At 41.9% G+C, this 71,732-nt stretch overlaps 3 protein-coding genes across 4 annotated transcripts; 1 reads left to right on the top strand and 2 right to left on the bottom strand.

Moving 5' to 3' along the window:
- Positions 1–14,115: 14,115 nt before the first annotated feature.
- LOC117049997 (transmembrane protein 68-like) lies at positions 14,116–31,413 on the bottom strand. Of its 2 annotated transcripts, XM_033155238.1 has the most exons (7): positions 31,330–31,413; positions 24,434–24,812; positions 21,887–22,051; positions 18,618–18,811; positions 16,732–16,792; positions 16,030–16,169; positions 14,116–14,397 (listed from the first exon to the last, which is right to left on the bottom strand). In XM_033155238.1, exons 2-7 carry the CDS (start codon positions 24,750–24,752, stop codon positions 14,299–14,301), a joined length of 978 nt encoding a protein of 325 aa, XP_033011129.1. In that variant the 5' UTR covers positions 24,753–24,812; positions 31,330–31,413; the 3' UTR covers positions 14,116–14,298. The 2 variants fall into 2 exon arrangements, with proteins under 2 accessions (XP_033011129.1, XP_033011130.1); XM_033155239.1 differs by lacking the exon at positions 21,887–22,051.
- A 4,249-nt stretch (positions 31,414–35,662) lies between these two features.
- LOC117049996 (transmembrane protein 68-like) lies at positions 35,663–50,025 on the bottom strand. The gene is made up of 7 exons (XM_033155237.1): positions 49,949–50,025; positions 41,829–42,155; positions 40,577–40,741; positions 39,501–39,694; positions 38,820–38,880; positions 37,360–37,499; positions 35,663–36,052 (listed from the first exon to the last, which is right to left on the bottom strand). Coding segments are annotated over exons 1-7 (993 nt in total). The 5' UTR covers positions 49,950–50,025; the 3' UTR covers positions 35,663–35,947.
- A 5,699-nt stretch (positions 50,026–55,724) lies between these two features.
- On the top strand, positions 55,725–66,549 carry LOC117049994 (transmembrane protein 68-like). Its single transcript, XM_033155235.1, has 7 exons — positions 55,725–55,766; positions 61,390–61,492; positions 63,119–63,283; positions 63,673–63,863; positions 64,285–64,345; positions 64,972–65,111; positions 66,135–66,549. The coding sequence occupies exons 1-7, from the start codon at positions 55,725–55,727 to the stop codon at positions 66,237–66,239; spliced, it is 807 nt and encodes a 268-aa protein (XP_033011126.1). The 3' UTR covers positions 66,240–66,549.
- Positions 66,550–71,732: the final 5,183 nt, after the last annotated feature.

The following is a 71,732-nucleotide window of genomic DNA, read 5'->3' as shown; positions in this document are numbered from 1 at the left end:
AGGCAGAGGCAAAAAAAAAACAGGGCTCTGTAATAAGAAATGCAACTTTATCCCGCTGGATGGCGCAACATCAATCCTTAACGACAGCCAGTCACCCATTTTCTAATGTCAATGTTACAAGGAACTCTTTCTCTCTCTGTGCGTGTAAATCCCCGCCCTCCATTTCTATAAGCCAAGGTGCTCTATTTTTAAAATGTGAGCTGCCACACAGGCTACTAGTTTTCCTTGAAACCACATCCTTGGTTACGGAAGCGCTTCCCCATGATCCAAAATAGGCGTTTGTGGAGAATGCACTCGTGCTCAGAACGAAGCACTGCTATTATTTCACATGTTCCAGAGCTAATCTCTAGAAAAGATCAAATTAACTCCTGTGCAGTAAAACATGTTTCATGTCGTGGTGTCTTCTGGATTTTGTTGTTGTTGTGCCTAAGAGCATTATCAGAAATTATTTTCCCCTTACAAATACCCAATAACTCTTTACCATACCAGACACATATGTTGGTTCTCATTTGGTCTCTTTAAAACCAAGACAGAACCACAGTTGACCCATGCCATGTATCTTTACTTGGGCATCCTGTTGTCATCATTGTCGCGGGCCCTTCGCCCTGTACAGCCCACCCCCGGACGTTTTACGGTCTATGAGTGCTGCACCAACGACAAACAGTTCCCAGCTGCAGCCCTTCAGACTACTAGCTGGATCCTGCTTACTTCATTCACCACAGACGAGGATATTGTGAACTAAAAAGATGTTTATTGCGTACAAAGCTTGTGGTTGCTGATAAAATAAAGGTTGTTCAATAAGCTTATAACAGTTGTCCTATACCGGCCTAATACCTCTAAATATAACCGGCCTAATACCTCTAATAGTAAACTAAATATCAATAACAATGCGTTTCACAATCTCTTTATCCTCTCTGCTAACATCCACCTAAGACTCTAAACTCCCAGCTCTATCTCTTGACTCACACTGCTCAACTCCAACTCTAACTCCCCGCACTTAACTCCTCCTGCCCACACTTCAATTCCAACTCTCACTCTAACTCTGACTGTGACTGCCTTACTGCCCACTGGGAGGGGTGTTTTATACCCAGGCTAAGCCCGCCCCTGAGGGTTCTAACTGTCAGAACACTTAACCCCTACCTGGCATGAGGCTAGTTCTCCACATACCTCCCTCCATTTTAGGTTTGTATCAGAGGAGTTACTAGCCAAAGTATCCCTCTGATACAAACAACATTTTAAACATCACTATAGACATTACAAACATTTTATAACTCTTACCTATATTACCTAACTATGGCATAAACAGTTACATCTTCAGTAAAAGTACATATAGTTGTGAACATTATATACAATAGTTCATGCAGCATAAGGTCTTTATTGCAGGAAAAACCGTAACTGTCCTTTAACCTTTGTCTTTGGGTCTTCATTATAAGGCGTCTGCGATGATGTTTAGGATCCTTTCACGCTTCTTATCGTCCTTAACCGTCGCAAGAAGTATCTTTCTCGGGGCACCAGTCTTTTCTCTGCCAAACGTGATGGGATGTAAGCTGTCTTCCCCGGCCAGATGACACCGTCCCATTCCGATCTCTGCACTCGAGGCGTCTGTAACGATTGTGGATCCCAAGCTGGGTAGAGTCCTTGTTTCTCAGGGCCAAAAGCTCTCTTAGTTCAACCTCTCCCTCCTTCAGGATCTCTGTTAAATGTTTAAGCTCGCAGACTTGTACACACATCTCCAGATCATCATAAGCTGCATAAACACTGGTTGTCTGGCTTTTAAATGCACTGGGAACTATTTGCAGAAGTTTGTGGATATCTTCTGTTTTAGTCAGCTTGCTGAAGCTTTCTAGGCAAGCGTGATCTCTTAATGAAAGTAGGCTAACAAGCTCTGATTGCTTATTGCTCATAGCAATCTCCCTTGTTGTCAGTTCATCTTTGGTCTGTAGTGATTTATTAGTTCCCACTTCGAGCAATTTTAAGATTTCTTTTGTATGCCTTTGACGTGGTAGCCCTGTTAATGCTGTGTAACTACATTCATTTTGGACATTTATTTGTGTTGCATGAGCAGCAGGGTACCCATCTTCCCACCACACAATCTCTAGTGTAGGAAACACTTTCACTTTCACAGAAAGTCGATAGGCCCCCATGCCAGCTATAACTTCCAGTACGTCTTTCTTTCTATCTTTCCAACTGATGAATGGTTTATCGTAACTATGACTAGTTGTTCTAACTGATCTCACAGATAGGTCACTGGTCATATTGCAGGTAGACACTCCTTTACCAATATCACAGGCTTTTTTAACAACGTGACTACTGTAGTCTAGATTGGGTTCATGGTTTAGTGACTGGGTTGGGTTTATCATATTCTTATGCATGACCCGCCTCCCTTCACCATGCTGAATTATATCGTTTATATCATTCATTTTTGAAATGATCTTACAAGGACCTTCCCATGTCAGTTGTAACTGGTCACTGTTTACTGGTCTGATTACTAAAATATCTTGTCCTGGCTCAAAAGATCTCTCATGGGCTTTTGTTTTATCTTGCCCATGTCCTTGTAATTGGCAAGTATGGCACGTTCGACAAAATAACTTTATTTGCTTGCCCATCCCAGGCCAAAAGAAATTTTGGGACACCCTTTGTTTGGTTCTGGTGATTCCCAAGTGACCTCCAAAGATACTGCCATGTGCAGGTTGTATTATCTTGGTTCTGAATTCAGTAGGTACTATTAGTTGCTTGTGGATTTCATTACCCCCTCTATTAGGCTTTAAAAGAATCTCCCTGTATAGCAACCCATTGTTGACTATAAACCGCTCCGGGCTTTCAGGGGTTAATACTGTATTCACGGCTGTGGCTTGAAAATATTTCTGTAAATCTGTATCTAGTTTCTGCTTGGCTGCAAAACTAGCTGCTTGACTATTTGTAACTGGCATTATACTTGTATCTTGTGTCAGTTCAGCAATTGTATCAGGCCTTTCCTCCTGAGGTAACTGTCGCAGTTTTTGTGCCCTAGTTATTACAAATGCACTCTGTACATGGTCAAGTAGATCCCACCCGATTAACATTGGAGCTGGGATTTCTGGTGAAACTGCTACTTGCCATTTTCCAGACCATTGTTTATATGTCAGATTAACTAATGCGACTGGCAAGATTTCTGGCTGTTTTGATATTCCTTTTAAACTGATTGTTTTGCCTTTAATAAAGTCTTCTGGCTTTAACAAATCAGGATGTACAATACTAATCTGAGACCCTGTGTCTTTTAAACCTTTATATGGTTTACCATTCACCCAAATTTCTTCTCCTGTTTTGTGTAATAGCATGTCATCTTGTTGAATTATATAGCACCTCACAACTTGGGCCACTGGTAACTCATCAGCCTCTGACTGGGCCTCGGTTGCCGTGGCAACCATGTTGGCAGTTGGCTCTGTCTCCACAGTTTGGACACAATATGTCTGCTTCTGAGGGATATTATTTGCACTCTTAGTTCTGATTTCAGTTCTACAGTCCAGTTGTCTATGGCCTTTTTTTCCACATTGCCAACAGATTAATTCAGGCCTTTTACCCTCACTATATTTATTTACTTTTCCCTCAGTCCCCCCCGTTGTCATAGGCGTGTTATGGGGAACATTTGCATTGGCGGGAAAAATTTTCTTGGCAGTTTCTGTGGTAAACTTTGTGGGCTGTTGCATTCTCTTAAACTTATTTGTTTCCCACTGTTTGTCCTTATATTTTGGGGCATCATAAGCGTGTTCTCGGATTTCATTTATTTCATCTGCCAGGTTAGCAGCTTCCAGGATGGTTTTAGGGCGTCTTTCTTTAATTAAATACTTCAAATGACTATTAATCGTGTCATAAAATTGTTCCAATGCGATCACCTCTTTTATTTTCGCCACAGAATCAGCACCCTCCTGTTCTAGCCACTTGTTTAAATAATTTGTAGTTTTAGCTCCTAGTTGAGCAAATGTTTCCTCACGCACCTTTTTTATTGTTCTAAACTTTTGTCTCAGTTGTTCTGCAGTAATTCCGAATCTAACATAAACCAACTGTTTAAATGCTTCAAAATCTTTAGATTGATCAGATGGCATTTGAGAATAAATCTCTGTTAATGTTCCACTAATACGAGCTCTCAGTATTTGCATTTTCTCCTCATCTTTTACTTCAAAATCTTCGCAAGCCCTCTCAAAAGAAATGATAAACGCTTCAGGATCGTCTTTATCTCTGAAGTCAGGGAATCTTTTTAAATCCACCCTGCTAGGATTTTGTGTGGAACTATTGTTGTTGTTCCTATTATCTACAGCTGATAATTCAAGTCTTTTCATTTCTAATAAATATTCTCTTTCCTCCCGTTCTCTTTCTCTCTCAATATTTAAGGTCATTTCTTTCTCTTTTAGTTTCATTTCTTTCTCTTGTAGTTCTCTTGCCTCTCTCTCTCTCTCTCTCTCAATATTTAATTCTCTCTCTTTTGCTTCAGCTTGTAATTTTTTCTCTCTTTCCTCAGCTTGCAATCTCATTTCTAATTCCTTCAGTTTATATTCTTGTTCTAGTTTCCATTTCTCAAATTCCTCTGAGGCTTTAAAACTAGTCCCCTCAGCAGGATTTTTGTTAACTGTTTCAGTACTGGTTTCCTCAATTTGGGAAACCCCATTTTCTTCTTCAGAGCTTTCTACTTGTGAGTCCCTAAGAGCTGTTTTAGTCTTTCTAGGTGGCATTTTCTATTTATTTGGTGGTATTATTTCTGTACTTAACTCAAGGATGTTTCAGTTAAACTATTTCTTCAGGCTTAGTTTCCACAGTTCAGGTCCAAAGTCACGCCTAAAGTTACCTCAGTGCACTTTGTCCAGCGTACTTTTCCGACCTCTCACTATAAACCTTTCTGCCTGAAATAGTTTCAAACGCAAAGTATCTTTGTAACTCTCTCACAATCTCACAGTCTTAGGCGCTATCACACCACACCCTAGGGCCAGGTAATTCCTCTCTGAATTCCCCTTCTCCCTTTCCAGGTGTATGCGATCCCCTTCCTGACTAGATTGTAGAGTCTCACAGAAGTTTGCTTAAATCCTCTTTAAGCCTCACACTTCACACAATGCGTCACCCTTAAATCCTTCGTGTACCTTGGCACTTCTTGCCAACACTTTAGATCTTTGATCTCAATGTGACCACCACTTTATGTCTATCTTTCGATCCCGACGCTGCCACCACTTTAATGTCGCGGGCCCTTCGCCCTGTACAGCCCACCCCCGGACGTTTTACGGTCTATGAGTGCTGCACCAACGACAAACAGTTCCCAGCTGCAGCCCTTCAGACTACTAGCTGGATCCTGCTTACTTCATTCACCACAGACGAGGATATTGTGAACTAAAAAGATGTTTATTGCGTACAAAGCTTGTGGTTGCTGATAAAATAAAGGTTGTTCAATAAGCTTATAACAGTTGTCCTATACCGGCCTAATACCTCTAAATATAACCGGCCTAATACCTCTAATAGTAAACTAAATATCAATAACAATGCGTTTCACAATCTCTTTATCCTCTCTGCTAACATCCACCTAAGACTCTAAACTCCCAGCTCTATCTCTTGACTCACACTGCTCAACTCCAACTCTAACTCCCCGCACTTAACTCCTCCTGCCCACACTTCAATTCCAACTCTCACTCTAACTCTGACTGTGACTGCCTTACTGCCCACTGGGAGGGGTGTTTTATACCCAGGCTAAGCCCGCCCCTGAGGGTTCTAACTGTCAGAACACTTAACCCCTACCTGGCATGAGGCTAGTTCTCCACAATCATGTCTAATAAAAATAATGCATGAGCAAAGACACATGATTACCCTTCTCCACACTGGGTCACATTGATCAGTCAAGAAAGAAGAATGTGCAATGCACAGTTGTTAGTACCCTGTTGTTCATTTTAGACCAGGGATGGGGAACATGAAGGTCTAATTTCATGGAGCTCAAATTCATACAGATTGGAGGATCCCAGTGAAACAGAAAGTGGGCAGGAGGGGGGAACTGGGGGGAGGAAATAGGAACCCCAAACAGGTTAGATCTCTGGAAGAACTATCTGTCCAATCTTGTCCATCCTCTAGCAGCCCACAGAATGTGGGGAGGGTGAGGAATTGAGTGAGGGAACAGGGGTGGCAGAAAGAGAAAATGTAGCTTTGACTACCACTGACTTCAGTCCCACCCATGGATTATCCCAAGGGAATGTGGCCTTTACAAAGAAGCAAAGAGTGATAGTGGTCTTTGTTTCCTATCATGTCTAGTGTGATCTTTATACAGTACCGCAGTTTGTCCCTTGCTCTAATAACACTGTCTTAAAACATGTCTCTGAAAATTTTAAGTTTGCACCTATAGAGAGTCTGCTCAGGAATATATTTTGAGAGATGTGCTGAACCCTGCTCTCAGCTTCGAACAGCAGTCACAGAAGGCATGGAAAACGGGAATGGGGTTGTGCCGAGTGACCTCATCATTGACCTCTACAAGTTCAAGTGAAAGATGTATACAGCTGTATGAATATAATGCCCTGCTCACACCTTCTGTTGAACACACTGAAATTGAGTGGGACCAATCAGTTCAACCCCTCACCCTCTGTTTAATGAATGTGAGAATAGGGTTCCACTCTCTCATACACATGGCTGTTAATGTCCTCCTAGTGATACAGCAATAAAACTGCTAGCACATGTACAAAGTTAACAGGATCTGGTATGCTTTCAAGTTGGATGGGGGACTGAATGTTGAGATTGCTGGCATTGCAGGGGGTTGGACTAGATGACTTTCAGGATACATTTCAACTCTACGATTCTATGATAGACACAGAGAAAACAGAACCTCAGAATTGTAAAGACACTCATGACATATGAGAACCTGTACCTGCCCAAGGTCTCCCAGACCACCATGAGTGTTTCTTACCTCCTGCAGAGTCCTTTCCTCTGAAAGGTTGGGTACTCTTTTCAATACTGTGTTTGATAGGCTTTTTTATAATTCTGTTGCACACAACTCCAATATCTGAGAGGTGTGTGATTCCAGGAGTTCCGGGTGCTTATCCAGGGTATGTGTTTCCTTCAGAATGAGGGACAGTTGAGACTGTGGTGTCTTTATGATATATGATTTATTTACACACACATACATAACCCGAACCTATGATGGAGGGGTTCACAGCATTAACACCCGAAGAGGGTCTTGCTTTTCCTATTCTGTTGGATTCCAACAGGCTCTTTTTATAGCTCTGTCTCCCAACAGCCCAGCCTACAGCCTGCCAGCTTCTAGTGAGAAACAATTGACCCCTGTGTTGCCAACAGTGTCATTATCCGGATCACTGTCCTGTCCTGCACACTACCACCTTGGCACCACTCCACGTGTATCTACGTGCATCTGAAGACTGATTTATCGACAGACGAATATTGTCGTGCTGGCTACTTAAAGACTTACATTACTTTCAGAGAATTTTGTGTTATGTATCATATTTACAAGAGAGTACATTTTGGTCTTGAATTATGTTATGTTCGTTGCATTTAAAGAATGAGTGCATTTACTATTTATTGGTCTGTGTGTTGCCTTTCATTGTTTGCTCAGCTTCTAGTGAGAGCCAGTGTAGTGTAGTGCAGTGTTTTTCAACCTTTTTTGGGCAAAGGCACACTTGTTTCATGAAAAAAATCATGAGCACACCACCATTAGAAAATGTTAAAAAATTTAACTCTGTGCCTATATTGACTATATATAAAGTAATTCTCTTGAATTTTTCAATTTTTCCCACGGCACACCAGGCAACATCTCGCGGCACACTAGTGTGCCGCGGAACAGTGGTTGAAAAACACTGGTGTAGTGGTTAAGAGCAGTAGACTCGTAATCTGGTGAGCCGGGTTCGCGTCTCTGCTCCTCCACATGCAGCTGCTGGGTTACCTTGGGCTAGTCACACTTCTTTGAAGTGTCTCAGCCCCACTCACCTCACAGAGTGTTTGTTGTGGGGGAGGAAGGGAAAGGAGAATGTTAGCCGCTTTGAGACTCCTTCAAGTAGTGATAAAGCGGGATATCAAATCCAAACTCCTCCTCCTCCTCTTTTTCTGCTTCTTCCTTAAAGCTCACATAACTGCTCAACTTTGGCCTTTGTCACCCTCCCATTTGTTTTATGGCACAGAGCCACTTCCTTTGTTACCTTAATGGCCCATACTTAGAAGACCATTACTTCATCAGGAAGCTAGCCAGGCTGTTTCCGGAATTGAATATATGATGATCCCAGGAATTAGAAGGTGGTTCAGACATACAGCCCACCTCCCCAACACATAATATAGTGGCCTCTTTCCTCTTCTGCACCTCTCCTAGCTCACCACTGGAACTGCAAGCCTCAGATCCTTCCCTTCCCTTCAGACCCCTTGCTTCTTTATGATAAATATACTCTCCTTATCTGGTCAGCATTTTAAATGGTCAGCATTTTAAAATAACTTGCCAGTCCCAGACTGAACTGCAGAGTTGGACACAGCTATCAATTGTATTGCATCCTTCTCCAGATTCTACAGTGAAGTTTTGGACCAAAATGAATACATGTATTAAAAAAAAAAACATTGAAAAGCATACAAAAATGGGCATGCATATAAAATGCATACACCAAACATACAAAATCTGAATTGCAGAACTTTTAACTACACTTGACTAATTTCTCCAGTTTTTTGAATTTCCCCTCATTTTCTAATATTCATACTTTCTTCTTTTTGAGCTTCTTTGTACATGACCCAATTATTTTAGCTTGAAAAGAAGCCACCTATTGCATATAAGACTGGCATGAGTTTGGCCAAACTGCATGAGGCAGTGGAGGATAGGGGTGCCTGGCGTGCTCTGGTCTATGGGGTCACGAAGAGTCGGACACGACTGAACAACTGAACAACAAAATTGCATATAAGCCATGTGCACATTATACACTTAACTGTCTAAAATCTAATTGCACAAAACCCAATTACTGTACAATAAATACATACATAATAAACCACTTGGCACATCATTGAAACTCATAATTAAAATTTGTGCAATAAGTAAGTCATGTGAAATTAACTTTTACGTGGCATGCACTTATTATGTAAAATTCAATTACACAAGGCCTATTTTACGGCAAAATCCATTAGTTGCACAACTAATCTATGACTAGACAGGCTTCTACTTATCCAGCCTGGGCTGCCAGCAAATAACGTCCAATTCCTTTGAACAGTGTTGAAAGTAAATGCATCACGATGGTTATCTAGCACATTTCCTCCCATGCAAGGGATGAATGCCAGAGAAACTGCACAGCTGTTTGTAGACCACATTTTTAAGCTGCACAGACTACCGCAGCAGATTGTCTCTGACAGACGAACCCACTTCACTGCCCAGTTCTGGAAGGCATTCAATGCAGTGGTTGGAGATGGAGCTGAGCATCTCTTCTGCCCACCATCCAGCTACAAATGGCAAGGCAGAGGAAACAAAATCCTCACACCTGCCAGGCACTGGCTCCTCTCTTGTCAGTGCCTGCTTCAGCAGAGGTTGTGGAAAAGCTGGAAGCAGTTCAACAGTTGCTATGAGCACAACTTGACCACCCCAAAGTGACATACCAGAAGATAGCTGATATGCACAGGCAACCAGGAACTCTGATCCAAGTGGGGGGTTGTGTCTGGCTCTTGACACAGGATCTGCCTTGGAAAGCACGGTGTAAGAAGTTGGACCCAAAGCCTATCAGTGCCTTAGAGGTGGATGCACAGATTAACCTGGTAGTGTTCCACCTGCATCTGCTGACCTCTGTGAAGATCCACCCTGTGTCTCCAGAAGAAGGCATATAAGATGCCATCCAATTAACTTGGGGACTCCAATCTGGATTTGTTTTGTCCACTCCAAGTTTGCTGGAGCCTGTCTTTGCATGCAGTGGAAGTCCCTAACTCACCAAGGATTTCAGACTCATTGGCTACCCTCATCTGGTTTAGCTGGCCAGTTGAAGCTGGTGACAGATGTCTGATTATGGGCCAATCTGTCATTAAACAGCAGCACCCCAAACACAGAGGGCAAATTGACAGTGCAACTGAAATACTGTTGGTTGGCGGAAGAACCAGAAGGTGGACAGCAAGCAAGGAGGATAGGAACTTGGCAATGAACAGTGAAGAGGGAGGTTGAAAGTAAGATGCAATATGGGAGCTAGGGATGACCTATACATGCATGTTGAAAGTCATTTTGAAAGCCAGGCTTATGGGATTGCTGGGGAATTCCTGTTCCTTGTCACATACACCTTTGTGATTATATATATACCGTATATACCCGAGTATAAGCCGACCCAAATATAAACTGAGGCACCTAATTTTCCTACAAAAACCTGGGAAAGCTTATTGACTCAAGTATAAGCCGATTCACCTTTGCCGCTGTGGAGGAGGAGGAGGAACGAGCAGCCCGAAAGCAGCCCTTTGGGCTGCTCCTTCCTCTTCTTCCTTTGCCAAGTTTGCATTTATGCGAGCAGTTCAGGAATGGAACAAGCTGCCTGGGGAGAGTAAAGAACCGCTGTTCTTGTACACTTCTTAATGAATGGTTGACTGGGGAGAGCGGGTGGCGGCACAAGCGAAGAGAAAGGGCTTCTTTCTCGCCGCCCCCACCGCCCGCCTCACTCGAGTATAAGCCGAGGGCAGCTTTTTCAGCACAAAAAATGTGCTGAAAAACTAGGCTTATACTCAAGTATATATGGTATGTAGCTTTTATTACACAAAGGCAAATTCAGAAATTCCCACCATCATTTCCAGGCAATTAGTCTTCTATAAGACAACAACTTCCTGTAACTGATATGCAAATAACTGAACAACTTAGTTCTGGGTAAACTCAAGGAACACCTCAGCACTTACCGTATTTTTCGCCCCATAAGACGCACTTTTTTCCTCCTAAAAATTAAGGGGAAATATCTGTGTGTCTTATGGAGTGAATGGTGGTCCCTGGAGCCGAATTGCCCAGGGATCAAAAGCAGATAGTGCTTTTTATTTTACAAAGAGAAAAAGGGGTGTTGAAAGGACCCGCTCAGCAGCTGATCAGCAAGAGATCGGGAGAGATAAGAGTCCCAGCTCCCTTTCAGCCCCGCCCTCCATTGTTGAATGTGCTGCAGAGGGAGGTTGTTTGTTTCCCCACCGACATGTGACTGGCTCATTAGATTATCTGTCTGGAAACTGTAGAAATGGCTCCCTTTCCTTCAGAAGCTGCAGAAATGTGAGTTAAACCCGATAAAAAATGGGGCTTTTCCTCTTTGCTTTTTCCCCTTTGCAAAAGGAGCTTTGCTTTTCTCCCTTTGCAAAAAAGCTGCAAAACTTTTAGCTGATCCTCAAAAAAACAAGGGTTTTCCCTTTGCAAAAAAAGCTGCAAACTTTTAGCTGATCCTCAGAAAAACAGGGCTTTGCAAAAAAGCTGCAAAACTTTTAGCTGATCCTCAAAAAAACAAGGGTTTTCCCTTTGCAAAAAAAGCTGCAAACTTTTAGCTGATCCTCAGAAAAACAGGGCTTTGCAAAAAAGCTGCAAAACTTTTAGCTGATCCTCAAAAACCAGGGCTTTTCCCTTTGCAAAAAAGCTGCAAAACTTATAGCTGATCCTAAAAAAACCAGGGCTTTTAGAGGAGGAAAACCAGAAAAATATTTTTTTTCCTTGTTTCCTCCTCTAAAAATGAGGTGCGCCCTATGGTCCGGTGCACCTATGGAGCGAAAAATACGGTATATCTTAGCCCAATCACTTAAATTATCCATAGGAGTGCTATTAGCTGTCCATTTTTGCAAAGACCCAGCTGGCCTCAACCAAGCATTTATTGCTACTGGTTCCATGCTGTTAAACAGTCTTTGAGCAAAAATCACCAGGAATCATTGCTTTTTATTTGCTTGGAGACCTTTCATGCCAACAAGCCTATGCAGTTATTTAACATTTTCTTGAATAGGCAGGCATAGCAACATTTTAATAAATGCATAAATAAATGATCCAATTACATCACCAAATTATATACCGTGGTTGGAATTACAGATAGGGTTACTTGGAATCTGATAGAACAATATATCCAACAAGTTTTCATGTGTCCATTAGGGAGTGGTTGTCCAGTAGGGCCAATGTCTTAATGGGTGTGTGTAGGATTGCAGTTTGGATGGATTTGAGCTGCAAAACACCAACCTTATTTGGACAGCTGAATTTATTATTATTTTTAATACATACAATGTATAATCTTATAATAAAAATGCTCAGGATGAGAAATAGGGATTAAAACCAATAAAGTAACCAAAAAAAATCAACAACACACCATCATATATATATATATATATATATATATATATATATATATATATATATATATATATATATCAGGGCAGAGGAATAAAATCAAGTAGTAGAACCAACGTAGAACATAATTTAAACGGCCTGAGAAAATAAAAAGGTATTTGTCTTGCTCTAGAAAGATATGAAAGCAATTGTACAGTGTGCATCTCTGATGATGGCATTCCATGGCCAAGGGATCAATTCTGAACAGGCTTTCTCACACAGTTATGAGATCACTATCACTTTAATGGAGCCTTGGATGGGTTAGAAGGCTGAAATTCCAGCCTGTGTCACCACAACCAAAATCAACTTGCAAGTGGCAAACAGGTATGGGCACAGTTCCTGCTAATTATTACCTTCCTGCTGCTAGTCTAGGAAGGGACAGGATCTTCCTTATGTTGGCTTGCATCAGTGCAGAACATTACTTGGATCCAGCCCAATGACTTTGATAAGACAGGAAAATTGGGGTTTGGGCTTTCATTTTAATCATTAATTCACCCACTTTCATCTCAGGCATAAAAACAATTTTTTTTTGCTCTGGCCTTTTGAATGCCAGCAATATCTCATTTCCTTGCACAAAACTGTCCTGTGAACCTTTCCTCCCCCTCCTTCGGGTGACCTGCTCTCTTTCCTTTGCTGTCCTTTTTTTCATTCTTGACTTTCTTGCCCCAATATCTCATACTCTCCTTCCTATGCTTTCCATAGCACCCCTCACACTATCGCTCTTTTGCAAAACCAGAACTTTATTTCACTCCTAGCCTACCCTCTAGAACATGGGTAGGCAAACTAAGCCCCGGGGGTTGGATCCGACCCAATTGCCTTCTTAATCCAGCCCGCGGATGGTCTGGGAATCAGCGTGTTTTTACATGAATAGAATGTGTCCTTTTATTTAAAATGTATCTCTGGATTTGTCGGGCCTGCCTGGTGTTTTCACATGAGTAGAATGTGTGCTTTTATTTAAAATGCATCTCTGGGTTATTTGTGGGGCATAGGAATTTGTTCATCCCCCCCCCCAAAAAAAATATATATAGTCTGGCCCCTCACAAGGTCTGAGGTACAGTGGACCGGCCCCCTGCTGAAAAAGTTTGCTGACCCCTGCTCTAGAATCACCCCCAGTCTCTGGCTTGCTTTCTTTTGACTGTTGCCCTAAAAGCTTCCCCAACGTCCCACAAAATCACTAAGCTCTCTTCTTCCTCTGGGAACCTCACCTTCTCTTTCTAGTCAACACGTTTCCTTCTGAAACATCCTACTGATTATTTTCGGTCCTGGCAGATATATGTAGAATGAGGGCCAGCCTTCAGATACTAAGGTTTCAAAGCACAAAGGGCTTAAAAGGGCATGTAGGGGAATGTGGGGCTGTGCTCAGGCCCTGCTTTCAATTTCCCATATGCCTCTGGTTGGCCACCACAATTAACAAGATGCTAGACTAGATGAGCTATTTTCTTGTGTTAAAGGGATCCAGTGAAGATGACTAGTCCCAGCTGGTATTTTGCACTGACTGAAGTTTCTGGCCAGTTTTTAAAGGCTGCCTCATATAAAATGCATCACAGTGATGCGAACAAACAAGCACATGGAACACTGAATCCAGACTCTCTGTCCAGGTAGGACTTTACCTGGTATGCCAAGATGGTATGAACAGAAGAGCAGTGCTACCCAGGAGTAACTTGGAAAGAGGGATACAATGGTTCATGGTATGAAAAGGTGTCCTGAGGTTCAGGAGAATCAACAGAGTTGCACTCTTCCTGTCTCTCTCCCAGCAAAAGACCCCCATCAGGGTGACCCAGGAAGTTTCAATGCCAAAACCAGGCCTAAACTCCAATTGAATTGAATAAAAAAGTCCCCCCCCTCAAAACAGCTGGCAAAAACTCAACTCAAGCACTTTTCTTAGAGTGAAAGATGCAGTTTCTGTGATACAAAACATTAGCCATGTTTTTTTTTTCAAAAAAAGAAAAGCTTGTATAAATAAAAAAATACAGCAAGACTGTTAGGGAGGAAATATATACATTTTCAAAAGAATTTTCCTATTAGCTTGGAATCTTATAAAATCGTTCCAACAGTGCTCTTTGTATGCTGCCTGGCATTTTTTGGTGTTTATCTCTGAGAACTTCTATTGCAGTCTTCGTCTGAAAAAAAAATCCAGAAAATAATATGTTTACTTTATTTTTAATAAAAAATGCAAGTGTAAGTTTAAAGTATTTAACGCTTCTGCACAACGGGGTGGCTGTGGACCCTAGTATGTCCAATTTTTAAGTAGAGCTCTGTCACTTAATATCTCATGCAATTCTCAGAGGTCATGTGTCCTGTTGTGTTCCATCTTTTCTCCCCTCCCTTTCAATTTTTTTTTTTTAAAAAAAAATGCAAATTACATTTAATTTATGAGCACAGCAATCCTAAATCCAAATCTACCGGGTGGAGAATGGCATAGAAGTGCCCCTTGTCCTTCGATCAAATGATCTACCAGTGGAGAACCCATGTTCACCATAGAATTATTCTTGTTATTGTTATTCATTTACTTATACCCTGCCTTTTCCCCTGACAGGGACTCAAGATGACTTACAGATATCAGAAAGAAGCAATTAAACACTGATAGAACTAAAACTCTGTGTATCTCAAATCTATTTAAAACATACAGATAATTACAATAAAACCAGCATGGAACCAGCCCTTTCTTTCATTAAAAGCTATCAGTTTCAAAAGGCCTGTTGCAATGAAAAAGTCTTCATCTACCAGCAGAAGTACAACATGGAGCTGTCATTAGGACCTGAAACGGAATGTTCCAGGGAAGAACCTCAAGCTGGTACAACTAATTATCTTCTCACTGAAACCAAGGAAAGCAGGGAAGATGACACAAGTGGGGTGGAAGGAGGTAAGTTCAGCACCACCCCATTTCCCAGCCTGGTTGCTCCAAACCAGCAGGCCTTTAAAAGTGGAATGCCTCTCTCCACCCCTTTCTACATAGGAATTCACACCAGGAGGCCTAATTACTCCTACTGAAATTAATGGGAAAGTGAAACCCCACCACCTTTCAAAATAAACTTGAGGAAATATTTTTCCCTGTATAATCTAATCTATTTTTATGTCTTTATACCACTACAAAGCAAACTGGAGGACACCCTCCTGAGTTTTGTAATCTTCCTCTTTTCTCAAATTCCTGGTGTGCACAAAAGAACGCATAAGAAAATGACAGAAGAGGCACACTGAAACCCAGGAGTCAATTTTACCGTAGCTTAATTCTGCTCCACTTTCTCTTTCTTCAGGCAAGTGTTGATACTTTCACTGTGTGAACCTCCAACACTGGTTTCTTATCTGTAATGCTCTTTTGAAAACCCAAAACCCTACTAGGCAATTGGGTACACTGGGTCCCTTCCATTATTTTCTATGAGCCCAATATTTTACCTCAGCATTTTTTTGGCCACTGCCATTTTCTCTTCTGTTGAGTCCAATATTTCAGCAATGCATCTCTTCTGCTTTCTTCCCCAGGACTTCCTGATACTCCAGTGAGGAGTTTAAGTGCACAACTATACATGTCTACTCAGAAGTAAGTCCAGCTGAATCAATCTCAGGTAACTGGGTATAAGATTGCATCCTAACCATGTAACCTTATGTATGCCTACTGAAAAGCAAGAAACACTGAACTCAGTAAGATGTACACCCAGAAAAGTGTGCATAGGATTGCACTCCCAGAGTACTACATTATGCATATGCCTTGTACTTTAGAACACAGGTATTAATAAGACCTAGAACACCAAACTTACCTTTTCAACTAGTTCTTCAACTGTTATATTCGGATCATAAGGAATGGGATCTCCTACATAGGAGCAAAATTTGACTGGAAACCCTCCATATACAGGAACAATTGGCCATCGGGTACGTTCATACAGCCACTTAAATGGCCCTGTGTGTAACAATTTTAAAATTTCTCATTTTTAATATATGGTAATATGATATAGTCTTAGGAACGAGAAGAAGCCTTAATAATAGATGAGCAAAGGCCATGCAGTTGGTGCCAACTGTGCAAAAAGTATGTCTAAATTTTCATGCACAATAAGCAGCCTCAATCCACTGCATGATTGTACATATTTTAAACCTAATTGATTTCAATGTGCTAATGAGTGCATAAATACGTACTACAGTAAAAGTAAATCTGCATTACCCGGCCATGGACCAGGCACAACTGGACGCCTAAACAAATTTTTAAAAAATGAAGAGGAAAAACCACACAAACAGAGATGGAGCAGCTAAAGGAAAAGGAGCCAGGATAAGACAGTGTGATGCAACGCAGAGAAGGATGCATGACAGCATAAAGTTCAAGATGACAACAAAAATATTCCAGGAGAAAAATTCTAAACACAATTATACAGAAGTCCAACTGAAGCCAGTGGAATTTACTTATGTGTAATGTGTTTAGCCCTAGAGCATAAGCTGATATGGGAAGATGCAAGGGGAATCAATCTTACATATTTTTCCAAGTGTTCTGTATCCTTCCCGAAGATTTTTTGTAAATATAGGGATGATAGGCTGAGAAAGGTGGGAGAAAAGTAGCCACAATTAGGGGAGTAGTTCAGCCTCCATTACTTAAATATCCTGTACTGATATCATAGTTATCCTCCATGCACAAAAAGGATATCATCTCATGGATGTTATATCCATGTATAAAGAAGGTGTTGTACGGTAAGACGCCACAATTCTGAAACCAGTTTTCCAATGAAACTTATCACTTCACCTATGTCTCTCAAAATTTCAGCATCAGTATTTTAAGCTCATTGAATAAACTGAAATCGACACATCTCAATGTAATAAAATATGGTTTAATCATTACATTAATAAGCTTTGGCTTTTTGCGTTATAATAATTTTAATAATAGTTTATTATTTATACCCTGCCCATATGGCTGGGATTCCCCAGCCACTCTGGTGCATCTGTGAGATCATCAGAAACTTTCACTTCATTGCTAAGTAATCTTTGAACTATGTTTTATTGAAACAATGTTTGAAGTTTAACTAAACAGCTTGCCAATTTCAGGCATAATGCCACATTGAAGTTTCTTAAAAATGAAAGCGAAAGCTTTTTGTCTCCCCCTCCTAGTTGGGGAAGGGGAGGGACAAGAGTTTGAGACTCATTCACATAGTGATAAAAGTAATGTCACTGCCGATGAAAATTAGAGCAAGTTACAGTGGTACCTTGGGTTACAGACACTGCAGGTTACAGACTCCGCTCACCCAGAAAAACTACCTTGGGTTAAGAACTTTGCTTCAGGATGAGAACAGAAATCGCGCAGCGGCAGCGGGAGGCCTCATTAGCTAAAGTGGTACCTCAGGTTAAGAACAGTTTCAGGTTAAGAACGGAACTCCAGAACGAATTAAGTTCTTAACCCAAGGTACCACTCTACCCAGCAATTTAATACTAAGAAAATGAGTGGGTGAGAATATTCATGCATGTGTTTGCCATTTTGAAAAAAGGAGGGGATTCCCTTTTATTAATCATCCCCGGGTGCGGTCTGGAGGCACATGAGCCCACCACCTTGCTGAAGCTGAACTGATGTGTGCCTGGCCCACCCAGGAATCACATGGGCACCACCCAGGGTTACACGGTGGAAGAAAGGTGGTATACAAATGAAAAATAAATAAATTATATTTCTTCAGCCGTCGTGGGACATGAGCCCAAAGACAAACTTTTAAATCTCACTTATTTCCAGTGGGAAAGAGTTAACTCTCATATCTTTAACTCTCTTATTAAATTCAATGGAAATTAAAAGTGCCTTACTTTAACTAGATTGTGCCTGTTATTAGGAATTGAGCACTGGCAGTAATCAAAATGCAGAACAGATAACAGAATTTCACTTATTATTTATTTAATTTATATACCACACTTCACCCGAAGATCACAGGGCAGTTAATCCCTATGCCCCACCTAACAAGTTTTCCGAAGTTAGAAAATATCAAGTGCGTAAGACAAAAGGAAAAACCTTTGCTTTAGGGATTCAACCCCCTCCCTTTTGGATCATGTTAATGTATTTTACCCTCCACAAGTAAGTTTTGCTTCCCTCTAAAGTTAAGAGCATCTGGTGCCTAGGCACTGCTGGTCATTATCCTATTGAAAGGTTGTAGCCTTTATCCTGTTACCAGTGTATCAGGTGCAGTTGTCCAGCAGATGAGATTTCTCATCCCATGACATGTCCAGACAACCTGCCAGTATTTTCTCACCACACGGTTCTTAAACGGTTGTAGCGTCACTGATCTTTCAAAAGGTTCTCTTACGGCTTTGCTGCAAATGCATTTTCTATTCAGGCACACAACAAAAACCAGAAACACACACTTCAAATCTATAGCACCTGGCCACTCACCACTTTTGCATCTCTGGCCACGTGAGCAAAGCCTTTGCGGCTACCCCACAAGAGACTGTAGTTTTCGTCACTAAAAAGCGCTTCTCGGGCTCCACCTGGTAAGACTCCAAGTAAGTATCCCTTTCTCAGAATTTCAACACATTCCTCTCTTCCATCATGTGTAAGGCCATGTACTTTATAAAACAGTTTGATACCTGCAGGAGAAATACTCAGTTAAAGGGAAAACACTCTACATAAAACAAGTACATCCTGTACATTTTAGGCATAAAAGCGAAAGGTTTGCCATCTCTTATGAAAGATAGGTTCAAATGCAACAGAACAATTTTATACACCTCTACTCAGAAGCCAGAACCAGAGTTCAGTGAGGCTCACTGCCAGGTAAGTTAAGTGTAGGACTATACCTAAAAGTTGCCATCTGTTTTGTATGTAATAAAATAAAATTATGTCTACCAGTTGTGGACAGAAAAGGCATGAGGCTGCAGGGCTAACAGAAAGCATCCATTTGTGTTTCTGAGCATTACATTAATTCATCCATGCAAACATACAGCTTGTTGCACATCCTTTTCTGGAACACCAAAATCTTTATATACACATTAAGAAACCAAACCTTGATATATTATTCTGCTCCCAACATCTAACATTTAATTTGAAAGCAAATCTACATGCCATTCATGCAGCCTGCTCCTATGTATGTATCTTCAGAAACAACTTCTACTGAGTCCAATATAAGTTACTCAAAATTAAGGGCAAGATCCAACATAGCATGAGCAGGCATTCAGTAACATGAAGAGGCTTCTCCTTCCTCAGCTGTACAGCCTCCCATATACAGTACCCCCATAATTTGCTCTGGAGGATCAGAGAATCCTCTGAAACAGAATTTATGGGCATTTCGGGGGCTAGAGAGGTAGACAAGAAACCCAAAATCCATTGTGCATCATTGGATGTCATCCTACGTTTCCAAGGTTTTCAGCCTTAGATATTGCAAATGGATTACCAGGGCTTAATTATGCATAATGTATAACAGTGTTCTGAAATGTGTTTTTATAAAGGCATTTGATTCCAATGTTCCTCTTCCTCTTTCATCCAAGAGGCAAACAAAAATAGCGCTCTTTAAAATAACAATTTGGGCTTCATGGATGTGGGCTTAAAACCAGGGGCATAGCAAGGTAAATTGGTACCCAGGGGCAAATTTTTTTTGGTCAAACACCCCCCCCCCCCGGCATGGGAAAGTCAGGTGGTACCCAGTGCGGAAAATTTCTTGTCAACCCCCCCCCCCCACTGATTCCCCCCCTCGCAAAAATGGTTTTACATTATTTCATATTTTCTTACAAAGGAATAATAACATATTTCATATTTTCTTACAAAGGAATAATAACAAGTAATAACAATAAAAAACTTTTATTTATATCCCACCCTCCCCGGCCAAAGTCAGGCTCAGGGTGGCTAACATCAGATACATAACATTGGTATAAAATCAAACAATAATTAAATTACCTCCTAAAAAATCTCAAAATCAAATTAAAGTCTAATTAGATGGCTTTCCACAGGGTTAGGGTTGGGAACAGTAAGTGTTCTCTGAACTGAAATTTCAGCCTTCATGACATAGGAAAACAGCTAAGTGAACATCTATTTTGGTGGAGGAGGGTCAAGATATTAACCGATATGCATGAAATTTCGTATATAGCTATATAATCCCTAGTATAGTAAGATAAGACCTTTGGAGCAGGCATTTTCAAAAAAAAAATCTTGTTCCTTGATAATTTGTCACCCCCTCCATTATGGAACCCAGGGCGACCCCCCCCCCCCGCTACGCCCCTGCTTAAAACGCACACAAACACACAAAAGAAACCCAAAGGCAACAACACTTGAATCAGCAGGGGGCATTCAGGTAGTTAGAACACACAGTGGTCCAAGACAAGATATTATAGTTAGGCTTTGAAATTTAGAAAACATAGGAAGCTGGTTGTTTAGAAAAGAGGGGAGAAGGTAAGGAGAGCTGAGAACTGGCAAAACAGCAATGGCTCCAGGGAGCATAGCAAGTGAAATACAGTGGTACCTTGGTTCTCGAATGGCTTAGTTGTTGAACAAATTGGCTCCTGAGCACCACAAACCCAGAGGTAAGTGTTCCGGTTTGTGAACATTTTTCGGAAGCCGAATATCCAACGCGGCTTCCGCTTGAGAGTAGGAAGCTCCTGCAGTCAATCGGAAGCCGTGCCTTGGCTTTCGAATGGTTTCAGGAGTCGAACCAACTCCTGGAACACATTAAGTTTGAGAACCAAGGTACCACTGTATCCCTTTGGAGGAGTCCATCATTCATGTTCTTTTTCTATGTGCATCTTTCTAGACTTTTCTTGTAGTTTTATCAGCAGGTTAGCACATCTTGTAAGGCATCTTCTGGGCATTATATGCAGTTAGTTATTCTTGGTTTGTTGAGGCAAGTAATTGAATCCTTCAAATAACTTTCCAGGAGATACTACATGAAGCACTAATTTTGGCCTATTTTATATTTTCAGAGGGGTACTAGACACCGAAAGAGCCATCCTAGACACCCCCAGGTTACAGAGAAACCCTAGTCCTTGGGCACATCTGGATAAACCTATATAAAGGTAAAGGTACCCCTGACCGTTAGGTCCAGTTGTGGATGAGTCTGGGGTTGCAGCACTCATCTTGCTCTATAGGCCGAAGGAGCCAGCGTTTGTCTGCAGACAGCTTCCGGGTCATGTGGCCAGCATGACTAAGCCGCTTCTGGTGAATCAGAGCAGCGCATGGAAACACCGTTTACCTTCCCGCCAGAGCGGTATCTATTTATCTACTTGCACTTTGACGTGCTTTCGAAGTGCTAGGTTGGCAGGAGCTGGGACCGAGCAACGGGAGCTCACCCCGCCGTGGAGATTCAAACTGCCGATCTTCTGATCAGCAAGCCCTAGGCTCTGTGGTTTAGACCACAGCGCCACCCGCATTGTAGAAGCAACTAAATGTAGGAGCAAACTAAAGCCAATGTAAACACAGCAAGTGGAAATGTCAATTATGACATACCTAGGGACTTGACTGGGGGTTTCTAAAATTGCCCCAAAGACTGGCCATTTCTAACACTGGTTCAGGCAAGATGCATATTATTTCCTATCAACATACGTTGAAGAGGAGCAAACATTCCTCAGCAGTGCAACAGTACCCAGATATGTCTGTGTTTCAGGACTAGCATTTTAAAATTATGGTGTACATTTTAAAGTTTTGCAACACAATGCACATGCACACCCACTACATTTTACCTGGTATTTTGGAAAAATGGTAATCAACCACTGATTGGCAGAGTCTGCCTGTCTGCAAATAGAGTCTAGATACGAAGTAGAAATAGTCTAGAGGAAAGGCTCCATGGTAAAATACAACAAGCCCTGGTCCTTCTGGTACTTTATCCATCCCGTGCACCTCATAACCTGTTCAAAGCACAGAATACAAGAGTTTTAGCATTGCTTCAATCAAGCCCCTAACATTAGCAGAAAGCAACATAAGAAATTGCAAGGAATGTCAAATATTAGTAGTTATTGCAGTCAGAAATGGACTCCAAATTAATTTTTTAGTCTAACAGTGTTGAGTAGCCTGTATTCCCCTATTTCACTACAATGACAGCCAAACCAGAGGATACTTTAATTGCACAGTGAGCACCTACAACTATGCTTTAAAAAACCAAATAATAATAATAATAAGCATAAGGTAAGATTTCCATTGTGGTCATTCCTTTCCCAGCAACGAATTTGACAAAAATCAGCCTCCTTAGGGCAGAAACTTCCACCAGTAGCTTTCATCCCCTACACCACATTGCTGGTATTTTTTGGATTGAGAGGTGAATGCTCATTGGCATTGTGGCTCTTAAGGGAAGGATTTAACCTCCTTCCCACATGCTTTGGTCCCAATCATAATCAGTTCCTGTGCCTGTGATTAATTTCTTTAAAATTCAGACACAGTTGCACACTTACCCGTTTCTGCAGCTCAGGAAAGCTGAGCCTGGAGCTCTAAAGGAGCTGTTGGTTCAGAAATGAAAAACTTCACGCAAGGCTTATATAGGATCTACAGGGCTGGATGCAACTAACCTGACACTCTAGTAGAAGCCACAAGGCCTTCTCTAGTGCAGTGGGGCTTTCCTTGTTCTACCTCCCCCAATCAACTCTGGAGGGTCGAGAGAAACCCCGGAACATCATGTGTGGGGAGAAGAAGAGGGATCATTCCATCTGGCAGGCAGAAATACTTGTGCTGACAGAGCAATTGTAAAAGCCCAACAGTGAATTCCTCTCAGACACTTCACCCCTTCCTGCTTCTCAGTCCAGCCCTGATCAAGGCTGAAGCTTACACACCTCCCAAATAGCCAAAAGTACAGCCAACTGGACAATCTGCCAACAGGTATGAAACTCCTGCCTGACTTGCCATCTCCCCTGTTCCCATGGCACTGGGCTGTTTGCATGTGAGGGGTGCTCTGAGAGCCAGCCTAGAACTGAAGAAACTGAAATTGGGGGCCTCTAGTCTGGGAATGGGGATGCCTCACGGTCACAGGTGGTGCACAGACCTACTGTTGTGTATCTCCACTGTTCCACCCCTCGGAAGACCCCCACGCAGTGTGTAATGTGTTGTTTGACCCCGAGTCCTCTAAAATTGATACAGCCCTTCACTATTTACTATCATTAAGTGATTGGTATCTAGGATCTACACATGGCCTGAATCATATAACAAAGAGTTTCTGAACCTATGAAACCAATTGGATGCAAACTATCTGTCAAGAGAAACCGACAGCAATCCCTAGCTCCTATTCACTGCAATGCTGCTCAAAGCTGTGCTGTTTCCCATGTAAAAGTGAAACACACTGCATTTGCTGAGACCCTACATTCATGTAGCTCAGAGATTCCAGATGTATCTGGTACACATCTTGTCGTGGTTTGAATGATGATGCTTTCACTTCCAGGGATGTCAGTACTTTTACTAAATTACCATGCCGTCATGTAAAAAAAAGAAAGAAAAAGATTTTAATGATGCATGGAATTTTCATAACCCAAGTCCCTGTTCATGTAGTCAAGTACCAAAGTGCCATAAAGCAGAGCAGAGGGAGAGAAGAGAAACGGGGCTATTCTGTCACCGCTTTGGCCCTTCCTCAAGTGCCACTCATTGGCAGCCACTCTCATCAAGCTACCTTTCATCCCAGCTGGTTACTGTAAGAAATGTAACTGTCAGAACTGGTACTTGACCTGCCTTTTAACTAATCCCTCCTCATCCCTTTTTCCTTGTCTGTTTTGTCATGTGAAGTTGTATGTCTGAGGAAAAGGACTGCTTTGCTGGTGACTTCTGTAAGCCACTCTGGGAACATTTTCAGCTAAAGAGCAGGGTATAAGTAAATAAATAGTAGATAGCTAGATAGAGGTCTACTCATAATACTCACTGAGTTCAATATGGCTAACTCTCAGGTCAGTATGAATAAAATTGTAGCCTTGTGATACAACCCCATACTCATTAGTAAGCACTGCAGAGGTCAGCAGGACTTCTTCCAGGTAAACATATAAAGGACTGCTGCCTATGCAGTTTTAGGTACCGTAAGTCAATAATGCTACCAGTTCAGCTTACAGGGCTGTTGTCACGCCTACTAAGATAAAAGTATGCAAAGTGCTTTCAACACTTGAACTGCACGATACAAGTGAATATTATTAAAATCGATTTCTGAAGTATTTCTAACAAAAACTTTAATAAATAATACTTTTTAAATTCATGATTAATAAATTATCCTATTACCCAAGTTGTCCCTGTGCAATTTGAAAGGGGGAGAAAATGGTGCTTACCATGCCACACTGTGCCATACATGTCCCAAAGATAAAGTACTGCCCTCCTTCCAGTGTCCCATGACTTACTGAGATAATCATCTCCTTTTACCTTAATCTTTATCTTGTAAATATTCAGAAGAAAATTAGAAAGGTAAATACATCCAAGAATGACTAAGACAGGTGACAGCAGAATTACGAATGGTGTTAATATCACCAAGAGGTACACTGTATAGTCTGTGAAAATCCCTAGATAATTATTTGGATACATCCAGTTTTTCAGTAGGTCCATGAGCCACGTCACTTCTTCTTGTTCAAAATAAGAAAATGAACTGATCATCTTCTGTCTAAAAAATTTAAACAGCAACTTGGCCGAAAAAGCAGTTTCTTAATGTTGGCCCTAGATAGAGAAAAGAAACTTGTGGTTAATGCAGTGCAATTATCACAGCAGGTGTCATGTTGCCCAGAAAATCAAGGCCATTTTTAGGACTGCCAGGCCAGGAGCATCCCAGCCCCTGACACTTCAGTGCCCAGCCCCTGGTGATGTCACAGGGCAGCCCTGCAGATAAAGGCTACAGTGGTACCTCGGGTTACATACTGTGGCGTTTGCCTTTCTAGGGAATACATATAGGAGAAGGAGTAAGTAAGGGGTTAAGTGGCTGGCCCTAGGCTGTCCAATAAACAGAGGGGGGAGGAGCTAGGGGCAGCTGAAGGAGTCAGTTAGAGAGCGGGGAGTTGGGGAGTTGAGGAAGAGCAGTTGATCGAGGGAGTTGGTTGGTGGGTGGTTGTTGATTGTGAGGGTTGGTGGTGAGGTATAGTGGTGAGCGTAGGCAGGGTTGTAACCATTATCTTAAGTTGTTGAAGTTTTTAAATAAACACTTATTATTTTGTTTAAAATTGCACCCTGACTGTGAAAGTTATTACCAGGGAGGGGATCCTGGTTGGTGGCAGCAAAGCGTCGTGGTGGCACAGGGATCAATAGTCCGTCAAACGACCGGGGACCCTGTGTGATCGCCACAAAACTGGCGGCAGCGGCGGGATAAGATCAATACGCCAGCAGGAGACATCAATAAGCCCGTGGAGGGATATTGAAATCGTTGTGCCTGTTCACCACAAAATTGGCAGAAGCAGCTGGGGTTAAACAATACACCTGGAGAAGGGAAAGGGTAAATCTGTGAAGTGATAACCTAGCCCGGGGGGGTGTAGTTGTGGTTACCCAAGGACGCTGCAAGGCTAAGATAACAAAAGGAGAAAAGAGAGCTCACAAATCTGTTCTGGCAGGGGGTTTTGACTTGGGGTCCGAGGAAGTAAGCTTAACGGGTAGAGAGAAGACCCATAGCAGAACTTTGAGACCCGAGTCTGGAGAAACCTAGCCAGGGGGAACAGTGCTGAGAGGAGATTTCTCTTATTTTGTTAATTTAACTGTCAATCCTCAATCACACAATATGCCACCTAAAAAGACAAAGAACCCTGTGAGGGAACCAGCTCAAGATAGCTCTGAAGGGGAGGAAAATGGGAATCCTCTGAGGGAAGAGCAGAGCTTAGAACATGAAACTAATATTGTACCTGAGGCGAGAGAGCCACAAGTTTCTATAGAATTAGAAAAGTGGAAACTAGAACAACAATATAAATTTGAATTAGAAAAAATTAAGGCTCAACAAGAATTAGAAAAAGAAAGAATTCGAGCTGAGCAGGAAAGCAAAAGGGAGAGCGAAAGAATTCGAGCTGAGAGGGAAAGTGAGAGCGAAAGAATGCAATTTCAGTTGGAAATGAAGAAACTAGAATTAGCAGCCATGGAGAATCAAAATAACAGTAATAACACCAGTAGTCAAACAACAGGGAAGGTAGATTTAAAGCGATTCCCTGAGTTCAAGGAGAAAGATAGCCCAGAGGCTTTTCTGATATCATTTGAGAGAGCCTGTAAAGATTTCCAAGTGAAGGATGAGGAGAAAATGGTGATCTTAAGGGCTAGAATTAGTGGGGTACTGGCAGAAATATACGCCCAAATGACAGAAGAACAGTCAACAGATTTTGAGATGTTTAAACAATTAATTTATACGAGGTTTGGAATTACCTCAGAACAACTAAGGAAAAAATTCAGGAGTGTGACAAAGTTGAGAGAAGAAACGTATGCTCAGTTGGGGGCAAAAATTACGAATTACCTCAAAAAATGGTTAGAGCAGGAGGGTGCGGATTCAATTCAAAAAATCAGAGAGGTTATTGCGTTGGAGCAATTTTATGCCACCATAACTGGGGAGCTGAAATATCTTGTAAAGGAAAGAAGTCCTAAAACCATCCAGGAGGCAGCAAACATAGCTGACCAAATTAATGAAATTAGGGACCATGGATTTGATAGTCCAAAATTTGGCGGGAAATTGTGGGGGAACCCCAGAAACCAATTTCAATATGCTAAAGGAAGCTCTTCTCCGGCAATGAAAAAGGGAAACATACCACAGTCAAAAAGCCCAAGTGACGTGGGCCAAACTAACACCCATACCTCTGAGGTAAAAGAAAATAAATCTAATTATACTGGGGGAAGAGATATGAGGTGCTGGTCGTGCAACAAACTGGGCCACAGAAGCTTTGAATGTAAGACTGGTGAACAAGTTAAATCTGGGAGCACAAACACTCAAAAACACTCTTATTGTATCCACTCAGTAGGGCAGGGTGAGGCTAAGCAGGTTGCCACGGAAACCGAAGCTTTAGCTAGGCCTGAGACAGAGGAGATTCCTGAGGCCTCAGTAATACACTGTTACTTGATTAAACAGAATGATTTGCTCTTGAGAAAGTCAGGAGAAAATATTTGGATTGAAAACAAAAAATATCTAGGGTTAAAAGATACCGGATCCCAAATCACAATTGTTCATCCTGAGGTAATCAGTCCCGATAAAGTAATGCCAGGAAAAACTATAGAAATAAAAGGAATCGCCAAAGAGCCAGTTAGACTCCAAATGGCTGAGGTAAACATTAAGTTACATGACTGGAAGGGGAAGTGGCAAGTGGCCATTTCAGAGGAAATCCCTACTGCGGTCCTTATCGGTTGGGATCTCCTGGAGCATGTACAGAGTGCGTTTGTTATTACCCGCTCCAAGGGGGGCCCACTGTCAACTGATACTGAGGGAAGCGAAACAGTTGCCAATGAGGGCAGGACTCAAAGTCCTCAAGTTGAAACTTTGAGTGAGCCAGGCTTCCTAATACCTTTTAAAACTACTCAAAATTTCTCTCAGGAACAAAAGAATGACATGGGACTAAATAGCTGTTTTGAGGCAGCAAAATCTACTGTTCCATTAACCCCTGATTGCCCAGAGAGGTTCTGCCTAGAGGAGGGGCTGTTATATCGTGAAGCCCTTAGCACACCTTATAAAGGGGGAGGAGGAAACCGCAGACAACTAGTGGTTCCTCACATGTACCGAGAAAAAATCATAAAGCAAGCCCATAATAGTATTTTTGGGGCACATATGGGGATAACTCGGACCAAACGAAGAGTGGCGCAAAATTTCTATTGGCCAGGCATGGGGAAGCAAATTAGAATGTATTGCCAAGCCTGTGACATTTGCCAGAGGCAGGGATCAGGTCAGGACAAAACCAAGGCAAAACTGTGTCCTTTACCTGTAATCTCCACACCAGTCCAGAGGTTAGGACCCTTGCCTAGAGCAACCAAAAAGGGGAATGAAATGCAACTAGCCTGGGAGGGACCATCCCAAATTGTGTCCAAAATAAATAATGTAAACTACCTTATCCAGCAGGGGGATGAGGGGCGCAAGGTAGTTCACGTAAACATGATTAAGCCTTACCAGAGAACCGAAAGCCGGGCTCCCTATGCTATCCGAGAGGACACAGAAGAAGCAGAAATACCATGCTGGGAGGGGAGAGGGGAGCAAGAATGTAATATACAAGAAGTTAAGCTAGCCCCTACCTTAACCCATTCACAGCAGGAAGAAATGAGAAACAACCTACAAAAATTTAAAACGATTTTCAGTAATACTCCAAGACTAGCAAAAGGGGTAGTCCATCACACTGACACCGGGATTGCAAAGTCTTGTGATTTCATATTTGTTATGCCGTATGATGAACAGAGTCAGATGTGGTCGCAATGCAAAGCCAGAGCCAATGCTCCATATAACCACACCATAATGGAATATGAAAAATACATTCACATGGGCATTAATCCAAAGAAGATTGTGATGGGTGTTCCATGGTATGGCTATGATTATACCTGTCTAGGTTCAATTAAGGCCCGTATTTGTTCAATTGCAAACGTTCCTTTCCGAGGGGCTTCATGCAGTGACGTGGCAGGACGTCAGCGCCCATATAAAGTAAACATTGATCTAGTAAACAGTTTTATTTCCGGGATCCTGTGGGATGAGGAACAGGAAGCCCCATATTTAGAATGCAAGGTCTTTATATTTGACATTGGGGGGCAGGCCTGGAAAGTTTATGACTGGTCACATATTACCACAGTGGCGATTTTTGGAAAATATGACCCTGAGCTTATGGGTTACGCCCATTCAAGAGGAGTCAGAGTTGTTTTAAAAAGTGACCTATCTGTGAGATCAGTTAGAACAACTATTCAAAGTTATGATAAAACATTCATCAGTTGGAAATATAGAAAGAAAAACATACTGAAAGTTATAGTTGCCAGGGTGTCCCATCAACTTTCTATGAAAGTGAAAGTGTTTCCTACACTAGAGATTGTGTGGTGGGAAGTTGGGTACCCTGCTGCTCATGCAACACAAATAAATGCCCAAGATGAACGTGGTTACACAGCATTAACGTGGCCACCACATCAAAGACATAAAAAAGTCGTCTTCAAATTGTTTGAAGTGGGAACTGATAATTCAACACAGACCAAAGATGAACTGACAGCAAGGGAGATTGCTAACAGCAATAGGCAATCAGAGCTTTTTAGTCTACTTTCATTAAGTAAACCTGATTGTCCAAAAAGCTTCAGCAAGCTGACTAAAAAAACAGCTATCCACGAACTTCTGAAAGCAGTTCCCAATGAATTAAAAAGCCAGACAACTAGTTCTAATGCAGTTTTTGATGACTTGGAGACGTTTGTACAAGGCATCGAGCTTCAACACTTAACAGAAATCCTGAAGGAGAGAGAGGGTGATCCAAGAGAGCTTTTGACCCTGAGAAACAAAGACTCTACACAGATTGGAATCCACAATCGTTACAGACTCATGGACTGCAGGGATCGGTGTGGGACTGTGTCATATGGAGAAGGAAGACAACTCGCATCCCATCACGTGTGGCAGAGAAAAGACTGGTGCCCAGAGAAAGACACTTCTTGTGGCGGTTAAGGACAATAAGGAGCGTGAAAGGATCCTGGACATCGTGGCAGATGCCTTATCACGAAGACCCGAAGGCAAAGATTAAAATGGACAGTTACAAATTTTCTTGCAGTAACTAAAGGTTTAATATTGCATGATCTATTGTATATAATGTGGAAAAAAAACAATTATTAAGCCAGTATAAGATGAGGAGTTAAGGTTAGTAAACATAGAAAATGTTTGTTTGAATTAAGGTGTCACGCAGTTTGATCAGGAGTATAACTCTGTCCAGTTATCCCTCCTGAATCAAACTTATTTAAGGGGGGAGGTATGTGGCGTTTGCCTTTCTAGGGAATACATATAGGAGAAGGAGTAAGTAAGGGGTTAAGTGGCTGGCCCTAGGCTGTCCAATAAACAGAGGGGGGAGGAGCTAGGGGCAGCTGAAGGAGTCAGTTAGAGAGCGGGGAGTTGGGGAGTTGAGGAAGAGCAGTTGATCGAGGGAGTTGGTTGGTGGGTGGTTGTTGGTTGTGAGGGTTGGTGGTGAGGTATAGTGGTGAGCGTAGGCAGGGTTGTAACCATTATCTTAAGTTGTTGAAGTTTTTAAATAAACACTTATTATTTTGTTTAAAATTGCACCCTGACTGTGAAAGTTATTACCAGGGAGGGGATCCTGGTTGGTGGCAGCAAAGCGTCGTGGTGGCACAGGGATCAATAGTCCGTCAAACGACCGGGGACCCTGTGTGATCGCCACATACGCTTCAGGTTACATACTCCGCTAACCCAGAAATAACGCTTCAGGTTAAGAACTCTGCTTCAGGATAAGAACAGAAATCGTGCTCTGGCGGCGCAGCGGCAGGTCCCATTAGCTAAAGTGGTGCTTCAGGTTAAGAACAGTTTCAGGTTAAGAACGGACCTCCGGAACGAATTAAGTACGTAACCAGAGGTACCACTGTAATTGGGGGGGGGTAGAGAAGGGCAGACCCCCTAGAATGTCTATTTGCACCCAGCTGAAATTTGTAAACTGCACACACAGTTTTCTTAATGTTTTGCTATTGTTCTTGTTAATTGTTGTTAATTGTTATTATTGGTGGTGATAATAATAATAATAATAAGCCCAGCTGGAGATTCAGACCTTACACCTGCCACCTGGAAGAGGCCAAGCAGGCAAACTTGGAGGCTTCATAATAATAATAAAAATAATAAAAATAGTAATAGTAATATTAAACCCATCTGGAGATTGAGGCCTTACACCTGCCACCTGGAAGAGGCCAGGCAGGCAAACTTGGAAACATCATGTCTGACGTGGTTTGTTATCCCTTTTCGATGGTGTCCAATTTCAACAGCCCAGCCAGGGAACGGATGGCCGTGCCTACGACACGTGCCTACTCGTAAATTACTCCCACTGGGTTCCACGGGAATTACTCTCAGGTTGCATACAGCACTGTTGGGTCTCAACGTTCATGAGCAGCAGCCTTGCGCAAATTGCATCCAGCCCCCGCCTCTTCCCTCAGGTCTCTGCCTCTTTCGTTCCACCTCGCCATCCCTCTCCCTCCGAGCTGGGCTCCTCCCCGCCTCCCTCGCGCCAGAGGCCGCCCATGCTCCCCCTCGGCTCCGCAAGTCGCGCCCTCGCCGCCGACTCACCTTCCCGCGGCTTCGGATCGCGGCGCTCCATCAAAGGTTCAACCCCAGTATTCCTGGCGCGCGGCGCTTAGTCGCCGCGCGCTTCGGCCCAGCGCAGGTTTCCTTATGGCGGGGCCGGGGGCAGGTAGGGAATTTGCGGGCCGGTGGAGTGGGGGGGGGAGAGCCGCAATGCAGTGTGACGTTATGCGCCGTCGTCCGGTTGCAAGAAGGGGAAGGAGCCGTTCTGAGGAAGCCTCTCCGCACAACCTGGGGCAGCTGCGCCTCTCGGCCGCTTCCCGGCTTTCCTGTTGCGTCACGCGCATTTGGCGAACGTCTCCAATGAGCCACTGATACGGCAGAGAAAGGCTTTGTGTGAAACATAATGTAAACACCCCCCCCCCCCCAACCTCCTACCTGCGCTGGGCTGTACCACTTCAGAAGGCAGGCGAACGTTGGCATCTTTCAGTGCCCCTTGCAGGGAAAAAAATATCATGACATAAGAGTATTATTCAGCCCAGCCTTCCTTCTCCGTGGCATTCTGGTCCCCATCCACCTTAATTGGCATGCAGCTGCTCTGTATTGCCACAGGAGCGGCAGGGCAAATAAAACAACAACTGAGAACAGAGAAGGAAACGAGAGGGAAGTGATTCTAGGAAGAAGTGAATCAGTCCTGTATGGGACAGCTTGTATTCTCCCCACACCCCAAATTCATTTTTATTGGTTTCTTTAGACAAGACATGCATTCATCATATCACATGGTAACAACTTGATTTTCCTGTAATTAAACAATATATATTTAAAACATAATAAAAGCGGGGAGGGAAACATACAAATGTCTCCATTTTTCCAATTCTGGGCAATCAAGACCATAGCTGTCAACTTTTCCGTTTTCTTGCAAGGAATCCTATTCGGAATAAGGGAATTTCCCTTCAAAAAGGGAAAAGTTGACAGCTATGATCAAGACTCTTGCTACCGTGATGGCATACATAAATACTTTCTTAAAGTCAGTGATCCCTAAGAGGAATGCTTCGGGCTTTTTTGGAATAAGATTTTAAACATCTTTTTAAATTTGTTATAAATTACCTCCCAAAATTCCTTCATCTTTTTATATGTCCACCAAACATGATATGTTGTGCCTGCCACTTCTTTACCTTTCCAACACTTGTCCGATTTTTTTTTATACATTAAAGCAAGTCTGCTCGGTGTTAAGTGCCACCTATAGAACATCTTCATATAGTTCTCCTTAATAGTGTAGCATTTTATGAATTTAAGGCCCTGCATTCATAATTTCCCCCACTCTGAAAACTGTATATTATGACCTAAGTCCACAACCCACTTCACCATAGCTGGTTTTACCTCCTCATCCTTTACTGACCATTCTAATAAAATTTTATCCATTTTAGATAGAGTTTTCTGGTTAATATATATCAGGTCCTTCTCAAATCTTCAAAGTTCTTGACCAAACCCCTTCTATCTTGTTTGAATAATTCATGTATTTGGTGATAGTCTAGCTAGCCTGTAACCTTATTTTCTATCTCATCAAAATTTTTAAGCTGTAAGCTTGACAGTTAAGTCCAGTCGTGGACGACTTGGGGTTGCGGTGCTCATCTTGCTTTACTCGCCGAGGGAGCCTACGTTTGTCCGCAGACAGCTTCCAGGTCATGTGGCCAGCATGACTAAGCGGCTTCTGGCGAACCAGAGCAGCACATGGAAACACAGTTTATCTTCCCACCAGAGTGGTACCTATTTATCTACTTGCACTTTGGCGTGCTTTCTAACTGCTAGTTTGGCAGGAGCAGTGACCGAACAACGGGAGCTCACCCCTCGCGGGGATTCGAACCGCCTACCTTCTGATCGGCAAACCCTAGGCTCTGTGCTTTAAAATCAGGGCACTTCCTGAATGTCATTACTTCCACAATGCAGAGTACTAACCACTATGATCATGACCAGATTGTCATTATTTTCAGGTGTATCATGGGGCTGACAGGAAGAGCAGGTCAGAGAGATGGACATCTAACTTGCAGTTAGTTTCTTTATTAAGGAAATGAAACAGTACAAGGAAGCACATAAAGGCATGCTCCCCCCCCCAAAAAAAGAGTCTATTTAGTATTTACTTCACCTGGATTTTGGTCGTGATGATGTAGGCTGCCCTGTGCATGGGCGTATCCAAGGGGGGCAGCTGTCCCCCCAAATCCATTAAAGTCAATACAAATATGAGGTTCTGCCCCCTAACAAAAGCCTGCCCCCCCAACAAAAATCATGGCCACGCCTATGCTCCTGTGTCTCTCAATGACTGGATTTCCAGCCTTCTATTCCATGCATAGGCTACATCAAAATTTTGGTAAAGTGATCTCGTAACAATGTAAGAAAGCCTGTTCAGAATTGGTCCCTTGGCTGTGGAATGCCATTGTCAGAAAGGCACACCATGCAATTGCTGTAATATCTTTCTTGAGCAAGACAAATAGCTTTTTATTTTCTTAGACCTTTTAAACTATGTACACTGGTTTTATACTGGTTCTACTACCCTGTAGATTTTATTCCTCTGTCCTCAGTTTTATAATGAATTATTGCTACTAAATCCCTTCCCCCCCTTTAAATGGAGTTTTTTGTTTTAAAATAATTTGTGATTTTAGAACAGTGTTGTATTGATTGTTTTTTGTGTTAATTTATTGCAATCTTGCTTTTCTTAATCACTGTAAACCAGGGGTCAGCAAACTTTTTCAGCAGGGGGCCGGTCCACTCAGACCTTGTGGGGGGCCGGACTATATTTTGAAAATAATAATAAGGTTCATGTATGATTATATTATAGGGGACGCGGGTGGCGCTGTGGTCTAAATCACAGAGCCTAGGGCTTGCCGATCAGAAGGTTGGCAGTTCGAATCCCCGTGACAGAGTGAGCTCCCGTTGCTTGGTCCCAGCTCCTGCCAACCTAGCACTTTGAAAGCACGTCAAAGTGCAAGTAGATAAATTGGTACTGCTCTGGCAGGAAGGTAAACGGCATTTCCATGTGCTCCTATGGTTCGCCAGAAGCGGCTTAGTCATTCTAGCCACATGACCCAGAAGCTGTACACCAGCTCCCTCGGCCAGTAGAGCGAGATGAGCGCCGCAACCCCAGAGGCGTTCGCAACTGGACCTAATGGTCAGGGGTCCCTTTAACTTTATGATTATATTGCAGCTGAAATCCAAGGCTGCAATCCTGCACACACCCATTAAGATATTGGCTCTACTTTACAACCATTCCATTAAAAAATGGTGGGTGTTAATTCCAAGCACACCTTAATTCCAACTGCATCATATAATTTGGTGATGTAATTTTATGGATAACTATTTTGTTATTGGCAAAGTATCAGGGCAGTGTACAACCTGATAGTACAGAAGAATCCTTTGATAACTGATTATAATGACTGCCTACCCAAGAAAAAAATGACACCTCATATCTAAACTAGATAGAATTCAGGAAATCACATGGCATGAGTGTTCTGTTGCATAATTTATAATAGCCTTAAGCGTGGGAGAAGTACACATTTTAATAGTTTCAAAACATACAGTGGTTGCATAACGATAGATTTTAAAAGAATGAAATAGGTTGTTGCACCCAGGGCTTTAAAGTTCATATCCAGCATTTTGAGTTGCACCTGGAAACATAGCGGCAGCCAGTGGATCTGTTCTAGCAGGGGACCTGTCTGCTCCCCATAACCAGCCCTGGTCAACAATATGGTTGCAGTTTTTTGAACTAGTTGAAGTTTCTGAACACTATTCAAAGGCAGGCATGTTGTCATTGTGGCCAAAACAGACATCTCAAGGAACGGGTGCAGCTGGGCAACCACGTTCAGGGCTGAGTCCAGGAGCATGCCCAAACTGCAAAGCTGTGTCCTCAGGCGGAGTGTTACATCCCATCCAGCAAAGGCTGAATCCCCATTTCCTGTTCTGCCTTCTGACTGACCAAGACCACCTGTGTCTTGTCTGGATTAAATTTCAATTTGTTCACCCTCATCCAGTCCATTATTGATGACAGATACTGGTTTAGAACTGTGACAGCTTCCTTGGATTTAGGTGGAAAGGAGAAACAGACAATCAGAATTGTAGAGTTGGAAGGGACACCAGAGGGTCATATAGTCCAAGTCCCTGCAATGCAAGAATCTCAACTACAGCATCCATGACAGAGGGTGGGTGTCATCAACTTACTAGTGACACCGAACCCTGAAACTCTGGACAACCTCCTCCAGAAGTTTCATGTACATGTTAAATAATGTCTCAACAACCAAAATTGATCTGTAAAAATGTTACATGGAAAAATGCGAGAGACACTGTACACTTGTAAACTAAGAAAATCTCTAATAAAAAAAAAGGATGGGGGACAGAATAGAACTTTGAGGGACCCCACAAAAGTCCCCACATGCCAACAGCTAAGCCATCAAACAGGAGTTCTCCAGCACCATCTTCTGGGTTCATCCCTCCAGGAAGAAACAGAGTCACTGTAAAACAGTGCCTCCAAGTCCCATACTGGCAAGTCTGCCCAGAAGCATACCACCAAGGAAACCCACCAAGAGGTCCAGCAGAACCAACAGGTACAAACACATCATGTCTCATTCCTAGCATAAGTCATCCACCAGAACATTGAAAGCCATAAGAGGACAGACTAGTTCTCTTTGTGATATTTATCAAATCGTTCTAACAGGGCTCTTAATATATTTCCTGGTCTCTTTTGGTATCTGTTTTGAATATTTTCAAGGGCAACCTTTGTCTGTTAAAACAAAAGAGAAAGAAAAGACATGAAATTATATTTAACTTTTGGAAGAACGGTATTCACAGGTTGCAGTATCATTGCAGTCGTACTTTGGATCCCGAATGCCTTGCGACTCGGATGTTTTGGCTCCCAAGTGCTGCAAACCTGGAAATGAATGTTCTGGTTTGCAAATATTCTTTGGAACCCGAACATCAAATGGGGCTTCCACGGCTTCTGTTTGGGCGCAGGAAGCTCCTGCAGCCAATCGGAAGCTGTGCCTTGGTTATCAAACATTTTCAGAAGTCGAACGGACTTCCATAATGGATTCCATTCGACAACCAAGGTACAACTGTAATGGAAAAGGATTTTCTTTTTTTTTCTTTTTTGCATAAGAACGAAAAAAAAAAATCACCTTCAGCTGCAGAAGCATCGGTGGTATCCAGTTAAGTTGGAGTAGACCCAATAAAAATTGATGGACTCTGAGTATTACTTAAATGCAATTGACTTTTGTAGTACTGAAGTATGTTTGTTCACTGGGCACTATGCTGCGCACACACACAAGTGTATATGCAACCCAATATATTTGTGTGCATTTGCCATACTTTATAGTGCAATGCCATTTTTCTTTTACAGGAGTGGGGATCCTCTCATCTGCAGGCCAATCTTGGCCATGAGGGGGTCCGGTTTGACCATGAAGCCATGGGTCAACTGTTAACCAGCTGACATCAGTGGGTGATGTCAGCTGACTGGCAAGCGTTCAATCCTGCTGGATGCCATTTCACCAACATGCTTTCTGCAGGGAATGAGCTGGTGAAGCACGCCTCTCCTCTTCACCTTGCAGGTCATCTTTGGCAGGTGGGCAGGACTGTCCACCTATCAGTCACCTGCTGTCATCACCATGTAAGATGATTGATTGGTAACCCTACCCACCTGTAAAAGTTGTCCCAATCGGTGGGGAAAGATAATGATCAGGTTCCCCAGAAGCAGCAAATGGATTTGCATATGAAATTGTTTTTTGTAAAGGAGCACGATCTCTGTCTAAGCAGAAATGTAGCTAAAAGTTGTGTAATTTCAGATTGGGGGTCCATTTAGTCAGTTATGGAACTCTTTGGGTTAGCTAGCTTTTGCTTAGTATATCAATAACTTAAATAAAAGAGAGAGGCTGTGTGACAAACCTGCATAAAATAAGTAAAGTGAATACCAGTTTTGGTCTTATATAAGTAACTTTATATGCAGAAAATGATTCAAAACTGAATTGTGGTTTGAACAAGAAACCAATATATGTGGACAGTTGTTGTTTTTTAAAAAATGTAGAGGTAACTTACCTTTTCAGCCAGCTCCTTAGCAGTGATATCCGGATCATATGGGATGGGTTCTCCAATATATGTGCGGAATTTGACTGGAAACCCTCCGTAAATGGGAAGGATTAATATCCGAGTCTTCTCATACAGCCACTTCAGTGGTGCTGCATTTGAAAGAGAAAAACATTTTGAGTGATCAAATGAGTTCCCACGGGTGTGGGAATCTCTAAGTATATAAGCCACTGTGCCAAACCACACCTTAGCTCAAATATGCAGGCTTCTCACTGCAGCTTTGATCTTTTAACTCAGTTTGTGGCATCAGCTAAACTGAGGTTTGGCTTATCGAGCGGTCTGAGTTTGGGGTCGAGGATATGCCTTCTCCTTAACCATGACCTGTAGCCAATATTTGTTATTGGCTACAGATTGTGATTAAGAAGAAGAGCGCTTAACCACAATCCTAGGTTCAGCTGGCACCCTAAGCCACACAGTGTCTTAGGGGCCACATCACACAAAACTAAGCAAATACAACCTCTAAGCTCAGCTGTACCATTAGGCTGAGTAATGCAGTTGCCTCAGGTGGCAGACATGGTGGGGATGCATTTGCTCTCCCAGATATTCCTCTTGAGCATTTCCACCATTCTGATCCTCCTGAACCAGTGCCCTGACAATGGCAATGCTAGTGGTTGGGCTGAGCTGGCTGGCTGGCTGGCTGGCTATCTTGCCTAGTTGCTTCCTTCCACTGTGCCACTGGCAGTGCTGTTGGAAAAGGCTCCTGACTAAGCAAGCATACATGCAGCCAGCTCAGGCCATACACTCCAGCAAACACTGTGCATGTATCACCCTGCTCATGAAACACCTGCAGATGTCTCAGTGAGTGGGCAGAATTCAGGCACCATGCAGAGCGGCAGATGAGTGTTGACAAGGGGTGGAGGATGCAGCTGTGTTCACCTGCAGTCAGCACAGGAACCTCTAAACTAAGTCACTTTGGGTTGCCCTGAGCAAGATAAAACTACCAACAAATTAAATAAATAATAATAAGCTAGTCTGATGTCCTCAGGTGCAGTGGAGAACACTCCAAGTAAGATTCGACTGACACTCCAGTAGGATTCTGTACAAGGCCAAAGGGATGGAATCATAATCTTGCCCATCACTTCAGCTAGCAAAGTACCTTGGGTCAGCACTGGCAATCTCCACTGACCAAAAGCAATCCTGAACACTTTTCATCGGTTGTTGTGTGTCAGCTGCTAGCTACTTCAGCTTACCACTGATTCATGATGGACAGTAAGCATTGTCCTAGGTGGTCTTTAGAGTGAACCTATTCAAACCCTACTTGCTAATGAAACTCAGAAGCAGAACACATCATATATATATAGATTTCATGAATTGGATATGTTGCCAATTCATGAGGATGATAAAGTACATTGCAAAATTTACATTAAGGGTCACAATGATATATAGAAAGGAACATAAAAAACGAAGCTCACATATTTTTCCATATGTTCTGTATCCTTCTCGAAGATTTTGTGTAAACATAGGAATGATGGGCTTTCAAAAAAGGAAAAGGAAAGATAAAAACTAAACATTTTAACTAGCTCCTAGACTTTTTTAATATTAAAATTATAAGACTCTCCCCCACCCCTGCTGGCCCAGAAAAAGTAGTCTCACCATATTTTTGACTGCAAGAAGCCCAGTTTTAGGCTTTGGCTTAGTAAGCAGTGATAAATCCATGGAAATAAGTGCTCAGAAACTGAACAAGCAAAAATAACCACATATTCTATATCTTAAAAAAAAAAACTGCCAACAAAATATTTAGTTTTACAAAAACCCAGTACAACTTAATTGAACACTTTATTTTTGTAGTGGCAATAATATGTGTTAAAGCCCAGCTGTAAAAACACTTTTTGCTACTATTTAGAAATGAATGGTGAACTCACTGCTCACTGGATAGATAGATAGATAGATAGATAGATAGATAGATAGATAATACTTTATTCGGCTATAAGCCCACAAGAACTGCTCACTGGGAGCCAACTGCATACGTCAGTCTCCATGTCTGTAAAATTTGTGCCATATTTCTTCAGTCCAGGTGTGTCTTAATAACAACTGATTGCACACAATCAACAATACTGTGGGTAATGTATAGTTACTACAAATAGGCTACTTACCACTTTGGCCTGTAAAGCCACTTGCGCAAAACCTGTACGTTTACCCCACATTAGGTTGTAGTTCTCATCACTAAAGTTTCCTTCTCTAAGTCCACCAGGTGCTATCCCCAATAAATGGCCTTTCTTCAGAATTTTCACACATTCGTCTTTATTGCCATTTAGGCAACCAAAAAAATCAAGAACTGGTCTGATACCTGAAAAATACACCCAGAACAAATCACATTTTTATCAGTATTATTTATAGTATAGATAGATATTATACAACTTCCAGTGATGTGGCCCCATTAAGGCTCCTAGGCATGGCACCTTGGCAGTCTTTCAAAGTAAGATAATTAGGATGTGTAGACTTTGTAGACATTTCTTCCATTCTCTCAAGTTTTCTAGCAATAGGCTTTTTCTGAAAAGTTGAAACAGGGAAGGTATAGCCCTATGGTAGGCAATTTTTCTGACATATATTTAACCGAAATACAAGTATGAGAGAGTAACACTCTGGTACATTTCTTACAGTGTAATCCTATACAACTGTATACTCGGCACATGTAATGGCACATGTATCTAAATAAGTGTTCTATGTGTCCAGAACAGCAAGGTTATAAATTGCTGCCCTACCAAGTCAAAATGCTACCAGCCACCACTGGATCTAACATACTACAGTGGAACCTCGGTTTTCGAGCATCTTGGAAGCCAAATGATTTGGAACCTGAACGCCAAAAACCCAGAAGTGAATGCTTCCGTTTTCGAACATGCCTCAGAAGTCGAACCACTTCTGAGGTGAGTTTCTCCATTTTCTCAATGGAATTTGCCGACCGCCCATTGCACCTCGGTTGTAGAACGTTTCGGAAGTTGAACGGTCTTCCGGAAGGTATTACATTTGACAACCGAGGTACCACTGTATTTGCAAATTAGAGTTGACCATTGTCTGCCCTAACAACACTTTATTGTATCCTTTCAGTGGAAGCTCATACTTTGGATTTGGAAGTCTTTTGGGGCAGAAGATAGATATTATTTATGACACATCACAGTATTAGAGTCATTTTCAATATTGCAATTCTAAATATAAAGTAAAGCTATTTTACCTGGAAGTAGAAACAACCCATTATCAGCTAAACTGTAGATGTGTCTTCCAGTCTGTGTATATAATCTAGCTACAAAGAACACATAATCCACAACAAAAGCTCCATGATAATAAACAATGACCCCTGGTCCTTCTGGTATATGCTCTGTGCCAATAACTTCATAACCTGAAAAGAGCACAAAATGCAACAGATTACTATTGCTGTCATACATGTTACATAATGATTTAACAAGTGCATTTACTGGAGGAAAACAAGTAGAAACTTGTCCCAGGGGATTTGTGGAGGAAAAATAGAGGCCAGCCACTAGCCACCCAGAGAAATGCTTTTGCCATCACACTTCCCACTGCCTTTTGTTACGATCCCTGCCACATCTCTAAAATGTCCACCAATTTTGCCACCTGTGAATGATACGGCAAAATGGAGTTAAGTGGGGGTTTTGGTGCAGCTTTAGGAAGAACTGAGTTTTAGGATCAGATAATATGGCCCATCTTTTCACATGTTATGTTGTCCTGCAGCTCTTTCTATGTGATGGCCCCAGGTTTGTTACCTACAACACCTTTACTGAAAATCAGAATGCCTTCTTTCGTGATATTCCCTGAAATGTTTAGTGCTGAGTAGCCTTGTAGCAGTCTGCCTGTGTGCTGAGGTATTTGTCAAAGAAGCCTCTTTCCACCAGAAGAAGCTGATGCAAATGGAAACTTTACAGCAAATGGAAACTTTACAGTGGTGCCCCCTCTCACTTGTGGAATACCCTTATCAGGAAGGTTCATTTGGCCCCCAGTTTATTGTAATTTAATCACAGGGAGGGACTTATTCATTTTCTCAAGCTTTTAAAAACCATCTCAAGCTGAGGTTTCTTTTTCTGTTGATGATATTGACCCCAGAGTTCCTGGTTGCACAGTGACAATATTCATGATCTTGCTTCAGAGCTTAATCCTGAAGCTCAGTTTTCTGAAGTGAAGTGGTTTATTGCATTCAGTGGTTACTGGTGCCTGTTTGAACTGCTAAGGCAGAAGGCAGAGAGATCAAGAGTGCCCTTATGCACCATGGTAACGCTGGGGCTAAGAAAAAGGAAGCTGGCAGCTTGTGCCACCCTCTGGACTAGATATACTGTACATAAGTAAGAAGGCAGGGAAATTTGTGCTGGCTGATGGCATACTAAGGCTGATGGGACAGAACCTCATTTGGTGTAAAGAACAAGCCTGCACTGATAACATTGCCACTATTGTTATTTAAGGAAATACTTGCTTACCATGCCATATCTTTCCAATTATATGCAAAGCGCTTGCAAGACACCTTCTTGGTGTGGCCCATGCTTCAGTAGTAGTGTCTTGAACTATGTTATTCATTTTCTTGTAAATATAGAGAAGAAAGCCACAAATGTACATCATGCAAAATATCGAGAGATATATCGCCTGTGACAGCATTAAAAGCATTAATAGCAGTCCAAAAATGTAAACCACGTATCTTGCATTTTCTCCCAGGTATCCGAAACCAATCCAATTTTTCAGCACGTGAGTAAACCAAGCCAAATTTTCTTGCCCTGAAACATCTGATGTGATAGCAATAATTTCATCCACTGTAACGAAAGAAATAAAAACGAATGATTATTTTTACTCCAAAGTGATGTTGCTTCTTGACTTTTCTCCTAGAAAAAAACAGAAGACACAATTTATCACTTTGAACTGTCACCTGCATTATTTTTTATTCAGAATTCTATGCTATTGAACCCAGTTCCTTTCTAAAATAATTCCATACAAAGTTGTTTATAGACAATAATATAAGTTAGCTTATTTTAATTGTGGGCTAGAATGTACCTGAAATACTTTCTGCTGCTCCAGAACATGCTCAATTATAGCTGATCTTTACAGTCAAAACTGCAATGTATTTGCTGGGGGGAGGGGGGGGAAGGAACGACACCCACCCACCCATGATTGTACCAGAATACAAAGAGTCAAATGAGAAATGGGTCTTTCTGAAATTGAACAATCCAGTTGGCTTAAACTGCAATCCTAAACAGACTTACTAGGGTATTAAGTTTCACTCTGTTCCATGAGTCTCATTTGCAAATAAACACACAGACCGGCTTATACTTTTAATTGTAAAATACCTTGTGAGATCTCACCAGTAATTGGTACCAATGTGAGTGGTAGCAGGGACAGTGGAGATGGGTAATGCAGTGGCAGTGGAGGCAGCAGGATAGGTGGTGCAGCAGAGCAGGGTGGCATTTCCCATTTTTTTTCCTCAAGCAGCAAAAAAGGAAGCACCACCCTGCCCATTAATTTGTCTAATCCTCTCTTAAAGTAGTTGGTGGTCATTACTGCCTCCTTTGGCAGTGAATTCTATAGTAACTATGCGTTGTGTGAAGAAATACTTCATTTTGTCGGCCCTGAGACTACTTTAATGTAGTATGAGTAGGGAAGGGGGAGAAATTTGGTTCAGCTCACATTTAAAGCTGAATTAATCAAATTTGCAACTTTCCAAAACAAGCTGCAAACTGAAACACAGCCATCTGTCAAAATTGACATTTTTCTGAATTGTGTCAAACAGTTCTCCAACCAAGGTATACAAAAATGAATATATCAGGGGGAAATGTGCATAAAAATGAATGTATTAGTGAAAATAACACAAAAACTTCTTGAAAAAATGTGAACATTAGTCAAAACTCCATACAAAAAATGCATTGCTGCAGAAATGTGTAGAACTGAATTTCAGATTGGAAAAATGAGAACCTGATAGAACTAAAATGGTCAGGTACTTCCATCTGTAATTATGGGTTCATCTTATGTTTAGGAGAATTAGGCATAGATTTAATTGTGCCTAGGTTATTGGAAGCCAGTTCAGACCCATGACATTTTGATGCAATAGATTGTATCCAAATAAGTGCTACTCAGAATATCCCTCTTAATGGATACTGAATAGCCTACCACTTCCATGAATACTTTGATTATCTTAGTCCCTTAAACCTCAGCAAGAAGAGAAATTAAGCTTAATGTGTTTAATTTGTCCACTTCAGTTCTCTTTCCCTTTTATGTAATTAGGCGGGGCAAGTGCACCGCGGAAAACACGCTGAGGAAAACTGCACATAAATAATGGAATGCAAATAAACCATTTGCTTTGTTTTAATTACAGAAAAATAAAATAACAGAAAGTATACTACACCTTCAGAACTTTACAGAAACATGACCCCAGCCAAAAGCCCACCCGCCAGGGGTGCAGGGTAGATGCATAACACTCCTATTATACAACATATCATTACTCAATTACCATAAACGTAGCAACACCTGTTGTACAGTTCCACAGCTGCTAAACTAGGATTACATTCTAACCTTTAAAGAGGTATACACCGGTGGAACACCAATGAACCTTAAATAAACCATTCAACACCCTCCACCCTTTCTTATTTCCAGAACGATTTCCAACAGTGATATCTTCCAGCTTACGTGATCATATAAAGTGCCATGGACATAGATTGTGCCATGGAAATAATATCAATCCAGCTCAAGTTTAGTCATAGTATGCATTTTAGTCTGCTTTTTCACAAAGTCCTCAAAGTAGCTACTTGCTTTTACTGGAATAATGATGCCAGAATAATGAAATCTGCAGAAATAGCCATAGGAAATATCCACTGATCAAGATCCCATCATGGGAAAATCAATCACACTTGTTGCAATTTTCAAGTGGGATTCATTCACATACCAACAAATTCAGGTTGCACAATTAAACCTGATTTGATCCTGGAACATAATGAATCTTTCACTATTAGGCAGTGTCGACTATAAAAATGAATGCATTACCTAGAATGTTATTTTTGTTTCAATCAATTCTGGTCATTGGCAAGACAGATTGTTTCAATACATGGCAAAAATATATTTCTAAATATATTTGGCAAGGGGAAAAATGAGAATAAAATATTGATAGATGCAAAAGAGAGAGGAGGGTTCTCCCTGCCAGATATGAGACTATTTTATGAAGCATCTTATCTTTCTTGGTTGAAGGAATGGATGACATTGGAGAATTCACATATTTTAGACATATTTCAGTTGGCACACTTATTTATGGTATGAAAAAGTGAAAGTATGTAAAGGATTTACAAATCATATAATTAGGAAAAAATTGTACAGAGTAGGGGATAAATACAAAAATCTATTAGAGGCAAAAACACCACTTTGGCTCTCACAGTTGGAAGCCATAGTGGTAAAGAAAAAGAATATGATAGAAGGTTGGTCAGCTTACAGAAATTTATTAAATCAAGAGGGAGGGGAGTATCAATTAAAAGAATTTAAGGATTTATCAGGAAAATTAACAACATGGTGTCAGGGACTGGGTAGAGGAGGAATGGTGGAGACTGCCTCCACAGCCTGACCTTTCCAGGGAGGAGTAAGAGGAAGACAATTTAGATTTACAACAGGGGTTTGAGGAAGGTCACAGCTCAGAGGCAGATGAGGGCGAAAGTTGGGAAATAAAGGGAGAGGAGGAGGAAGCAGTAGGGGGCGACAGCTGGTGGACACACTGTCTTTAGAAAACATTCCAGATCCCCCTTTCCCAGAACCCAGCAAGCCTTGAAAGTAGGAGAGCAAAGAGCTCAAAGACAGAGGGCACGAAGCAGCACCTGTAGACATGATGAATGAGGAAGTGGAAGAGACGGGGTGGGGGTGGAGATTCACTCAGGACAATGCCATTATCAAGAGGCTGGGTTCTATAGCCTATCTCTGTAAATAATGAATAAAAAGAGAATGGTAAGAAACATTCCCTTGTCTTTGGACGTTCCTGGGCCAACCAGGCAGGAGCTGCTGATTGCTTCCTGACACATGGGTACAATATCAACATTTGAATAAAATATTTAAGAAAGATAGGATATGATGGTTTGGGAAACAAACATCACAATTGGAGAGAGATCTGTTGGACTGTAATGTTAAAGTGCTGTCTAAAATGTATAAGATACTATATAATATATAATGGGTGAAAAGGATAAACAAGTAAAATCCTCAGTGATGCATTGGGCAATAGATATTGGTTATAATATAGATATGGAAGCATGGGAACAATTGTGGAATACAGATTTAAAATTTATAGCATGCGATGGCTTAAGAGAAACTGTTATATTGATGGTATCTAACACCAAGTAAATTGGCAAAAATGTATAAATCAAAATCAAATAAGTGTTGGAAATGTAAAGAGAAAGAAGGTTCTTTTTATCATATGAGGTGGTCTTGTAGTAAGGTTAAAGCTTACTGGGAAAATGATATATAATGAATTAAATAAGGTGTTTAAAATAACATTTGTAAGAAAAACAGAAGCTTTCCTTTTGGGAATTATAGGGACAGAACTACCCAAACTGTATAGAAATTTATTCATGTATGCAACTACAGCGGCAAGAATGTTACTTGCCTAAAAATGGAAAGAAGAAGTCCCAGTGAAAGAAAATTTGATTCAAAAACTTGTGGAATCAGAAATGGCGAAACTTAATGGAAAAATAAGAAATCAAGATAACAAACTTTTTAAAAAGAATGGAAATGGTTTATTGAATATTTACAAACAAATGATAAACAGATTAGAACATTGGCAGGATTATTGCGACAACTTGCAGTTTTATAAGAGTATATATTTAAAATAGAATCATAGAATCATAGAATCATCGAGTTGGAAGAGACCACAAGGGCCATCCAGTCCAACCCCCTGCCAAGCAGGAAACACCATCAAAGCATTCCTGACAGATGGCTGTCAAGCCTCCGCTTAAAGACCTCCAAAGAAGGAGACTCCACCACACTCCTTGGCAGCAAATTCCACTGTGGAACAGCTCTTACTGTCAGGAAGTTCTTCCTAATGTTTAGGTGGAATCTTCTTTCTTGTAGTTTGAATCCATTGCCCCGTGTCCGCTTCTCTGGAGCAGCAGAAAACAACCTTTCTCCCTCCTCTATATGACATCCTTTTATATATTTGAACATGGCTATCATATCACCCCTTAACCTTCTCTTCTCCAGGCTAAACATAGCCAGCTCCCCTCTTTCAATCCCTTCCTGAAATAATGTTACACTTGCCTCATAAGCAACATGGCTTCACCGCTGAGTATTCTTAAATAGTGCACCTACTTTTGAAATTGTGAATTTGAAAGGTTGAGGGGGAGAAACAAAAACAACACTTCCCTGCAGGCTTGAGCTCTCGAAGAAAACAGTCCAGCCCCCCCCCCCAAACGAAGACAACCCCCCCATCTCTTATGATAAGTTAAGTTAATTTGGAATATACAGAGAATACACAAAATAAATTTAAGGAGCCACAGAAAGAGGGGGAAGGAAGTCAAGTTTCGAAATGTTAAAATGATTGTAAAATCTCATTAATAAACCAAGACTACAAAATATTCACATCAATCTTGGCCAACCGCCTCAAAAAATTCCTATCCAAGCTAATAGCCCCAGACCAAACTGGCTTTGTCCCTGGTCGCAACATTACAGACCCCATCAGGAAACTACTAAACCTAATCGAATACAGCAAGGCAACTAAACTCCCACTGACAATCATGTCCCTAGATATTCTCAAAGCATTTGATTGCTTAGAATGGAAATACCTATCAGCAGTACTAACCAGCATGAAATTTGGCCCCAACTTTCTACAAATCATCAAACAAATATACTCCCAAGCCTCAGCAAAATGCAGAATTAACAACATTGACTCAAAGACCATAACCAAAGAGGTACAAAACAAGGATGCCCACTGTCCCCCTTCTTATTTATCCTGGCGCTGGAACCCCTAGCAATTCGAATCCGAGCAGCCACAAACATCAAAGGGGTGGAAATAAAAGGCAAAACGTATAAACTAGGACTTTTTGCAGACGACCTAATGGTCACGACACCAGATCCCTTAAACACCCTCCCTAATCGGAGAACTCAACACATTTGCAACGGTGTCTGGCCTACAAGTAAATTTTGCAAAATCAGAAGCCATGTGCTTCAACACCCCCCCCCTCAAATCCAAAGAGAACTCACCAAAACCACCAAGATAAAACTTTGTCACACCAAGTTCAGATATCTTGGGGTGCAAATAACCAAAAACCTCAACAAACTATAACTCCACAACTACAAACCCCTATGGCAACAAATAAACAAAAATTTAAAGAGATGGAACAACATGAACTCCACTCTCTCAGACAAAATAGCCATGATCAAAATGATCACCCTCCCAAAACTAACATACCTGTTCCAAACCCTCCCAATCTGGATTCCCCCAACCCAACTCCGCAAATGGCAGAGAAAACTACACTCTTTTATCTTCTCACACAAAAAACCAAGAATAAGCACCAAATACCTGCACCTCCCCACCTCAGAAGGAGGATGGGGAATCCCCAACATAGAAGCATATTACAATGCGAACCAACTACGTCACATAATCCCATACATACTAGAAGACGAAACAAAACAATGGGTACATCTAGAAAGGGACACAACTGAAAACATCTGCACCACAGCATACCCACTCCTCCCAAACAAACTAAGAAAATCCCCACAACACTTAACAGGTACACACAAACCATGTTCAAAGAGTGGAAAACAGAAATAGGCAAATTATCCCCAACCCCATCCCCACTAATTCCCCTGGCATACCACCCACTATTCCTCCACGCAGCACAAAACCTCCAAACAAAAACATGGCAATCCAAAGGCCTGCATCGCTTAATAGACTTTTATAAAAATAACACACCCTTATCAACACAAGAAATACAGGACAAATTAGAAGACACCCAAATACCCTGGCTAGCACAACACCAATTACATGCCCTTTTAAACAACCCAGCAGTAAAATCAGCAGCAACTAGACCCCTGACAACCTTTGAAAACCTCATCCTAATGACAAAGGGACACGGCAAAGGAATAGTATCCGCAATATACAAAATACTACTAAAGAATCCCACAACCCCCCTAGACACAATCAAAAGACAATGGGAGGATGACATAAGATACGAAATCAACCCCACCCAATGGACCAGAATGTGGTCCAAACCCCCCTTTAAATCCATATCAACAAAAAGAAGGGAACTCACCATAAAACTAACCTACAGGTGGTATCTAACACCAAGAAAATTAGCACAAATACGCCCAGGAACCTCACCAAGATGCTGGAGATGATGCACCTCTACAGGCACATACTTCCATATGTGGTGGGGGTGCCCCAAAATCCAAACATTCTGGACAACAACCATACAAGAAATATGCAAAATAACCAAACAAGTGCTAGAAACCACCCCAGAACTGGCTCTACTAAACATCTTCCAAGACAATAATGCCCACTTACAACACAAGGAACTCATAATCCATCTACTCTCAGCAACCAGAAACATCATAACCAGAAACTGGAAAGACCTGTCAGGAATCAACATGGACCAATGGTACCAAGTAGTATGGGAAACAGCCCTACTAGAAAAATTAACCAGCAACCTAAAACCAGCACGGGGACAAACAGAAGAAGACACCTTCACCCCCGTATGGTCCCCCTTCATTGCACACACAGCCCAACAAGACAATGACAAAAATCTACCGACAGCATACAAATCAATATGGCTAACCTGATCCAAAACACCCACCCACCCCACTCACACAGGAAACCAAAGACCACCACAGCCAACCACAAATGAACAATCAAACCCTACGCCAATCGCAACCTCTCACCGCCAAAGAAACACAAGCAAACAACAGAGAACCAACACAAGCAATGCTGATACCAAACCCTACATATTTTAAGGAAAATAAAAACATCATCTCCCCACCCCACCCATCCCACCCACTTCTTCCCCCCCTCTCCCTAATGTCTCAACAACTAAAATTGATCTGTAAAAATGCTTTATGGAAAAATACGAGAGACATTACACACACTTTGTAAACCAAGAAAATATTTAATAAAAAAAATGATTGTAAAATTATTGAAATACAGTGGTGCCCCGCTAAACGAAAATAATTTGTTCTACGAGTGTCTTCGTAGAGCGAATTTTTCGTCTAGTGAAGCGGCAATGCAGCGCGGAGGTTTTCACGCCAAAATTTTTTTCCTGTCTTGCGAGGCAGCCACATTGACTTTTTCGTCTTGTGGGGCAGCCTTCCACTAGCGAATGCCGTTCGTCCAGCAAGTTTTTCATCTAGCGAGGCATTCGTCTAGCGGGGCACTACTGTACATAAAATTGAAAATCATAAAAAACTGATTTGACCCTCTTAAGCAACAAACACACTTCTCCCCAAATCAGATTTTTTTGCGATACAGAAAGTGAAAGGGAAGTGCACTGGACATGTGGGAAAGCAATTGCTTGACACAACATAATATAACCTCCCTACAAACAAATCAGGATGAAGGCCCAATGAACAGGTCATCTGTAAATGCCCCTATACTTACTTGAAAATCTGACTGTCACTTGCCTACTTCTCACTTGGAAAGCAGAATCAATTCCTTCTGAACTTGTCACTTTGGTTTTCTCAACTAACTGCTGTCCACATAGTGAGAGTTCCTGCATACAAGGGCAGAAATCACCTTAGTGGGGTGTGTCACCTCATTTTAAAACCATGTCAACTTAGTTGGAGTTGTGGGTGTACCTAGCCATTAAGGAAGCACAACAACTGCAGCACACATTTTCTTACATGCCACTGCATTGCACAATGATGGGTTACAGCAGTAGCAGACAGTGTGGTGGGGCATTGCTGCTCACTTGACCTCTGACTGGTCACATTCCTGCTGTTTAACTGGAGGTACAGGAGGAAGGGCAAGTTGGGAGTGAGGACAGGAGGAACCACAAAGGGTGAGAGGCAAACCAGGTATGCTCATGAGTTTGCTAACACAGCTGTTGCAGGTTTTGCTGTGGTTAGTGGCTCAACACAGGTCTTGAAACCTGGAGTTTGAAAGGGGTACAGGGTTTGTCCTCGAGGGACGGGAAACCACACCCAAAAGCTGTAAGGGAAGACACTGTTTCCTTGGAGAAGGAAGCTGGACCACGCCCAGAGGCTGTGTGTGCCAACACTGGTTCGTCAAGAGAGGAATGAGGCTAGGGTTTGAGTCCCAACAAAGCCAAGTGTGAAACTTCCTGGTAGTCAGAAGGGTTATGACACCAAGACTAGTCAGAAGTGCAAGATGGTAAGGCCCAAGGCCAATCCAGTTGCAGGTAGTTCCAAGGATGGAACTGGTGATACAGAGATATACTGTGTGTATGACATCTATATTGTTGCTCTGGCAAAGAACGACACGATTCCTTTTATTGGCAATCTTACATAGTGGTTAATGATTAACCCTCAGACACAGTTTCACGAACCAAATAAGGAAAACCCTTACCCAAGGGTGGAACACCCACACCATATAAGGAAATGCTCCTGCCCTGGGTTCCTTTGGTGACACCCCCAAACTCCTCACATGACATCTCCATTGCGTACGTGCTCTTCCTCCATGCCTCTCTCGCATGCGCCCCTCCCGCTGCTAATCTTGTGACTATCCAGTGCTTTTCCAACCACTCCTTTGTTCTCCTGTCCTTGCTGACATGTGTTTCCCATCCTGACATTACCCATCAGCCTGGCTTGCCAGCGCTGTCATTCTAACCCTCCAGGTTTTAGCGTGGCTTGCCAGCGCTAACCCAGCCACAATGGTTGTTGCAGTTACACTGATGACTGCAGCACAGTTCATGAATCGGAGGAGGTTGTTGGAGATTTATTCCCCGTGCTGCTGTCATGGGATTATTGAGTATTACATGACTGTGTAGGTTTTGATTCCACAGAGTGGGAATTGACGGTGACAGGATGTTTGTATTACTGTGTTCCGTGAAGTGGGACTATTGTCCTTTGTTCTTTCTCTTTGCTGTCTGATGCTAGAGAGAGAGGGAGCCATGTTGCAGTGTTCCGTGTGTGTTTATATGTAAATAAAATAGATTAGCCAAACTGCTGAGTTGCTGAGGTCTGTTACGCAACTGCGCAAACTCTATGGATCTGTTAGCTTGCTGATGTTTCTTGGCATCAGTCGCTGTGATGTTCAGGCTGAAGAATGCTTTTGAAGCTCCCAAATGATAGCCCAGGAGGGAGGGAACATGCCAGTTAGGCATGTTTCTCTGCCAGGGTTCTACTCTTTAGTAGAACATCCTGACAGAAGGTACCTTTTATCATATGTGGTGGGAGTGTAAGAATATCCAAATCTTTTGGGAAATGATACACAATGAACTGAAAAAATGTTAAAAATGACTTTGATTAAAAAACCAGAAGCTTTTCTAATAGGAATTCTAGGACAATTACCAAAAGAAAAATGGACAGCAGCAAGAATTCTGATAGCATAGAACTGGAAAACTGGAGAAATACCATCAAAGGAACAATGGCAAGAGAAGTTGAAGAACTATGCAGAGTTGGCAAAGTTAACAGATAAACTTCGTGAAAAATACAATAGTGACTTTGAAAAAGAATGGGAATCTTTTACTTCATATTTGCAGAAACAAAAAAAAAGAGTCATTGGCAGGATTTACTGGTAAATAAACATTTGCAATTTTATCTATAAAAAACAAGAAACATAATAGTATGACAACATAGAAGTATATACAAACAGCAGAATGTAATATGAGATGTAATAAACCAGGGATGGAAGTTGAGGGAAGTCAGCAGGGAAGGGGGAAATTGAAATTTGAATGTAATGTAATGATTACAGATAGTATAAGAGAAAAAAAAAATCTAATAAAAATGATTTTTAGAAAACAAACAAACATACACATAATTTAATATCTTGCATTGGCTGTTTTCAATCCGGATTAAAATATGTTAGCCACATCCATAGCGTACAATTATGAACCAGGCATCAACAATGACAGGGGCCTGAAAAGGAAAAGAAAAGAAAGCATTTGTTGTTGTTTTTCTGAAGTATTTTTTTTTATTAAAGATTTCTTGATTTACAAAAGTGTGTGCAATGTCTCTCTCTCATATTTTTCCATGTATCATTTTTACAAATCAGTTTCATTTGTTGAGACATTGGGAAGAAAGGGGGGAAAGAGGTGGGTGGGGGGAGGATGGGGTGGGGTGGGGTAACAATGTTTCTATTTTACTTAATATATGTAGGGTTTGATGTCAGCGTTGTTTGTGCATATTCTCTTTAATTCTGGGGTGATTTCTAATACTTGCTGAGCTATTTTACATATTTCTCGTAGGGTTGTTGTCCAGAATAGTTGGATTTTGGGGCACTCCCACCACATGTGGAGGTATGTGCCTGTGGAGGTGCACCCTCCAGCATTTTGGTGAGGTTCCTGGGCATATTAGCACTAATTTTCTTGGCATTAGGTACCACCTGTAGGTGAGTTTCAGGGTGAGTTCTTTTCTTTTCATTGATATGGATTTTAAGGGGGGGGGGTTAGAACACATTCTGGTCCATTGGGTGGGACATATCCTATGTCATCCTCCCATTGTTTTTTGATTGCGCCTAGGAAGTTTGTGGGATTTTGGAGTAGTATTTTGTATATTGCGGATACCATCCCTCTGCCGTGTCCCTTTGTCGTCAGGAGGAGGTTTTTGAAAGTTGTCAGGGGTCTAGTTGCTGCTGATTTTACTGCTGGATTGTTTAAGAGGGCATGTAATTGGTGTTGTGCTAACCAGGGCATTTTGGTGTCTTCTAGTTTGTCCTGTATTTCTTGTGTTGACAAAGGTTTGTTATTTTTTTTATAGAAGTCTGTTAGGCGATATAATCCTTTGGTTTGCCAGGTTTTTATCTGGAGGTTTTGTGCTGCATGGTGGAATAATGGGTAGTAAGCCAGGGTAATTAGTGGGGATGGGGTTGGGGATAGTTTGCCTATTTCTGTTTTCCACCACTGGTCCCATTCCTGGATCATCCAGCTTTCATACACACAAATAAATATCAACAGTTCAAGGATTGGGAGGATTACATAATCCATGACCGGCTTCCCAGAGGGTAAACAATTTCCAAAGAGGAACTGAAAGGTAATTTCAGGTAGATCAGGCTCATCCTTTTGCACTTCGTTTGGATCGCAAGGGAGAGGGCCTATGCACACTTGCCTTGTTTGAATCCTTATGCAGCAGGCCAGTATATGACCTGAAGGGTGCTGCTTCCCAAATATACAGCAATCTATTACATCATGAAAGTAGGGGTGGGTGGGTGCTAGAGGCCTTCAAATTGTATGGGAATCTGATTCAGGCCACTCAATTGTAGATCACAAATTGGAGGGTACCCAGACCACGTTCAAAACCATCCTTGCTTGTTTACAGGAGGCCTTGCTCAAGGTCATCCCTCCCTTTCCCCTTTATGTTGGAAGGGTTGTGGAAAGCTTGGTTCATTTATTCAAGTTTGGTGGGAATGTCCTTACTTTAAAAACTTTTGGAATAGAGTTTTATCCATTATATCTGCAATTACAGGCCAACCCCTTTCTCCAAATCCTGCCTTAGCCCTACTATTTTTGGACATAGACTTAGGCTCCACCCTGTGCCACAGTGAACTAGTATGGCATCTTACTGACTCACAGCACAAAAGCAATAGCTCAGCAATGGAAGAAATTCCCCTGAACATATGGGAAAATAACATCTGGGATACAGTAATGTCTTAATGTCTCACCAGACAGGAGGGCAATTAAAGGCATAATGAATAGAGAAACCTTCCAAGAAACGTGGAGCTCTTTCTTTAACCGTGTTAATGACAAAAATCGAGACCTGATTATACCAGCTGCTCAATCTTCTCAGCAGAGACGTTTGAACACTGAATGTGTGAGCTTATGTCTAATGTCAATGGAAAGAACAAACAGTATTAGATGTACTGCTGGATAAGGGTTTAATGGTCATTGTTAATGTATTCGTATTTGTTTAAAAACCAACAAAATTTGTGTTTCTTTGTTTTTTAAATTACACAAATTGAGGCAGATGAAGAAATAATTGGTTGGGTCATATTCAACTTATCTTCTGTTGTACAATCAGGTTAACACAGGGTTAAGCCTGGCAAGGATGTGACATCCCTCTCTGGATATATACTGCAGATGTCTTGAAGCTATTGTGTTATTAGTTGCGTTTTTCTTTTTCTGCTTTCAGTTTCGTTTGTGTGAGCACCATGTTACAGGAGTGTGCTGCAGGTTAATCTGTAAATAGCTCATGAATAAAAGTAGATTGTAGATAAAAGACTACAGACTCCAGAAGCATCATTCTTAGGGACTAAGCTGCGCTGCTCTGCTCTGCGAAGAACTGCTCTGCTTTGAACTGTGAGACGAGTGCACAGGAGCAAGCGCGTGGACCCAGATCGTAAGCATCCGAAAGCAGTCCAGCCTGCTGCTGCTTATCTAAGCAATTAATTTTACAACATCTTCCCCTCCCTTTCCAAATATCCAGACTGAAATACACTATGGTTGAATGCCCAGCAAGGGAGATTGGAAGACGATGATACAAGGATAACATTGCTATAACGTCTCTTTTTCCTACATGTTTCATTTGAGGATTCTGGGATAGCTCATTTTCAGTGCGCAAAGCAAGAAGCACTGCCTGTTTACCTTGAGGTTGGGTCAACTGGAAAAGGTATATGCTGCAAACAGAGTAAGGATGGCTGAATCTGTCAGTTTTTGGTTTCTCTCAGTTTCTGCCCCCACATATTAAGTTCAGTTCTTCAGGTGTCCACATCTTGGAGAAGGAGGCAAAAGGTTCCCTGGACTGCTGTGAGCCATGCTGTAAGATTTTCCTCCATGCAGGCTGAATGTGTGAATAGGTGAATAAACCAAATTTATTAAAGTACAACAATTTCTGCCGTCTATTCTCCAAAGGGACACAGACCCTGTGTGCGTGCCTAGGAACCCATGGGCTCTTGCCAGTCCTTGGGAGAGAGAGGGGCAGGCACCCGACTTTTGTATCAATATTGTATTTTTCTTGACAGTGGATGGTGGATTGTTCCCTCACTTGTTCATTCTGTTCAAGGTAGAAGGGAGCTATAAGCAAAGGGAGACAACATACATGTCACAATTCCTACCTTTGATAAGAACAGGCATTGTGTGATTCACCATGCTACTATGCAATGCTTGCTGTTACCTCACACAGCATATTTAACTGCATATGTCAACTAAAACCTAGTTGTATCATTTCCAAAAAGCTTGTTTTCTTCCTAGGGATGCCACACCCACCAGAGTCTCTTTAAATATCACATAAAGGGATGCATCACATTAGGAGTGAAACAGCCTATGAAAAAACCACAAGAGACCTTCTGCTGGTCCCATGGAGAGGTAACTGATGTAAAGGGAATTTAGGCTTATTAGGAATGTAAGTAAAAAGTTTTTGTTTCATAGACTTGTAGAGTTGGAAGGAACCCCAAGGAATCTCAGTACATGGACCCCCCATCAAACTGGAAACTACACCAGACCCTGCTAAGCTTTGCAATGTGCTAGCAGTTGTGTTATTTTTCTGTCCATGAACAGGGGTCAGCAGTGTGTGTGTGTGTGTGTGTGAAAACCAGTTGTATGAAAACTTTAGCCTGTTTACAAACTGTCAACTTAAAACAAAGCTATGGTGTTCTTTTTTCAATCAGGGTTTATCTGAAATTGGTTTAGGGGTAAACTAACCAATATACAGTATTTCATAAGAAATAACACGACATTAGCCACATATAGATGGTGGCTAATGTCATGCGTAAACAGCTCTCCATATCAGCAGTAGGAGAGCACTGGATGCAGAGCAAACCCAGACTTAAATATATGCAATATAAAACACTTTGTTTTAGTCACAACTGGAATTTATCATTCTTCTAATACCAGTAGAATCATAGAAGGTAATTGGCCCCTGGATGGTTAAGTCCAGTCAAAGGTGGCTATGGGGTGTGGCACTCATCTTGCTTCAGGATGGGGGAGCCAGCGTTTGTCCATAGACAGCTTTCTAGATCATATGGCCAAGCATGACTAAACTGCTTCTGGTGCAATGGAATACAATTATTCTGGTGCAATGGAATACAATACCAATTGAAGGTTAATGGGCAGATAATGCATGATGCGGGATTAACTGGATGGGGAAAGTTAAGTAAGGGGACCACAGTGTCTGAAGTGTCCTTAGATCCAAATTTGAACCCAGAACAAGAGGGACAAATAAAAACAATCTTTGCAACCTTCTCCCAAATCTTTTCCTATATCCCTGGTAGAACCAATTTAACTGTCCACCGGATAAATACTAGTGAGGCTAAGCCGGTTTCTTCCCCACCTTATAGAGTAACTGGAGTGCAAGCAGATTTAATCTCCATTGAGGTTAGCACTCATGCTGCAGCCTTACATGATTGTCTAAAGAAAAGCCAGCCTGATAAAGTTATTTGGACAATACCATGTCAACAGGCGCATGATATGTTGAGGAATACGTTGATGGTGGAGCCTATTTTAAGAGCTCCCAATTTCTTTCGACCATTCACTCTAATGACTGATTCATCAAATGTGGGACTAGGAGCAGTGTTAAGTCAAGAAGGGGAAGGCGGTTTTCTGCAGCCTATATTATATCTTAGTAGAAAATTATTAGAAAGAGAACAACATCTTTCCACAATTGAGCGGGAGTGTTTAGCAATAGTGTGGTCGATTGGAAAACTAAAGCCTTACCTGTGGGGAAGAAAATTCACCCTGTGTACCGATCACTCTCCTTTGAGGTGGTTAAACCAAGTAAAAGGCACCAATAATAAATTAATTTGATGGAGTATGCATTTGCAAGATTACAACTTTGACATTAAACATGTAAAAGGGAAGGATAACGTCATAGCTGATGCATTATCAAGATGTTTTAAGGACTGAATGCTAGAATGAAAAAAAAGGAAGATAGCAAATGTTATACCAAATTAGAAATGTGTATAAGTACCAAATTAGTATGTTCTGCTGGAAATAATATACAGGAAAAGGTAAAGAATTTATTAAGTGATGTTAGAACATAAAAGTTGTGTACAAAGGGAAATACTGGGTTGTTGGTTTTGATTAAGCTGCAATACATTGCTTCGGCATTGTTTAAAATGTACAACTATGCCTATGCAATGACTTTGGGGGTGGGACGAATGTGGCGGAATAATGCCTGCTGATGATTCAGGTTCATCATGGGTTAACCTATCACTCCCATGTTAGGTAGGTGTTCCCTGGGAGGCGGAGCTAGTTGGCATTCTAAAAGGAGGGGGAACAACCATTGAAAGGCAGTTGGAGGTTTGGCAGTTGGGGGTGGAGGGTTAGAGAGAGAAAATGAGAGGTTAGGCTTTGGGGAATGCGAGGAAAGGTCATTACCATTGCTAAAGGGATGCAGGAAATATTATAACAAAGCTGAATTACATGAGAAGAAGATTTGTACCAGTAATAACCCGAGACATGTTTTCTAGTTACCTAATAAAGTTAAATGTGCTTAAACGTTCGTTGACTCTGGCAGTGTATCAGTACCTTAAGAGGTGTGACTAAGAGGAGAGAACAAAGCTTTCCTGTGGAAGAGGAAACTGTTTGCTTATTCTCCTGTCATACAGAGGGCTGGACAGTGAAGCCAAGTGTGCCACTTATTTGCCTAAAGGGAAGGCAAACTGCAGTAGTTGGGAACCCTGGTAGGGAGATCCCATAGGTGGCAAGAGGTTTTCAAACGTAGAGCCCTGAGGTACCCCAGAGACAACTCCCGTATGAACTCTGAAGGATTCATCCTAGTTGTCAGTGAAACCTAGGGAGTGTCTCTGTTGAGGAAGTATTGAGGGAGGGGAAAAACAGGATCCCTCACCCCCCCCCCCAATTTAGAATCATAGAGTTGGAAGAGACCACAAGGGCCATCCAGTCCAACCCCCTGCCAAGCAGGAAACACCATCAAAGAGTCATATGCAGTTCCAATACAGTATGGAAACACTGTTTATCTCCTGCCACAGTGGTAACTATTTATCTACTTGCACTGGTATGCTTTGGAACTGCTAGGTTGGCAGAAGCTGGGATGGAGCAACAGGAGCTCACCCTGTTGCGCGGATTCGAACTGCTGACCTTCTGATCAGCAAACCCAAGAGGCTCAGTGGTTTAGACCACAGCACCACCCATGTATCTTAGAATCATAGAGTTGGAAGGAACCCTGAGGATCATCTGGTACAACCCTCTGCAATGCAGCTGTTCCTTATGGTGATCAAACCTGTATCCTTGGCGTTATCAGCTCCATAACCAACTGAGCTATCCAGCTGAGGAGGGTCTTCCCTGCTACTGGCAAGGATGGGTGGGTGGAAAGGATCTAGTCATGTAGGAGCTGCCTAAATCTCAGTAAGCGTTGCTTATACAAAGCCCAGCAATGAAACTTAGTTTTAAGTTTCATGTTTTTCTCCAGCACCGCAGCATCTTTGGCATTTTTAGGGTTCTAGTCACACACAAGTACAGTCATACCTTGGAAGTCAAACGGAATCCGTTCCAGAAGTCCGTTCAACTTCCAAAATGTTCGGAAATCAAAGTGCGGCTTCTGATTGGCTGCAGGAAGGTCCTGCAGCCAATCGGAAGCCGCGGAAGCCCCACTGGATGTTCGGTTTCCAAAAATAGTTTGCAAACCAGAACAGTCACTTCTGGGTTTGTGGCATTCAGGAGCCAAAACGTTCAAGACCTAAGTTGTTGGAAAACCAAGGTATGACTGTACTCCAAGATTTCCAGGTAGTACAGGATAAAATTGTTCTAAAAGTACCAGTTCTTTTCAATGATTAGAAGTGCTTACTTCAGCAGCCCTAAGCCAATGCTCCATGTTTTGAGTCAGTGTATTCACAGCAACAAGAAATGAAATTTGCACCCACATTCTGAAAAGCTTGATGGTAGGTCTCCATTGACACAGCAAATTGTTGCAAATTGTCATCACTATATTTGAACCTTAATTGGGCATTCCATTTGAACAGCAAGGTGCTAGTGTATGGTTACCAGATTTTTTTCAAGGAATCTGGGGACACTTTTTAAAAAATTTCATGCTTTATTTTAGGAAATACCATGGAGAGTGAGTGCAGTCTCTATGGAGATTTAACTGGCGGCGGTGGTGTCTCGTTACCAGAGGCGCCACAGGCTCTTCTGCTGCAGGGGGCCCTGCGCAAGTTCAGGACGAGCATTGATCGAGGAAGCAAGCCAGAAGGAAGCTCTCTAGCTCGCGCCTTGATTTAAATAGCCCTCCCCCCCAGCCAGTGGATTGGCTGGCTGGAACTTTGACATGGCCAGGACCTCTGGTGCTGTTCGCTGCCATGGCACCCGCCTGTTGCCTCGCCAGAAGTCCCCAGGCATAAATCCGGGGACATTAATTAAAATCCGGGGACATTCTGGGGACAGATTTTGTCTGGGAACAGATTGATGGATCCAGGGACTGTCCCTGGGAGCTGGGGATGTCTGGTAACCCTGTGCTAGTGTGAAGGGAGCTGCTTTACTAATGTGCAGGGTTTCCAACACAGAAATGGAAATCCTGTTCAATCCTGATAAATTCAGTGGTGCTCACTTCTGAGTAGACAGGGTTTGTTTTTGCAGCCGTAGATGCATTTCTGATGGGGCACTAGACCCTTTATTAACTTTATCTCTAAGGTGTCACAACACTCATTTTTATTTTCGCTGCCAAAGTCTAACATCTGTGATCACACATAGAAGGCAATTGGTTTAAAATCTTATAATGATGACAAAAAGAGGACAATACATATGTATAATGCCTCCATAGAAAATAGCAGGACAGAGAGCAATGTACCGGTGAGAAATGGAACAGCAGTTGAATGAAACTAGCTTGCTTTGTGACTAGTGTTCTTTCCCAAGAAAATTAGGTGCCAAAACCCACCATGAAGTTGTCACAGTAAGTCACCGGGCAACTCAGGGCAACCCTGAACAGATGCCGGTTCTCCATGGTTCTTCCCTCAATTTCTAAGATTCAGGCAGATGACTAGAGCAGCTCAGAAGGGCCTTGCATGTAGTGGTCATACTGTATGACCACTACACTTGCACAATGCACATGAGTGCAATGGTAGAGGCTTCACTAGAATGCTTAAAGCCCACCGCCAGTACACGTGAAAAGGATATACGAATTGGCCCCTTCACATAGCTTGACAAATTGTGGCTAGGAACGGCTAGGAGTGGAGTCATAGATCTGAAAAAGGGGTAGACTTGCATACACTGGCCAGCTTCTGTTTTGACTTGAAATGTTCGTTTGGGGCTTCTCAGAAGTACATAAAGACAAGAAGCAGGTGGAAGGAACTACATTCTGACTGAAACATGATGAATCATACATTACCACTACAGTGGTACCTCCAGTTGCGGATGGGATCTGTTCCGGAGCTCCGGTCGGATCCTGAGGTTTCTGCAACCGGAGATGCCTGTTCTGTGCATGTGCGCGGCGCGATAGAGCACTTCTGTGCCATGCACGCGTGGCGAAACCCAGAAATATACTTTTGGGTTTGCCACGTGCATATCACAAAGGATACGTAACAAGAGGGGCATGTAAGTAGAGGTACCACTGTATTGTACACCCCCACAATGAATGCTGAAAAAACAATATGTCTACTTGGCAAGTTATAATGGGAAAACTAGAAAAATAGTAAATAGCATGAGATTTCATGAATGCCTCTGGGGTGGCAATTCAAACTGATGTACTGCATTTTCTGTTTTCCAGGTAAATGGTGGGGGGAAAAACCATAACAACTGTGGAAAATTCCACTTGATTTCTTTCTTTCATTGGCATACACTTGATGCTTCAGATCAGGAAACAATGAGCTGGTTTACTCAAATGCTGGAAAACTGGATTAGTTTTCCTTATTTAGAAGACTACCTGACCTCGGTGGTTCGCCCTCTGTGGTTTTTTGTGCTTCCGATGTTGTTATATTCAGTAGTATTGGTTTTCTTTTTTCTTTCCTCTTGTACCTCACTTCTGTTATATATTTACAAGAAGAAGAATAACCACCAAGAAAATAATTTTTATAGCAAATTTTGGGACAATCCAAGGCAAGTTATGGCTCAAGTTGTAGATCTATATGGAAAGATATGGCACGGTGAGTAAAAGTTTCTTTCATACCAATAATTCCATCTTATGAGCCACTGTACTTTCATAGTACTGAGCATTAGAATTTCAGGCTTCAAGCACTGGAACAATAGTTGCCACAATGCATTAGGAGTGCAGCTCTGAACCCACCTTGGGGTCACAACAGCTACAAGTTTGTTTTGGCTTCATAAGGATCAAAACAAAGGCATCGATTTTTATTTATGTAATAAGCAATCATAAAGAAAAGCAAAACATTTTATGAGGTATGAAATTAAGACATATCACAGAAGAAAGGGTCAGTTGGTGGCTGCATAAACACCATACGTTTAATCGCATTTAAAGCATGCCTCCTCTCCAAAAGAAACTTGGGAGAATGTTGCTTACACCCAGTGCTTTTTTTCTGTTGGTACGCATCATCGGTACGTTGTACTGTCACCTCTTTTTCCCCTGCCACCATCTTGCTGCCACTTGCCCATCCCCCACTCACTCCCCCTGCACCTTTGCCGCTTCCTCCTCCGAAATCCCTGCTGCTTCCTGTGGCTGCAGTCGTGCCAGAGCAGAGGCACTTTGGCCATTGTGAGGGTCATGCCAAAGCACCTCCAGGAGGCTTCAGTGATGGAGGAGGAGGAAGAAGCAAAGGTGTGTGTGGGGGGGGAGTGAGGGAGGTGGGGCGGGGCGGATAAGTGATGGTAAGGGAGGTGGGCCATGGTGTATACCAGCACATATTTTTCTAATAATAATAATAATAATAATAATAATAATAATACTCACTGATAACACCTCACAGAGCTACATTTAGCACAGCCCTTTAAAAATAGTTTTCCAAATGGTTGCGGCCATGTGATGATCTCTGGATGCTAGGTTGGTGACTGACATCTACATCTGCCTGGCCCCTCCAAGCTTCCTTAAGCAGGTAAGCAAAAGAGTTTATTTCTTGCATTTATAGCCCACCATTTTCTCCAAGAAGTACGTGCTTCACCCCCCCCCTCCTTCACCCCTTCCTACAATGACCCAGTGGTTAAGAGGCACTGACTGGTCACCCAGTGACCTCCATGTCTGAGTGGGGATTTGAACCCTGGCTTCCTTCAGTTGGTAAATAAATATGAGGAAAGCAAAATGTCACTTAAAGAAGCCTGAATTTGTTTCATTCTCCATTCTATATCTATATTTACCTCTTAGAGATTGGGGAGAAATGTTCTCCATGGAACTGGAGATCTTTCCCCCAAAGAAATACTGGCCTTCAAATAAAAGAAGTCTCTAAAACATTTAGTATAATAACCTGTTAAACCATCTCAAAGTCACAAACCCATATAAAATCTTAAAAAGCAAAACATAGGTATAGCTGTCTCAAAGGCTGGGCAAAAAATGCTTCCGCCTATGCCCAAACGTAAGCAAGGAAAGAACATTTCAGGAGAGGAGGTGTCCCCCTTCTTTAATTCTGCGACCACCACAGAGTAAGCTCTGCTTCCTGTGGATGACAACATAGCACTCAGAATGCTGGCGCATATAGCAGAGCTTTTGACCTGACCTTCAGTTTTTTTCTGAACCACACTGTTTTCCTCCACTAAAAGATGGCGATATCGTATTTAGTTTCATCAAAGCAATATTTATTTGTTAAACTTTGTATTATTTTCAGGTTTTGAAGTTATGGACATGGAACATCTCCCTAAAGGTCCAGGGATTATTATTACTTACCACCCAGCTTTTCCTATCGACTATGTATTATTTCTGGCTAAACTTTATAAAAAGACAGGGATACTTAACCATTCGCTAATTGATCACATGTTGTATTGGACGCCAGGTAAATGATTTAAATTCAAATCATGCCTTTTTAGATAAAAATGTGTAAAATATGACGTAAAACAAAGTGATGAAATATAAAACAGTGCATCAGGGAAGTAGGTAAAAAGCAACAGAAAAATAAAATGCCATCAATAGGTGAAATTGCACTCAGACTCACTCTATTGCTTGCCTGAAAAAGCCTACTCCAAGAACATGTGAGCAAAAGAGGAACTAGCACAGAGGTCACCTTTCATGAAATTGTGGTTGAAGAGGATTTGCAGAGAGCTGTACTTGTGACTCATAATAGTGCAGTATCATTTGAATAACGACATTTGTATAGTATCCACACTATTTCCTAAAAAAGAGTTATATAAAATGCATTTTTCTGTTTGGGGTTTATTTTTTTAGGGATGAAGATGCTTTTGGATGTGTGCTTGGCGAGAGATTTCACGAATGCTGAATGTTTGGAAATTCTGAAGAAAGGCCATTTACTGAGCATTTTACCTGGTGGAGCTAGAGAAGGAAACTTTAGTAATGACTACAGCTTAATGTGGGGTAACCGCACAGGTTTTGCTCGGCTAGCTTTGGAGGCGAAAGTTGTGAGTGACCTTTGGGCAATTTGCATTGACCTCAAGATTATCCTGGAAATGACGTATGACGTAATATGTTAAAGTCCTTGATCTAGCATCCTAAATAGCCAAGAATGGCAAATATCCAGTTTTGGTGTCAAATGATTATCTGGAGAGCCACAAATCAATGGCATTTAGAAAGAAAAACAGCTTTCCCCCCCCCTTTTTTCTCTTCAATCCCTGAAAATCTGGGGGATAGCTTGTGAAGTTTCTTCATCTGAGATATTTGAATGGAAGCCAATTGCATAATTATGAGTTCCCTGTCATTATAATACCAGATGTGAAGCATTCTTCCTAGCCTTTAACAAAAATAAAGGCAGGACGGTTGGGGGTAAGTAGTTATCCTGTTCTCGCCTTTCTTTTCATTTTTATTCCATCTTTTATCTTTTAGCCCATCATTCCTATATTTACCCAAAACACGTGTGAAGTATACAGGACCATTGGAAAGACAAGTGAGCTAAATATCCTATGTTCCTTGGTTGACCAAGAGCTCTGATATCAGGCAATAAACACTTTAGTATTTTTTTTAAAAAAGAATATCTATTTATTACCTACTAGTAAAGTTTATTCCATGCACGCTTATCTGCAAAAACTGTGCTGCCTGCCTCAGAACTGAGTGAACATGTCCTTGTTTAGCTTCCCATTAAATTTAAAACAAAGCTACAATAGATAAATGTGGTAGCAACCTTAACATGGAGGGGAACTGAGCAGGAAACAAACCATATTCTGCAGTCTATTGCACAACCTATGACTGACTGCAAAGAATGAGAAGAGCTGACTGAATATCTTGCATCTCTTTCCCCAAGCACTTATTTAACTCTTCCACGCTGTGATGGATGGATTGTAACTGCTAAACACTCAGAATGCCAACTAATTTGAAATTCTTTCCTGCTAAAAATATAAACCTTTTTAAAGACAATTATGAGAAAGTGTGGAAGGAGATAAAGAGAGATTTAGAAATATGGAATAGATTGAAATTGCCATTATTAGGCAGAATTTCTGTGATAAAAATGAATGTATTGCCAAAAATGTTATTTTTGTTTCAGTCGTTGCCAATCTTCTTCCATTTCATACACAGGGCTGACAAAATGGCTGTATGAGAAAACGCGATGTATATTTCTTCCCACTTATGGAGGGTTCCCAGTGAAATTGAGGACATATGTTGGAGAACCTATCCCATATGATCCAAATATAACTGTCACAGAGCTGGCTGAAAAAGTAAGTGAACTCTACACTTGGAAGTAAAGAAGCAGGATTCCCCCCCCCCCTTTTGGTTTCTCTCTCTTTCAGTTCTAAATTGTATTCTGCATACTCACCTCCTCATTCTATAAGGAATTATTCTATGCATTATTTTCCTCACTCAGTTTTCCCTCTTCTTAACTTGTTCAGACTAATTAAATGGGAGAAACTATGCATTTTGTCTAGTGCAGCACAAAAAGAGATCATCTGCTCATGCAATGGAACTTTTTCTCCCCCACTATGGGCCCCAGAGGGTCCCTCTAAGTCACCCCAGTGCCAATTTTTTAGGGTGGTGAGAGGGCTGAAGAGGAAGACAATTCATTGTACACATGGATATGTGTTGCATGAGCAGAACTGCACTGTTGGATACAGCTCTCTTTCATAGCCATGGTTCCAATCCAGTGAGGTACCAACCCTGAATCTCCAACACATTTTTCGTTACAGTTATTGCTTGTGCATCATCAATCTCCTAAATGGGATGCTGTTTCACAGAAGACAATTTTAAACTCAGGTGCCATCTCTATGATACACTCCGGTATTATTATAATGTGACAATAACTCATTCTCACAGAGTGCTGTTGGTTAGTGCTGTCGAAAAGAAGCTCAACAATTTTGGGGCCTTCCTAAATGAGAAAACCAGGGTAAACATGAATACAATGGGCTGGATTCACAGAGAGATGAGCGGTTTTACTGTAGAATTTGCTGGCCCTGGCTCCTCTTGCTCAACCCTTCATGCCTAAAAAGCCACTCTTGAGTGTTGATACACAAGGCCTCTCATGCAACACAGCTCTGAATACAAATGGCTGGATTTACATTTGCAGCATTGCCCCTCAAAATAAATTCAGTTGCTTACATTTACATTTTCGCTGGAAAGAAGGAGATTCTGGATGCCACTGATTCGGATGCCTTTAGCTTTTTCCTCACTGATATGAATAACTGTGAATATCTATTTTGCAATATATTGCTACAACGTAATGTAGCCCTTTGTTTTTCTTTCAACAGGGAAAGACTGCACTTGAAAATCTTCGGGATAGACACCAAAAAAGGCCAGGAAATATATTAAGAGCTCTTTTAGAACGATTTGATAAGCATGACAAAGCCAACTAGTCCATATAAAACAAACCATGTGTTTGTAATAGGAAAAATTAATAATTATGTAATTAAAGCTAAGTTAACATGTACAGAATTGTGCTGGATTATGTATTTATCTGGAAGGGTCACTAGCTCAGTAGCTTAGCACCTGCTGTGTGTGCGGAAGGTCCTAGGTTTGGAAGAGGCCCTATCCTACAAGACTCCCAGAATGCCCCTTTTGGGGGAACTTACACTAGTAGAGCCAGAATCACAAAGTATAACAGGAAGGCGAGTGTTTAATTGAAACATTAAATAATGTTACATCTGAAAATGTAATAGCTATAAATCAGCTGTATTAAAACAGTGACACTTCTTTTATGTTTATAAAAGGCTGCTCCAAGAACTGAGCCCTATAAAGCAAGTCTTCAAAAACAAATAGCAAGAAAAGTAGAGAAAATAAAAATATAGCCAGGCTTGCTGAAAACAGTGACTGATCTAACAAAAAGAGCCAACTGAGCTTTGAATCTGAGTCTGGGCAATCCACGTGCAGTTAAACAGCTAAAGAAAACTGTCCCAGACTTGCATCTTAAACCTGAGGATGACTGAAATTGGGATCAGAATCTGAGATGGAGTGAGCAGGGGGCAGACATGGCTGAACAGTTTGTATGTGGGGGAGGGTTGCGCAATATATCAACAAATCATTAGAAACCAGTTTGATATACCCCAGTCAGTAAAGCATGAGACTTAATCTCAGGGTTGTGGTTTCAAGCCCTATGTTGGGCAAAAGATTCCTGCATTGCAGGGGGTTGGACTAGATGACCCTGGTGGTTCCCTTCCAACTCTGTGAATGGTTCTGTTATTCTGTTGTATCTGAAGGGCTGTTCACAGGGAAGATGGAGCAAACTTGTTTTGTGAGAGGTGCTTGTGCTGTGATTCCTGCATTGGAGGGGGTTGGTCTAGAGGACCTTTGGGGGTACCTTCCAACCGTCCAGTTCTGTGATACTATGATTAAAATACTCCAAGAAATAAATAAACGGGCTTTTCTGTGGCAGTCATTGGAAAGGGCTGCAGGGGCGTGTGGTGTTTCTGATTTAAAACCACGATGCGTGAGTTCAAAGAAAGAGACAAACAAGGAAGTTGAACCAGCAACGACCTGTATGAGAGAATAGGGGGAAGAAAGACCTCCCTCTCTCGCCCATCCAGGTCTTTTTATTGACACAGAAAACCCGCCTTACAAGATTCAAATCAGCCAATAACAGTGTCCAGAGCAAACTCCCCCCCCACAGGCCATGAGGCCAGATAGAGAACAAAGAACTCTTTGAACTTAGCAGAAACCGGTTTAAGCTAGTACTAACTTCCTAGCTACAGGTCATCAGCATTCCAAGATCAGGTAGAAGAAAGGACATAAGATTGATAGTAGGAAGTGAGAGACAAGCATCCTTGCCATATTGACACTGTTCAGGCCTCCAGGAACTAACATCAAAGGAACAGATGCTCTGGGATTCTCAGGGGTTATCAAAGAACACATCCTTTGCCATGTAGTTGTAAATTAAATAGCAACTTAATCGAAAGAGAGACGTGACTCTCTGCTTCTCACAATGGAGTTTTAAAGCACAGCCAAATAACACAGCCAGATTCAGGTCATGTAGGATTCATCATAGGAAATCATATCTTGCACACAGACCAGCAGGGAGCTTGCACTCAAACACAACCACATATATGGGTATCGGAATGTCTCGCTCACCCGCACTATGTCTTTAGACAATGTATTATTTCTTATTTAAACCTACATGAACACCACAGGGGCGGCCATCCCACAGAAGGTTTGGTGTGTGCCTTGCCAAACCACCCTGCATAGTTGTCAACTTTCCCTTTTTTGCGGGAAATTCCCTTATTGCAGCACCGTTTCCCACTGCAAAAGAAGGGAAGGTTGACAGCTATGGCCGTTTCCCAATGCAAGAAAAAGGAAGGTTGACAGCTATGCCACCCTGTAGCCCAAGCCCCATTCACCAGGCAAGACCCAGTGAGCCGAAGGAGCGCTCCGCAGTGGCAACAGGGCTGCCCAGGAGAGTAAAAAGTAATAAACCATCAACATAAAAAACAATCAGATTTGCCCCTTAGCACCGACAGCAAATAAAGTTAAGATCCACCTCAATATTTAAGCTCCATAGAAGGTCTAACCTTTGAGTAGTGCTTTAAAAAAAGAAAAGAAAAAAGAAACAGAAGACACAACATATACATGCAGTTTATTCTATCTCATTTTCTGAACTACTGCTATCATTTTCCATTTTCTCTTCCTCTTCCTTTTTGCCATTTTTCTCATGGACTTCTAAAAAACTGCTTTGGGGGAAAATGCAGAAAAACCTGTAATTTTTCCAGGTTTTTTTCAGGCCTTCATATAGGCCCTGTTCTAAGAGCTGCATTTTATAGTACAGTACTCACTTTATAGTACTCACTTTAGTGTTTTAAGCCCTAAATAACTTAGGCCTCACATAGCTGAAAGACCTCACAAGTGTTAAGATCAGCAGAGGGGAAGCTCTTGGGAGTTTCACAGCCCTCGGAATTTGGGGGTGGCGGAGGCCCAGAAGATTGTATTCTCTGTGGAATCCCCTAAATTGTGGAATTCCCTCCTCACAGTTATGTGTTTGGCTTCTTCACTATTCAGCTTTTTTTTTTTTTTTTTTTATAAGAATTTATTGGCATTTTTCTATAACAAACATATACCCACCCCCACACCTACAATAAACAAATGCAGAACAAATAAAACAAATACAAACAATGTCAAGCTTTCTTATTGCATCTTTCTAGAAAAAAAAAATTTCTAATTCCATATCTTGACTTTTGACTTCCCCTGCCTTTTCACCTTCGAGTTTGTATCCTTAGTCTATTTAATAACCATTTCTCCTACAAAAAAAACATTAACTACAATTGTATAATTACATTCAATTATATCTTCAACAGTTGCTAAAAATGCATCATCATAATAATACCTCACCATTTAATCTTCTAAATCCATAAACTTAATCCACTTAAATTCACTTTGCTTATAGTCCACCTCATAAATCTTCTCAAATCATTCACATCTAATCTATCTCTTCTATCCTTAAGGTTGCTGCTAGTAACATAAAAACTTGAAATATCTCCTTTCATGTTCAAATAAGAAATATAACAAAAAGTTGTTGACAGTATTCACCCTCCAATTTCAATTTACCATATCAGGCTGCATAAAGTTTTACTTAATGCTTCACCCCACACCCCCTCTGTCCATTATTCTTCTCCTAATGGCATCAGCACTGAACTTCCATATCTCTTCCCTCTCCAAGCGTCCACAGATCCAGGCACAGTCCAAACCTCTCCTTGCCGCGAGTTCAGAGGTGTCCATCTCATCATCTCTCAGCTTCTTCGGTTCTTTGTAACATTCCTTTTCTTCTTGTAAATACCTTAATTCTCTGTCCCTGGCCCCCGAGCTCACACCTCGGGGACTGGATATACGAAATCTTAACGTCGCCTTGGGGCTGCCACCCCCAAAAAGCGAATTTCTTCTCCGAAGTAGCTCATTCATTTCACTCCATCTTTGCATCCATCCTCTCAACTCTTTGGCAAGGCTTTCTTCCAAAGTATCAAAAGTTTTGTAAGCCTCCTCTGTGGGCAATTGGTTCCATTTCAGACCCCCACACAAGACTTTGACTTTTCTATAAAGCAGTTCCACCTTCAAGGCAGTGAGTCTCTGTTCGTCCGTTAGTCCAGAGTTCAGTGCCAGTTCAAGGACGAAACCCAGCATACTGGCAGAGGAGGAGGAAGTGGGTATCATATTTCTACTCCCCTCTTTGTTCGTCGCCATTTTCCTGAACTGGAGCGCAAATACCGCAACTTTAAAAGGAGATATTTTCCTCTAGTTAGCTTCCCAAAAGAAAAGTTTGCCAGTCTCCTGTGTCAATTTTAAATACATTGTAACCAGTTCTGTAGCAGCAATCGGTCAAACTGGTTAGATTCTTGAGCTCGAAGGGAGGGAGGGCAGGCTGCCATTCTCCTTCCCCCCGGATCGTTCCAAAAGCACGATTTCTAATCAAATTCTTTACTCACGACCACCGGGTTCTTTTAGCTCCATTCTTCACAGGTAGAACTTGGACGCTCACCGCGGGCTCTGTCGCCGCATTTGCATCCCGGTTGGGGCATGTCCCCGAAGCCCGGCTCCGTTTGCCCTTCACCCCCACTCCCCCTTTACAGGGGGGGCAAGGGAAGGGTTCAGAGCCTCCGCGGGCGCAGCCGGGGAGCCCAGGGTGCGGGACGCTCTTCCCGCACCCCAACCGGAGCCGCGCGCTGCGGTAGCGCGGCTCCTAACCCCCGGGATGGACAAGGCGCTTCGGACCCGAAGCAGCCTTCGACCACCCGGCGATGGCGTCGCCGCCGGAAGTCTTCACTATTCAGCTTTTGGCAAAACATGAAGATGAACCTCTACACCTTTGAGATGTGTGTTTTCAGGGCCCACTCTATTCATTTGTTTGTTAACTGTTTTAAATTTTGAATTTTGAATTGTGACCCAATCTGGGACATGTTGGTAAAGAGTGTGTAATTAATGATGATGAGTACAACAACAACAACAACAACAACAACATGAAATAGTAGAAATTGCTTTAGGTATGTGCATATATATTTTTGGTCACTAACACTAGTAATCAAGAGGAAAGGAGAGCAACATTTTCAAGTTCAGAGGTCATCATGATTTCCAGCACTTATTTATACCTATGGTTGTTGTTTGGTTGAGGGTGGGGGGAGCTGGGAGGTAGTTTATTCCCATGAAAGTTATTAAATAGTGGGTGGACCTAGCAGACAACACAGTGATTCTCCAAGCAGCTCTGTTTATTATCAGGCTGGAACAGAACTGAGCTGAAGGGCTCAGCTGAGCCTGCTTACTCAGCTACAAGCAACAGTAACAACTTTCTGTAGTTACCCAATCCCTGAATGTCACTTTCAATCGCTCATTTGCATGTGCGGACCTGAGTGAAAACTGCAGCAGAATGAACTATATACACACACACCCCTAGTGGCCTAGGGTGAGAACTTCAATACATAACACCCCTCCCCACCAAGATAAGGCATTAGGTTGCAATCATAGTGGTTCCATTATATACAGCAATACTCTTGTTGGTTCATTAAGGCACATAGCATATCAGTTTCAATTTTCCCAGTTTGCAACCATAACTAATTCTATTTACAATGCAGCATTACGTGTGCAATTTGTCGGTAACATAGTCTTTTAAATAAGCCGGGCATTTGGAAACCCTACCTGACCGCCGTGGGCCAGGATCAGAGTCCGGTTGGCTGCTCGAGTCCTGTTGCGACTGCAATGCTACCAATGGTGGCATTGCACCCGAGTTCCCTGGCTCCGCTGCTGTTGAAGGGACTGCTGCTAGCGGACTCAGTGGAAACTCAGGCGAGGCAGTGGTCCGAGTCTCAAGGGAGTCAGGCAAAACCACTGCAGCGGCTTGGCTTGGCTCTGTGGCGTTTGCCTTTCTAGGGAATACATAT

The sequence above is a fragment of the Lacerta agilis genome, chromosome 7 (genome assembly GCF_009819535.1).
Source record: "Lacerta agilis isolate rLacAgi1 chromosome 7, rLacAgi1.pri, whole genome shotgun sequence".
In the NCBI taxonomy this organism is placed as follows: domain Eukaryota; kingdom Metazoa; phylum Chordata; class Lepidosauria; order Squamata; family Lacertidae; genus Lacerta; species Lacerta agilis.
Note: the sequence above shows the minus strand (reverse complement) of the source record. Positions and strands in the feature narration are given on the sequence as shown.

Bases quoted from the DNA above. Each gene is read 5' to 3' on its own strand.
- LOC117049997 (XM_033155238.1), bottom strand. From the start codon at position 24,752: ATGATCAGTTCATTTTCTTATTTTGAACAAGAAGAAGTGACGTGGCTC. The intron at 22,052-24,433 runs GTAAGCACCATT...TGCTTTGAACAG, and splicing joins GTATGGCACAGTGTGGCATG to GTTATGAGGTGCACGGGATG. The intron at 16,170-16,731 runs GTAAGATTGATT...TGTTACACACAG, and splicing joins CAGAACACTTGGAAAAATAT to GGCCATTTAAGTGGCTGTAT.
- LOC117049996 (XM_033155237.1), bottom strand. The intron at 39,695-40,576 runs GTAAAATAGCTT...TGTATTTTTCAG, and splicing joins TGGGTTGTTTCTACTTCCAG to GTATCAGACCAGTTCTTGAT. The intron at 36,053-37,359 runs GTAAGTTACCTC...TTGTTTTAACAG, and splicing joins CTAAGGAGCTGGCTGAAAAG to ACAAAGGTTGCCCTTGAAAA.
- LOC117049994 (XM_033155235.1), top strand. From the start codon at position 55,725: ATGAAAAAACCACAAGAGACCTTCTGCTGGTCCCATGGAGAG. The intron at 55,767-61,389 runs GTAACTGATGTA...TATATTTACAAG, and splicing joins TCTGCTGGTCCCATGGAGAG to AAGAAGAATAACCACCAAGA. The intron at 64,346-64,971 runs GTGAGCTAAATA...TTTCATACACAG, and splicing joins CAGGACCATTGGAAAGACAA to GGCTGACAAAATGGCTGTAT.